The sequence below is a fragment of the Sapajus apella genome, unplaced genomic scaffold (genome assembly GCF_009761245.1).
Source record: "Sapajus apella isolate SASKATOON/1434 unplaced genomic scaffold, GSC_monkey_1.0 scaffold10, whole genome shotgun sequence".
NCBI classification, from domain to species: Eukaryota; Metazoa; Chordata; class Mammalia; order Primates; family Cebidae; genus Sapajus; species Sapajus apella.
Genome location: NW_022436950.1, coordinates 12,027,551 through 12,099,639, shown reverse-complemented (window position 1 = coordinate 12,099,639; position 72,089 = coordinate 12,027,551). Strand labels below are relative to the sequence as shown.

Sequence of the window (72,089 nt, the reverse complement as noted above, 5' to 3'; positions counted from 1 at the left end):
AGAGTGCAGTGTGATGTGTTCCCAGCTCACTGCAGCCTTGACCTCCCCAGGCTGAAGCAATCTTCCTACCTCAAACTCCCAAGTAGCTGGAACTATAGGCATAAGCCACTGTGCCTGGCTAAGTTTTGTATTTTCTGTAGTAGAAACAGGGTTTCTCCATGTTTCCCAGGCTGGTGTCGAACACCTGGACTCAAGCAACCCACCTGCCTCAGCCTTACAAAGTACTGGGATTGCAGGTGTGAGCCACTGCACCCAGCCTCTTTTTCAGTTCTTGAGTTCATGTCAGCATCATCATTTTCTAGCTATGATCCTGGGAACTTAGATGTGGTACTTGATATTGTCCTTGCTTCTCATTGCTGCCTCCAAATAATTATTCCCAACTCCTTGGGAGAAAATGAAAATGTTTATCTATTTGAAACTCAGTCAGCTAGAGCTCTGTCTCCTCGGTGCTGACATCCACTGACTCCCTGGTCTGTCTTCCTCAGTCATCAAACTCTTCGGCATCAATTCTCCATCCTAGGTCCTGCCGTTATCTTGCAGTTTTTCAATATCCATATGTAATACATCTTGTCTTTCTTGTTCCTCAATCCCCTCATTTCTAGACTCCTTTTGCACTCTACCTCAGCTCCCTATTCTCGTGGCCGCATCCTGTCCTCCCTCCAGTGTAAGGAAGTGTGTCACCTGGCTGTGTCTACCAGGACCTCATCTTCCTGCTTACTTGATCATCTACTTCCACGGGACCATTCTTCAGTGTTATCAGGACATTCTTATTCTCCTCCCAACCTCCCTGCCTATCCTTTCTTCACTTCCCTTATTTCCTCAACAGCAATCACACTGATGCCCAAAGCTTTGGGGCCTGCCCATGTTTCAGTCACATCTGTGTGGAAAAAAAAAACAATTCCAGGTAAAATCTTTGATCGGCTTGTTAGAGAAAGTCACAAAACAAAGCAAAAATAATTCCTATTAAGCTCACAATCACCAGCCTCAAGTGGGATTTAACCAGGTAGACCTGTGAGGTTTCTCTAGGTGGCTGGTTACTACTCTCCACCTTGACCATATCACACTCCGTCTGGATTTCTCGGTCCTCTAATCCCCCCACTCTACCTTCCTTCCCAGAGACTATAACCTAATTTATAGAGAAAAAGGAAGCCACCAAATGCCATCTCCCTCAAGCTTCCAGGAAAATGCAAACTACTGAAACATCAACCACCACCTGTGGAGGTCTGGCCTGCAGACCCTCACTCAATTACGGATGAATGGTACTCTCACACCATTACAAGGATTCGAGTGGGCTAGGGATGGCCATCGGCTGCTTTCAGAGGGTGAGCTGCAGTCAGTCGACCAGGACTCCCTCCCCGTTGTTACATTTATCCAGTGTGAATTTTACAACAGGGGTTCTAAGTCAACATACTTGTGGATAATTAACATGGTTAAAGGAATGGTTTTATGAATGATAAAAGCTTTAGGTTCTGGGCCCAGAGTAGACACTATTAACGGGTAATTCCCCTTTGATCTCTCCCTGAAAGGACCACACAGCACAAAGTTTACATGAGTAAACAGTAGAGACAAAGGGATGTGGGGTAAACAGACTTAAACTGGGAAAGCCTCTTATCGTCCCTATCTTCCCCCTAACTTAATGGACGTGCTGCCTTCAGCCCATCCCAATAAAACCTTTCAGCCTTCCAAAAAGTTTGAGACTAATCTAAAACTTTTCCTGTATTTCTTTAATTTTTTGCCAGCCACCCTGAGTAAAACTCAACAAACTACTCTCCATCTGCCTTCGCTCACCACTTCACCACTCTGTGATACAAGGCAGCTGTCCCTTCTCACTAGGGCCAGGCCCTTCATCGGGACCTGGCTTTCCTGCTCCTTCTTTCTCTGGGCACATTTGCACTACATTTTTTTTTTATTTTTACAAAAATAAATATTTCACTTCCTTTACTTAAATTGAATCTCGTTATTTAAAAATTTATTCAACATCTCCCATTTTAGAAAATCCTCTCTTGACCCGGCAACTCTCTTCAGTGATAGTCTGACCTCTCTTCCCTTCACCAAAGACAAACCTCCTGAGCAAATTTTCTGTGTTGACTGTCTCTGTCTCCTTGCCTCCCTCTCATTTTAAAATTCACATGAAGGTATCCTATCTCCTAAATAGAAACATTTCTTGCTGAGGTAAAAAATAACCTCTATGTTTGCAAGGGCAGGGAAAACATTCCAGCAGTCTGTTGCTTGATTTCTCGTTGTCATTGGCTACTACTGATCACTTCTTTTTGCTTTAAGCATTCTCTTCCCTGGGCAGCGAAACCCTTTCTGTTTTCCTGCTTTCCCTCTGCCCTCGCCTTAGACCGCTGTGCATACTCATTCTTCTCTAAATAATTGTGCTTCAAAAGTCTATCTTTGAGCCATGCGCAGTGGCTCATTCCTGTAATCCCAGTACTTTGGGAGGCTGAGGCGGGTGGATCACCTGAGGTCAGGAAACTCCTGAGACCAGCCTGGCCAACATGGTGAAACCCTGTCTCTACTAAAAATTCAAAAATTAGCCAGGTGTGGTGGTGGGCACCTGTAGTCTCAGCTACTTGGAAGACTGAGGCAGGAGAATCTCTTGAACCCAGGAGGTAGAGGTTGCAGTGAGCAGAGACTGGGCCATTGCGCTCCAGCCTGGGTGACAGAGTGAGACTCTGTCTCAAAACAAAACAAAAAAATCCTTGATTCTCTCCTCTCCTCTTTTCACTTTATACCTCTTTCTAGGGGGTTTCATCACTGTTCTGGCTTCGCTTATCATCTATATGGTACTGACACTTTTTTTTTTTTTGAGGCGTGGTCTCATTCTGTTACCCAGGCTGAGTACAGTGGCATGATCTTGGCTTCCTGCAACCTCTACTTCTTGGGTTCAAACGATTCTCCTGCCTCAACCTCCTGAGTAACTGGGACTACAGGCCTATGCCACCACACCTGGCTAATTTTTGTATTTTTAATAGAGACAGGTTTTCACCGTGTTGGCCAGGCTGGTCTCGAACTCCTGGTCTCTAGTGATCTGCCCATCTCAACCTCCCAAAGTGCTGGGATTACAGAAGTGAGCCACCACGCCCGGCTTTGTGCTAAGTATTCTTTTAATCTTCACGACGATCCCGGGAAGTAAGACCACCCATTTTATAGGCCAGAAAACTGAGGTACAAGGATGTTAAGTAACTTTCCCAAAGTCAGGCAGGTAGTCATGCAGGATATATGGATTTGAGGCAGGAAAGGCTGACAGGAGAGTTGGCTGTCTGAACCACTAGTCTATACCTCTTAAATAAGTGGCATGGACAGAACACATCCACCTGCAGCTCCAGCAAAACACCGTGTCAAACCATCCCATTCCCTCTTCAGTCAGTGAGGAAATCAGGAGGCTGGTAAATTGAACAAACTACCCTTTCTGATTACTCCTTGTTTTTATTCCTTTCTGGGTCCATTTTTCTTTCTTTCTTTCTTTCTTTCTTCTTTCTTTCCTTTCTCTCTCTCTTTCTTTCTTTTCTTTCTTCTCTCTCTCTTTCTTTCTCTTTCTTTTTCTTTCTTTGTGTGTGTGAAAAGATTTTAAGCTTCTGATTTGATTTCTTTAATAGTTACAGAACAATTAATGCTTTCTGTTTCTTCCCATCAATTTCATTTAGTTATTTTCTAAATTTTTGTAGAGTTGGGATCTTGCTATGTCTCCCAGGCTGGTCTCAAACACTGACTTCAAGTGATCCTCCCGCCTCAGCCTCCCAAAGTGCTGGGATTACAGGCGTGAGCCAATGGCCAGGCACATTTAACTATTAAAGTCTGAAGTTAGTCAGTGTACTTATTCTCCTCCCAAATAATTCAAAGATCTTAGTCTGCTTTAGCTCAGGCCGCCGCCTTTCCAACTTAAATGCACTGGTTGCCCTGTATTTTAGTGCTATTTTTTTTTTACCCCATGGATGAGAAATTACTGTGGTTGTTTTGTGGTCATTTGACCTCCATATCACCATGTTCACTCGTTCCTTTGTTCAACACCTTCCTTCTGCAGGTCTCAGACCTTCCCTCTGGGACCATTTCCTTATTCCTGAAGTACATCTTTTGATGGAAATTCCTACAGAGAAGGTCTGTTAGCCATAAATGCTCCATTTTGTTTGTCTGAAAACATTTTTATTTCCCCAAAACCTTTGAAAGAGACTTTCTTTTAGATACAATTCTAGGTTGACATTTATATCCCTTCATCTTCTGACTTCCACTGGGTTGAGACATCTACTTTTGGTTTAATGCTCATTCCTTTGTAATCTTCCTTTTCTTTCTGGCTATTTTTAGATTTTTGTTATTTTTATTGTTGTTCTTTAGTTTTACCAGGAGGTGTATAGTGGGAATTTCTTTGATTTTTATGTAACTTGATTTTTTTGAGACACTTGAATTTGAGCATTGACATCTTATATTACTTCCAAAAATTACTGATCATTATCTTTGAATATTACATCTCCATTTTATTCTCTTCTTCTATAGTTTCAGTTATTAGACATTTGTTAACGTTCTTCCACAGAAGCATCATTGCAAATTTCAATGGGAAAATTATTTATTGTTGAGACTATTTCTTACATTACAGGACATTTTATATTCCTGGTTCCCAGATAGTAGCTGTCATTCAGATGAAAGTGATTTTGTACGTTTCCAAATGCCTCCTAAGATAAGGAGCAACATCTCTTCTTGAGACCACTGTGAGCAATCTTCCCTTTTTCAACTATGTTTTTTTTTACTTTTCATATTTTTAAATCTCTTTGCTTCTCTGTGCTGAATTCTGAGTAATTTATTAAGCTGTTTTCCATCACCAAATTTCTTTTCAGCGGTGTCTAATCATCTGTTTAGCTTGTCCATTGAGTTTTTATCTTTAATTGTTTCGTTTTTTATTTCTTCACATTCTGGAAATTTGGTCCTTTTGCAAATTTTCTTGGTCACCATTGACAGTCTTGTGTTTCTTTGTCATATTTACATTATCTTCTTTTATTTCTTTGAACCCAATATGTCATTGACTATATAAGAAACTTCATAGGCTGGGCATAGTGGCTGATGCCTGTAATCCCAGCACTTTGGGAGGCCGAGGCAGGCAGATTACAAGGTCAGGAGTTTGAGACCCATCTAGCCAACATGGTGAAGTCCTGTCTCTACTAAAATTACAAAAAAAAAAAAAAAAATTAGCTAAGCGTAGTGGTACGTGTCTGTAATCCCAGCTACTCAGGAGGCAGAGGCAGGAGAATCACTTGAACCTGGAAGGCAGAGGTTGCAGTGAGCCGAAATTCGCATCATTGCACTCCAGCCTGGGCAATAGAGTGAGACTGTTTCAAAAAAAAAAAAAAAAAAAAGAATAAAGAAAGAAAAAAAGAAACTTCACTCTTATGTGTCACTAAGAAAGACACCACGATCTCTTTTTTAACAGAGAAGTGTTCTTATAGTCTCCTTCTGTCAAGTAATATATACTTTTTCATTCAATACCTTGAGGGCACAGACAAGGTCTTGTCTATCTTCAGAAACTGATGAAATATCTAACACTCTTTCTTGAGATTTCCCTGTAATCTGAATTGAGGCTTAAGCTTTAGGACTGTAGCGGGAGATACCAGGAAGACAGCATGTTAGCTTGGACTGCTGTAACAAAATAACAACAGATTGGGTGGCTTAAACAACAGAAATTCATTTTCTCAAAGTTCTGGAAACTAAGTCCAAGATCAAGATGGCATCAGGAGTAGGTTCTGGTGAGACTTCTCTTCCAATCTTGTAGACAGCTGCCTTCTTACTGCTCTGTCAGACAGAAACAGCTCTGGAATCTTTTTCTCTTTTTATAGGAACCCCAGACCTGTAGGATCAGGGCACCACCCTTATGACCTTATTTAACCTTAATTATGTCCTTAAGGGCCCTGCCTCCAAATACAGTCACATTGGGAGTCGGGGCTTTCATATATGAGTTTTGGAAGGACACAATTCAGTCCATAACAGATGATAACTTGAACAGAATTCAAAATTCAAAGGAAAATCTAGTTGGTACATCACATAATGTATTTCAACTCCACAAGTTATTTCTGTAATTTTTAGAATTCTATTTTATCCATCCATGGCAACATCTTCCTCTTTGCAAGTTAAATACCTCAGGTATGGGTTACATAATGTATCATGAATGATGTTTTCATGTTATTGCCTATCAGAAGGACATGTACTTTCAATTGTGTGTCTAAAGATGGTGATAATTTGCCTTGAGTAATACACATTTCCCTATCCAGTCAATCTGCCAACCAATGATGCAGAAGACAACAGGGATATTTAGGTACAATCTGTGGCTATGATAATGGAATATAGCTAAGTGGCCCACAGATCCCTTCTCTGACCCCAGTCAAGATGTCATGGTCCTTCCTTGAGAACACAGTCTCTAACTGGTTCTCGCTGGTGCTGCCAATAGCCTGGAAGATGGGCTGTCTTCTCCACTGATCCTAGTCCTGCCTGGCTTCTCTGGAGCCCTTGGTTCCTTGATCATTTCACTCCTGCTGTAGTTACAGCCTGGTACCTCATCAGCCAGCTCCCTCAGCTGTCCTCTCTGTTCCATTTTGCAAGGAGATGTTCTGGGTCTCTTCCATTCCACATGGGATCTGAGGGAGGCTTGGGGGTCACTCTTTCAAGTTGAGCAGGTCATCCCAGAAAGAGGATAAGATACACATCAACATATTTCTTCTACCTCTATCTTCCTTTTTCTTCTTCTCCCCATCTCCTACTTAGTCAGAAGGCATTCATATCCCCTTTTGTATATCACACCTTCTGAGTTTTTTTTTTTTAATCTTTGAAGCCCAGTTCTTAATTTGTAAATAGGAGCGTTAAAATTTTAGAACATTTTCTGCTAAAACGTAACTCTTTTTTAAAGCCAAATGTTTCCAGAGTGGATATAGTGAGAAAGGATTCTAGATTCTCTTAAGCACACTGGAATAAATAGTAACAAGGAAGTAGCTATTCATCATGTGCCCTGGGTCACTCCATCACCACCCTCCTCAGGATGGTACATAAGGGCCTCCCCTAGTGGAAGGAGGCATCAGACCTCCACACCTCTTCTGAGTCCTCCCTCCTCACTACACCTCCCTCCTTACTTCACTCTCTACTGACACCATGGGTTGCTGTGGCTGTGGTGGCTGCGGTGGTGGCTGTGGTGGTGGCTGTGGTGGTGGCTGCGGTGGCTGTGGTGGCTGCGGTGGCTGTGGCAGCTGCACCACCTGCAGGTGCTACAGGGTGGGCTGCTGCTCCAGCTGCTGCCCCTGCTGCCGAGGCTGCTGTGGAGGATGCTGTAGCACCCCTGTGATCTGCTGCTGCCGCCGCACCTGCAGCTCATGTGGCTGTGGCTGTGGCAAGGGCTGTGGCAAGGGCTGTGGCAAGGGCTGTTGCCAGCAGAAGTGCTGCTGCCAGAAGCAATGCTGCTGCTAGAAGGCCGGCCTGACTGTGCTTCTAGATTGAAGTGCTGGGTCCTTTCTCCAGGTAATGAGACTTTCCCCCATACTCCTGTCTGCTTCTCTCTCAGACCTCCCTATTTGGTATCAACTGGGTGTCCAGGGACTTACTCTTTTGGACTCTATAACCCCCTCTTTGAACCCAGTGGTTTAAAGCCTTTTTATTTAAAAAAATCCAAATAGGAAATGGCCGTTATCAAAATACAACCCCAGACTCATCCTTAAGGATCAGTCTACCTCGCTGAGCCAGCCAAGAGGGTCATGATCCCAAGCGTTCTGTTTCCTGGGTATTCACATGGCTTCCACCTTTGTATTTCTACTTGTTTGCACCTGAATGGGCACCGTTTCCCATCTTTTCTATGAATTTTGTTTCCAGTCACCACATAGCTACTGCTTATTTCCCTAATAAAACAACATCAACAACCTTGAGTGCTTCTGTGTTTATTCTGCCATGTCAACAGGGGCCATGTGAGAGATTTCTCTCTTGCCTGGTGCAATGACTCACGCCTGTAATCACAGCACTTTGGGAGGCTGAGGCGGGCAGATCACTTGTGGTCACGAGTTTGAGACCATTCTGGGCAACATGGTGAGACCCAATCTCTACTAAAAATACAAAAACTAGCCAGGCATTGTGGGGTGTACCTGTAATCCCAGCTATTGGGAGGCTGAGGCACGAGAAGTGCTTGAACCTGGGAAGCTGTGGTTGCAGTGAGCCAAGATCACACCCCTGCACTCCAGCCTGGGCGACAGAGTGAGACTTTGTCTAATAAAATAAAATAAACTAGTGGCTTTCCAGGAGGTGGGCACTGGCCCTGTGGGGTGCTTGGCAATTTGGAGAGGTAGTTTTTGGTTGTGCACTACTGGTTCTATTGGACAGGGGCAAGGATAGTAGATCCTGCCATCCACCAGGTATCCCCACAACAAAGACCTGTTTTGTGACATACACGATTTTCAAAAGTCTCTTGGGAATTCAAATAAATGAAGCCCCTCTATGTAATTATTGGAATCTATAATTAACTCCACTCTGCATATAAACAGAGTATTGATCACATTAGCTTAGTGTACAGTGAAGTTTCTAGGAAAGCAATAGCTGTGTAAATTAAGAGAAGATTGCATTCTGGTTGGTTGGAAATTTCACCAAGCGTGGTCCTTAATTTCAGCAAATCATGTCATTGATTGTCCCTCCACAAAACAGAATTCATTTGCATGTCGATAGACAAGAATCAATTGCATTATTATTATTTCTTCGTATTGTCATTAGTTCTCTGCCTTATTTTCCATTCCCTATAACAGAGTTATGAAATGGCTCAAAGGCAGCGGAAGGCTAACATCAGAAAACCCAGAAGGATGTACTATAAACAATGCGTAGTCCTCTGCTGGAGACACCCAGGAATATTTCTGCTTATTCCAAATGTCCTTAGGCATTTGAATTAATTATAGTAGATTAGCTTCAGGTTTATGCTACATTTTTCTTTCTATGTATATTTTATGCCAGGGGCACACTGCCTTCATTATTTTAGCTCTGTAACAGACTTTTATATCTAGTTGCGGAAAGTCCTCTCTCATCTCTTTCTATCTTTCTTTCTTTTTTTTCAAATTATCCATCTAGTTTTCCTCTGTATCCACATAAGCTTTATGTTCAGATTTCTGTAGTGCAGTAGTTTGTTCACCTTACACATACATAAGCTCTAGGATTATTTCATCACAGGAAAACAGCATCTTTAGACTTTGAAATTATAGAAGAACTCCTAGATTGATGAGGAAAGAATCAACATTTTTACAATTATCAGTGTTGTTATCCAAGGGATGTAGGTATATAATTATAGTTATTTTTAAAGGTTTTAGAATTTTCAAGCCTAAGCAAAAATCTTTTGCTTCTTTAAAGGATTCAATTCTCAGATCAATCTAGTTCAGAGAAAACTATTATTGGTTTTCAGTTTTATAGTTGAGGAAAGCAAAGATCACAGAAGTTGAAGTGCTTGTTGAGATTTGCACAATTAGTATGTGGCAGGTGTAGGATTTGACCTTCCATATCAAGGTTTGTGTTCTGTGTCGCTACATCAGGGAGTACCAAAAGGTGGTTGCAGATTTATCTGATATTCACTCACATTTGCTAGCATTTTAGATATTGGAGAAAGGCTGATTTGAATCACAGTCATCATAAGAGCATCTTTCGTTGTGTCTTGTGGTCCTCTAAGAAAATCTGCATTTTTAACATGAACAATACAGAGAGACACAAGACTTCCCCTGACAGCATTCAAATGAAGACAAGAATCATGATTTTTAATATTTGTTAACATGGCTTACTACAAAATGCTGACACTTCAAAGTTTAACTTTAATCCCACAGTTTTCTTACCTAGACAGGCATCCAGAAATCTTATAGAAATACTTAATGAACATGGGTCAGTTGGTTTAAAAGAAAATACTTAATGCATTTATACCATAGTCAGCAATAATAATGCTACAGTCATTTACATAATCACAAATGTCTTAATTTTTATGTTGTTTTTTTCTATCTGTCACAATCCAAAAATTTACAAAAGAAGAGATAATTGTTCTCCCAAAGCCCTCAAGGATGAAAAAGAATTTGATGCCTGAAGAATCGAAGTGTTTTTTTTAATTCTTTTTTTATTTTTGTTTTTTTTTCTTCTCATTTTTTGATGGTGAGAACAAAGATCTGCTTTACTTACAATTCTTATTCTTATTTTTTAATAGATAATATTGTTATGTTGCTGTGTTAATAGGTAATCTTGCTATGTTGCCCAGACTAGTTTCAAATTCCTGAATTCAAGCAGTCCTCCTGCCTTAGCCTCCCAAAGTGCTGGGATTACAGGTGTGAGTCACCATGCCCAGCCAAGAATAGGGTTTTGAAATCTACTCCTAGGTTGGAGACTTCAGAAAGCACAGCTTGATAAATTAGATAATGATAGATTATAATGAGATATCAAATAACCAGCTGATAATATTTCAGGATTTCAAGGTTGAAAAAAATTTCTTTGGAAAAGAGATTTAAAAATTGGAAGTGAAGTAGATATACTCTTGATCAAGCATGTCCAGCCATGGCCCAGGATGGTTTTGAACATGGCCCAACACAAAACTTTCTGAAAACATTATGAGGTTTATATGTGTGTGTGTGTACATCAGCTATGGTTAGTGTTAGGCTATTTTATGTGTGGCCCAAGACAATTCTTTCAATGTGGCACAGGGAAGCCAAGATTTGATACCCCTGCTCTAGATAACGAAAAATGGCTCAGAGTAGAAAGAAAAATCTAACTGTTCTTTTGACAACACACATAAACTGTCTTAATCAGGGAACATTGGTCTTTCCATATGGCATTTTTCTTGGATAAAGAGAGCTACTTGCGATTACTTGGAGTATGTTGATGGATTGTGCCCATATTGGTTAGAGAATCCTGGGTGTCCTGGTTTGCTGAGTCATGTTTGCCTGTCTTTGGGAGTGGTGACAACGGAGTTATGGATCCTGGTAAACAGACCGCTTTAATGTGGGTAACAGACTTTTTGATGAGGTTTGTTGGAATCCATATTTTAAAAGTATCAAATTAACATGAAATATAAAAATACATTTTGGTACTGTAACTTTTCTACTAGAATGTCTGTGTGATGTGCCAAAGAGATGCTCATGGACCAGGAAGAATCAGCAAATAAACTGGAACTTTGCTTCTTTCTTGTGCCTGATGGTTCCTCTAGTCCTGGCCCACATGAATTCTGACCAGTGATGAGGTGCCCTCTTCCTTTTTTGACTTTGTGTAAGAGGTTATGTATATGCCTCCTATCAGAAAAACTCTGTTAATGAGTACAACATAACCTCTGTAAACCATATAACTGGAAAAACTCAGAACTCATAACACAAAAATTAATTCTAAAGCTGTTTGCTTGCTTAACTGATGAGGTTACAGAGACCCAGGATCTGATATTTGTCCATTAGGTTTGAGAACATTTTTTCTACAACTCAGCATGCAGTATACACACATTTTTTATCCAGGGAAAGAATATTTTTTATATAGAGAATTCAACTCTTAGTATTACGTTGGTGGAAAAGTAATTGTGATTTTTTTCCATTACTTTTAATGACAAAAGCTGCAATAACTTTTGCATCAACTTAATACTACCTAGGTCTTATATTTTTGCTTTTCTCCTCTGAATTTCAATGAACCAGGATTTTTTTCCCCAGTAGATAACTTTTGCTATAATATTCAATATAATATAAAAATAGAATATAAATAACTTAATGAAATATTTTAGCATGAAAATAAAAAATTTTCTGATAAATTTCCTGAATATAGAAGAGAAAAAGACAGAAGATATGAGAAATTGTGATACAAAGTCAACTAGAAATTTTCAAGGAATGTCTTAAATCTTGATTTTATTTGGCAAAGCAAATCATTTGAAAAACTTGGGTGGTCTCTGGGGAAAAGACAGCTTGCATGATTTCTTTTCTAACTTGAGTGTCTTTTTCTCTCATTTTCATTGTTTGCATAGCCTCTCACAGTAAATGGAAACATGTTCCTTTCTAAAAAGACTTTAAAATTAAGGTTTTTGTTTTTGTTTTTTTTTTTAAGAGTTTTAAGTGGTAGGATAAAGGAGAGAGACTGATCTTGGATTTTTTGGATATGAATAAAAGGAGATCCATTTCAAGTTAAAAACTTGCAAAGAGATGAGTACCAAAATAAGAAGTAATTTCTCTTTGAGAAAAATAAAGTAAAATTTAATAGTACAAGTTTCACATATTCATATTAATGTATGATTGTGGTTTATTTGTTTATGAAATAGTTTAATGCTATTGAATATAACCATATCACCCAAGTATCAGACACATCATCTTCTCTATGAATAATCCAGTGTCTTAGGCACACTTAAAAAAAAAAAAAGCTTTGTTGAGATATAATTTACATACCATACAATTCACCCATGTAAAGTGTATAATTTATTTTTAGTATATTTACAGGGTTATGTAAACATTAGTACAATTTAATTTTAGAACATTTCTGTATCCTTTAAAGAAGCACCATACCTATTAGCAGTCAGCTGTCCTTTCCCAACTCCCAGTCTTATTTTGAAATTGTTTTGGCTATTCTGAGACCCTTGCATTTTTATATAAATTTTAAGCTTCTCAACATCTGAAAAGAAGGCAGCTGGGATTTTGATAAGGATTGAGTTAAATATGTAGATCAGTTTGGAGAGTATTGCCATCTTAACAATATTAAGTCATCCAATCCATGAACATGGGATGCCTTTTAATTTATTAAAATCATCTTAATTTTTTCAACAATATCACATAGTTTTTAGTGTACTTCTTTTGTTAGTTATACTTAAGTATTTTATTATTTTTGATTCTATTGCAAATGCAATTACTTTCTGGGTATATTTAAAAAATTATAGATGTGGACCAGGCATGGTGGCTCATGCCTGTAATTCCATAACTTTGGGAGGCCAAGGAGAGAAGATCACTTGAGCAAAGGAGTTCTAGGCCAGCATGGGGAACATGGTGAAGCCCTGTCTCTACAAAAAATACAAAAAATTATGAGGTGTGGTGGTGTGTGCCTGTAGTACCAACTACTCAGGAGGCTGAGGTGGGAGGATCACTTGAGCTTGGCCTCTCATAAAAGGGCATATTATGTATGTTTTAGGTTTTGAGGTGTTTTCCAAAAAACCTTCTTAGGTTTCCTAGAAGTGAGACAACTTAATACCAAAATGCCAACAAATTGGCCAGGTGCAGTGGCTCTCACCTGTAATCCCAGCACTTTGGATGGCTGAGACAGGCAGGTCACCTAAGGTTAGGAGTTCGAAACTAGCCTGCCCAACATGGTGAAACCCTGTCTGTACTAAAAATACAAAAATTAACTGGGCATGGTGGTGGGTGCCTGTAATCCCCACTATTCGGGAGGCTGAGGCAGGAGAATTGCTTGAAAGCAGAAGGCGAAGGTTTCAGTGAATAGGGATTGTTTCTCACTCTTTCACTCCAGCCTGGGTGAAAGAGCAAGACTATGTCTCAAAAAATAATAATAATAATAATAATAATAATAACCAAGACAAAAAAACCCCCCAAAAAACCACACACATGTGTCAGACACCAAGCGGTCAAATAGTATTTGTACTTTCAGCTTATTTATTGTTGAAGTAAGCATTTTCTTTTCTAAATGAATATTAAACTGAATTGATGTTTAAAAAAAACTATGTTGGATCAAATGATAGACTGACTTCTGTTTAATATGCATATCATTGTATGTTAACATCCTTATGTGCTGTAAATAAATGCCGACATATTTTGTCAGCAATGAGTAGTTTTTGGGCAACAGCTATATGAAGATGGCTGTGGATGAAACCCACCTGTCCTGAGCAACATTATGGTGGCATTTGAAATCATTATCTTTGTAATTCCTTTACAGAAATTATTATTCGAGTTTCTTAAAATCAGTTGTGCTCATATTAAAGAAAACTGTGAAACCCTTATATAAATGCCATCTTGTTTGATAACTAGAGAAGCCAAGAGAGCTGTGATATTGCCCAGTCATAGATATCACAACTAGATTAGTGTCTTTGTTTTATGCAGTTATCTCTGAGTGTAATAATATGAGTTATCTCTAAGTATAATATGTGCAATATAATAATAATATAGAAATTCACCATTAATGTTCTTTCAGTTGGCAAATAAAAATTACATGTATGTATGGCATACAACATGATATTTTGAAATATGTATACATAGGTGAGATCCGGTGGCTCACGTCTGTAATCCCAGCACTTTGGGAGGCCAAGGCAGACAGATCACCTGAGGTTAGGAGTTAGAGACCAGCCTTGCTAACATGGTGAAATGCCGTCTCTACTAAACATACAAAAATTAGCCAGGTGTGGTGGTGCACGTCTGCAATCCCAGCTTCTCAGGAGGCTTAGGCAGAAGAATCGCTTGAACCCGGGAGGCAGAGGTTGCAGTGGGCAGAGATTGCACCATTGCACTCCAGCCTGGGTGACAAGAGCAAAACACCATCTCAAAAAAAGAAATATATATATATATACACTGTGGAATGTCCAAATCAGCCTATTTAGCATATGCATTATATTTTATACAATTTTTTGTGGTGAGAACACTTAAAATCTACTCTTACTGATTTTTGAAGGAGCCCCATTTTCCATTTTGACTGATTAATTTTATTTTTTAATTTTTCATTTATGCCTACTCATGGCAATAAAGACTGATATATTTTAATATAAGTGCATCTTTGACTCATCATCTGACTAAAATGAGCAGCAGGGCTTCTAGTCTAAATCCTTCTGACTTAGAACCATTGTATCTGATTAAAAATTATGGCTTAGGCCTGGGCAAGTTGGCTCACGCTTGTAATCCCAGCACTTTGGGAGGCCGAGGTGGGTGTATCATGAGGTCAGGAGTTCAAGACCAGCCTGGCCAACACAATGAAACCCTGTTGCTACTAAAAATACAAAAATTAGTTGGGCATGGTGGCGCATGCCTATAATCCCAGCTACTTGGGAGGCTGAGGCAGGTGCTTGAACCCAGGAGGCAGAGGTTTCAGTGAGCCAAGATGGTGCCACTGCACTCTAGCCTGGGCAACAAAGCTAGACTTCATCTCAAAAAAAAAAAAAAAAAAAAAAAAAATCATGGTTTAGCTCTGCACCTTCTGAATATATGTATGTATGAAAGTGCATATATGCTGATCATGGTATCTATTTTTATATCAGAAGTGATCTAACATTGTAGTACAAACATTTCTAGTTATTTCTTTGTTTACTTATTGGGTACAAAAGTGTGGACTTGCCTCGTGATCAGAATGCTGTAGAAATGAGAGCTGTCAGTAATGGGTCTCCACTGCAAATACTCAGGAATGAAGAAGGCCATTTTAACTCCATGATAAGTGTGGTAAGGGGGAAGCCAATGTGAAAGTCAGGGAAGTCACATTCTACTGTCAGTATTAGTTCCTACTTTTTCATAAAATGTTTCTAGTTAATACCAAAACATGCAGATATGATTTTCTCAGCTGGGAGCAGGGGCTCACACCTATAATCCCAGCACTTTGGGAGGCTGAGGCAGCGGATTACTTGAGGTCAGGAGTTTGAGACCACCCTGGCCTGCATGGTGAAATGCTGCCTCTACTAAAAATCCAAAAATGAGCTGGATGTGGTGGCATGTGCCTGTAACCCCAGCTGCTTTGGAGGCTGATGAAGGAGAATTCCTTAAACCTGGGAGGTGGAGGTTGCAGTCAGCTGAGATGGCACTACTGAACTCCAGCCTGGGAAACAGAGTGAGACTCCACATAAAAAAAAAAAAAAAAAAAAAAAAAGAAAAAAAATACGACTTTCACTTTATTTCTTATCTTTCTTCTTTCTAAGCTCTAACCAAATTACTAAGAAGCAACAAAATATACAAACAGCAAAAGTTAAAATTCAGTAAGTAGAACTTTGTTTTAAAAGCAGAAAAGATCTAAATAAGTAATCCTAGAGGAAGCCAAAGTTAGTTCTAGCTTTACATAGAAAGTTGTTTCACTCACTTGAATCTTTTATAAGATAGTCATATAAAATTAATCAAAAGTAAATAAAGAAACTGAGACAAGTGAAAGAATAAAATGTTTATATCTCAGCATATATTACTTTACTAATATCACTAAAATAAAATTTTTAAGCCTATTATGACATTTAAAGAAATTTCTAATACAGCAGAAATCTAATTTCACCGTGAAGTCTTATGTAATACTGTCGGCTTCAGAAGTCCTTTTTGATACAATTCACAGCATGGCACTGATATGGCGTCCGGTGTAACATATGATGCCTGTTTCAGACTGAAGGCACATTTTATGATAGGCAAGAGTTTCTTCAAATGCAGCATCTGTCAATCATAATTAAATCTCTGTATTGAACACTTGAATGAAAGTTGTGTCCCTCTACAACTTGATGAGGTAGGAAAAGAGCCTGAGTTGATTCAGATCATAGGACCCTAGATTTATAAGGTAGAAGTAGGCTGGCCGCAGTGGTTCACGCTTGTAATCCCAGCAGTTTGGGAGGCCGAGGTAGGCAGAACACCTTACTTAGGTCAGGGGTTCAAGACCAGCTCAGACAACATGGTAAAACCCCATCTATACTAAAAAAAAAAAAAAAAAAAAAAAAAAAAAAAAAAAAAAGCCAGGTATGGTGGCACACACCTGTAGTCCCAGCTACTCGGGAAGCCGAGGCAGGAGAATTGCTTGAATCCAGGAGGCAGAGGTTGCAGTGAGCCTAGATTGCACCACCGCATTCCAGCCTGGGCAATAGAGTGAGACTCTGTCTCAATAAATAAATAAATAAATAAATAAGTAAATAAATAAATAAATAAATTGCAGGAATATTTATTTGACAGGAAACACTTAGATTGGCAATAAGGAGTGGTGGAGGCTGATAAAGAATTGGAACTCAAAAAGCTAGGGGTGTGTTATTCCTTTCTTAACTTTCTAAAGGAATCAGAAGATTTAAGAGTCTTCTCCCTCACTTACTGCTATGAAAGTAAAATAAGCTGATTAAAATAATTGAGTTCTCTGCACACGGCACTAGGCTTGTAATAGGGTTCAATAAATATCTGACTCATTTTATAATCAAAGGCACTACATGATTGGGTCATGTAGTGTTAGACTGAAGATATTTTTCCAGATTTGTGGCTTTATTACTAATCAGCTTGGTCATTAATCTAAGAATACATAATCTAACAGAAAAGTGGCACTTCATTGCTTTTACATGCTTTCCAAGTGGCCTAAGGGCCTCTTAATTCCTCAGCTCACTTACCTAACTCAGGCTTGACTTTATCTTTACTTTGTGGACACAAGTGTGCTTTTGGACTTTGTAAACTTCCACAGAATTTAGCATTTCTTATAATCTTTGCATCTAGGTGGGTTTTTTTTTTTTTGTAACTTTTTTGAGGACATGTTGCAATTTGTTTTTCAAAGCAATAATTGTATAGGAATTACTAATGATAAACAGGAAAGATATATCAAAACTTGAGAGGGTATCACTGCTTACTGATCATAAGCATCAATACAAGTTTCCTGTTCTTACATTAGGGCAGAATTATGGTATCTAGCATGAGATATTTAATACAGTACTATAAATGTTTAATACCTTATAAAATGGTATTCTTAGGAACTGAAATTACTACAAGAAAAGAATACTGTATAATTAGGAGCTATAACTTTTAGGACGATGATACATATGTAACCGTCATCTGAATGAATATTAAATAACAAAGCTGGCTCACTTCTGGGGGTATCATCTGGTAAGGTCCCCAAAGTCCAGTCCCCCAGGAGATCCCTGTGGTTTTTCACATGGTCCACTGTGAAAGATATAGCTGGGTCCCCTGAAAGGAAAGAATAAACATGTGTGTATCTTACTAGCCAATGTGTAAAATGGCTGCATCCACTGTGGTTAATACCCATACTGTAACAAAACACAGATTTTTTTGCTTGAATTTTGATTGGATGGAAAGCAAACTTTCGTCAGAGACGAGTCTGATGGCAAAAAAAAAAGCAAAAAAAAAAAAAAAAGAAAAGAAAGAAAAGCAACTTGATTCAGCTCTGCCGGCTGATAATAACCTTTTCCTTTCTTGTTTTTTTTCTTCTCCTTTTCCTTAATTCATTGGTGGGAGGCAGCAGCCACGGCCTGCAATGGTTCTGTCTTCTCCTGGATCTTCTTTTGGCTTCTGTGACCTTTTGTCCAGCTACATATGTGGTTGGCTCCATAACAAAGGGTTCCTTTTCCTGCAGGACGCCCATACCACCAAGGTCGGGGCAATAAGAACTGACAAGGGGGCTATCTGTCCTCCTGGGCCCTGGCTCATAATGGTGAGCACCAGCTAGTTGTTCCTCTCCTCTCCTTATATCCATCTTTCTGTCCTCACTACTTGATCTCTGCACTTCAAGCTCCAGCAAAAAGACACAGCCTGGCAGAGAACACGTAGCCAGGTCCTCAACGGCCTAAGTTCCTGAGGAAGCCTCTGCCTCTGACACAGCAGTCACACCTTACTTTGCTTATTGGTCCCCAGCCTAACTCCTTGTAGTCTGCTTTAACTTACTGGAAGTGCTAGAAACACGTATCTATTCTCTAAATTGATTTAATCAAGACATTTTCTATAATTAGGGCATTATTTTTTTTAAATGTGATACAGTGTATTTGTGTTTAAAATAAAAACTGATTTTCTGGGCACTGTGGCTTACACCTATAGTCCCAGTACTTTAGGAGATAGGGGTTAGAGATGATGTGAGGCCAGGAGTTCAAGACTAGCATGGGCAATATAGCAAGACTCTGCCTCCAAAAATAAAAATAAGGCTGGGCACGATGGCTCATGCCTGTGATCCCAGTACTTTGGGGGGCTGAGGTGGCCAGAACACTTGAGGCCAGGAGTTTGAGATTGACCTAGCCAACATGGTGAAACCCTGTCTCCACTTAAAATACAAAAATTAGCTGAGTGTGGTGGCGTATGTCTGTAATTCCAGCTACTCAGAAGGCTGAGGCACAAGAATCACTTGAACCCGAGGGGTGGAGGCTGCAGTGAGTCGAGACTCTGCCACTGCACTCCAGCCTGGGTGATAGAGTGAGGCTTTGTCTTTAAATACAATACAATACAATACAATACAATACAATACAATACAATACAATACAATACATTATCTGGGTGATATGGCTTGGCTCTGTGTCCCCACCCAAATCTCATGTAGAATTGTAATCCCCATTGTGGGAGGAGGGGCTTGGTGGGAGGTGATTGAATCATGGGGGCAAGCTTTCCTCATGATAGTGAGTGAGTTCTCACGAGGTCTGGTTGTTGGAAAGTGTGTAGCACATCCCCCTTGGCTCTATTCCTCTTGCTCCCACCATGTAGGTCATGCCTCTTTCCCCTTCACCTTCCACCATGATTGTAAGTTTTCTGAAGCCTCCCCAGCCATGCTTCCTGTACAGGCTGCAGAATCGTGAGCAAATTAAACCTCTTTTCTTTACAAATTACTCAGTCTCAGGTATGTCTTCATAACAGTGTGAGAACAAACTAATACCGTGGGTGCGGTGCCACACACTGAAGTCCCGGAGACGTGAGAAGCAGAGGCAGGAGGGTCACTTGGGCCCAGATGAGAGCTGCGTGGGTCATGACCACAGCATTGCCCTTCAGCCCGGGCGACAGACTGAGACCTTGTCTCTGAAAAATTAAATAAATAAAAACAAATAATAAAATAGTTAAAGTAGTACATTAAAAAAACAAACAAAAAAAGGCTGGGTGCAGCAGCTCATACCTGTCATCCCAGCACTTTGGAAGGCTGAGGTGGGAGGATTGTTTGAGGAGTTCGAGACCAGCCTCTGCAACACAGTGAGACCCTGTCTCAAAAAAACTAAAAAATAAAATAAATTGAGGGTGACATGAAATACATTTAAAGAATAAAAAAAAAATTTTAAAAGGAATAAAAAATAAATATTTACCTCCTATTTCAAACTTGCATGTAGGAACAACAGCAACAAAAAACATCCCAGGGTAATGCCAGATTCTAGAGCTAGACTGGAATTTCACAAGTGGGAGGCAATGAGAAAATAAGCCCAATAAGATTTTCTTGCAAAATGTCAACGAACACGAGTGTAGAACACTCCGGTGTGTTAGAAAATGTCTTCAAAGACAGAAGTGTCAGAAAGTAAATGCAGATAGCTGGATTAGCCTCTGACTCTTATGCGCTTCCCTCTGCCCTCCAAAGGAAATGTGAGAAGGGGCACAGCTGCCTCAGGAGGAGAAGGCAAGAGTGTGACCAAGGTGCTGTCAACCTCATGCCTATTTTAACTCCTCAGCTGAGAGGGAGGATACAACAAGGCAGGAAGGAAGCCCCCAAATGAGGAAACTATGATGAAAAATTGGAGACCCTCACATTCATTCTTATTTTTCTTTGTTTTGAGACTGGATCTTGCTCTGTCACCCAGGCTGGAGTGCAATGGTGTGATCTTGGCTCACTGCAACCTCTGACTCCCAGGTTCAAGCAATTCTCCTGCCTAAGCCTCCAAAGCAGCTGGGATTAGAGGTACCCACCACCATGCCCTGCTGATTTTTGTGTTTTTATTAGAGACGGGGTTTCGCCATGTTGGCCAGGCTGGTCTCAAACTCCTGACCTCAAGTGATCCGCCTGCCTTGGTCCCCAAAGTGCTGGGATTACAGGTGACAGCCACTGCGCCCGGCTATCATTCTGTAGAAGTTCCTCCAGGTCCCAGTTTCTCCAGGTCCCAGTGCTGGCTAACACCACATTGCCACCATCAATTCACCCTTTTCATTTTCTCTCTCTGTATTCTTCTTTTTCTCTGCTGTCATCTCCATAATCAAATGATATTTGTTTAAAAGTAGCATATTCTGAGGCCCAGCACAGTGGCTCACACCTGTAATCTCAGCACTTTAGGAGGCTGAGGCAGGTGGATTGCTTGAGCCCAAGAGTTTAAGACTAGCCTGGGCAACATGGAGAAACCTCATCACTACAAAGAAAATAGAAAAATTAGCCAGGCATGATAGCATACACCTGTAGTCCCAGGTACTTGGGAGGCTGTGGTGGGAGCGTTGCTTGAGCCCCGGAGGCAGAGGTTGCAGTGAGCAGAGATCATGCCACTGCACTCTAACCTGGGTGATGGGAATGAGACCCTGTCTCAAACAAACACAAATAAAACATAAGCAGGATATATAGAATAGGTGCTACAGCTTGATTTTACACTGATGAAATGGAGCCTGAAAGGGTATTAAATAACTTATACACTTCGTAAGGAATAGACTATGATTGAGAATTAGTTCAATTAAGGTTTAATCACATGGTCCCTTGATAAATGATATAACAAAAGTAGAATTGTTGTGTTCCCTGCTTTCTAATCATTCCTTTTTTTAATAAGAAGTATTCTTGGCTGGGTGTGGTGGCTCATGCCTGTAATTCCAGCCCTTTGGGAGGCTGAGGTTGGTGGATTACCTGAGGGCAGGAGTTCGAGACCAGCCTGGGCAACATGGTGAAACCACATCTCTACCAAAAATACAAAAACTAGCAAACTAGCTGGGCGTGGTGGCAGGCATCCGTAATCCCAGCTACTTGGGAGGCTGAGGCAGGAGAATCTCTTGAACTCAGGAGGCAGAGGTTGCAGTGAGCAGAGATGGCACCATTGCACTCCAGCCTGGGCAACAGAGCAAGCCTCTATCTCAAAAAAAAAAAAAAAAAAAAAAGAAGTGTTCTTGAGAGTGACCTCTGAATGTGCACAGATAGCACAGCCACTTTGTAAAACTGACTTAAAGAATATTTACTTTGACAAGGTAAAGTAAAAACACCTTACCCGTCAATAGCTTCTCTTGCCTTGTTATATATGTGAGAATTATAGGATGATGCCTTATGATTCCAGAAAACTTGAATTATAATATGCTGGGTAGATACAAAGAGACCATCACCTCTTTTCCCCCGACGTAATACAGATCTGGTTTAGGTCGACTCTGGTCACAATATAACATGGGTTGCCTAAGAGACTCAGAAGAGCTTTGGTTCTCATAATCTCAATTTCTAGAAAAGAGAAAGATGATGGACAGAAGAAAACATAGAGGAAGGTGCAGATGCCCATCGCAAATTGCTGCTCCTTTCCTTCCGTCTGAATTTAGGGGAATAGAAGCCACATGCAGAACCACAGAGAAGGCAGAGCAGTTAAGGAGCTACTGGAAATAATCTACCAATGCCTTCCTTTAAGAGTGGGCAAATTGGCTGGGTACAGTGGCTCACACCTATAATCCCAGCACTTTGGAAGACCTAGGTAGGAGATCACTTAAACCCAGGAGTTCAAGACCAGTTTGGGCAACATAGGGAGACGCCATCTCTACTTACTAATGTAAAATTTAAAAAAAGAGTAGTTGAATCGAGGCTCCAGAGGATCTCCTGGGCTGAATTTGGACTGTGCTTGTCTTCCCTTCTGGGGGTGTGTGTGTGTGTGTGTGTGTGTGTGTGTGAATTTATTAGACACAGTGTAATTTTGTTACATGAATATATAGTGCAGTGGTAAAGTCAAGGATTTTAGTTATGGTCCATCATGAGAATAATATACATTATACACCTTAAGTAATTTCTCATCATCAACCCCTCCCAGGCCCCCCACCCTTCATGAAATGCAATTCAGGCATAAAAAAGAATAAAATTATGTCTTTTGCAACAACATGGGTGGAACTGGAAGCCGTTATCTTAAGTGATATACCTCACATACCGAAAGACAAATACTGCATGTTCTCACTTATAAGGAGTTAATAATATGCATACCTGGGTGTAGAGCTTGTCTTTTCTTTAGACTTGATCTTTCTTACCCTAGAGCTGTCTCAGATGTAACTGTATCCACATTTCTGTCTCTGAGGCAAACTGCATTCCTCCTGAATTTGGCCTTTAGTCTAGTCACCGAGAGTAGTGGCATTTAGGCTTCCAATCAGTGCCATTCTCCATGCATCTCTTCTTGGCTTTACTTGGAAAAGATAAAACTGCCCAGTAGTACAAATCCTCATATAGGACAGACAAAGTGAGTGGACCAAGATGTTTTTCTCATTTTGATTGTAACAAGGACAAGTAGTGGATCGTTTAAATGAAGGAAGGTGATCTCAGGGAGGGAAATGTTTCTTGGAAAAAGAAAGGGTAAGTTTCTGATTTAAGTGACATTTCTATCCCAAAGCAGGTGAAATGCTGAGGGCTCTTATCTTCGCCTACTTGTATTTCAATGACCTGCAGATAGATGTATTGGGACAAATCCTGGGAGCAGATGATATACCTTTTGGTATTGTTAAAAAAAAAAATGCTGAGATGACCTCAAAGAAGAATAAATACTCCCTTTGGGGAAGTATTTGTTCAAGTCTTTCTTTACCTTGTAAGACTTTAATTTTAGGTCAAGGGCAATAGGGTCATCTGGTCAGAATTTATCATTTGAGATACTGTACAGATAAAGCATTTGAGCATTTTGAATCCCAACCATCCTCCATCACTTCTTTTGTATGTGTGGAAAAGCAAACAGGTGAGACTAAATAAGCTTTACTGAAATGAATCCTGGTTAAGGCAAATAAAATAATGTGAATCTTTGTTATTTATTATCCAAGAATCATCAATGTCTGTCTGTGCGTGTAAACTTAAGCATACGTTCTTCTTTGAGGTCGCATTTTTTTCTGGCTCTGGTATTAAAGATGAAAAACTCTTCTGGCTCCTCTATAGATAAAAAAATCTATATACACAGATGATTACTGTAGGAACAACCCCAGATTGGATCAATAAATTTTGGCAGTGATCGATGACTGAAACAAAGCTGAAAGCAGGTAATCAGGCTGGCCATTGGAATATTCTTATTAAAAACTAAACTGAGTATATTTTATAAAATTGAAATTTCCTTTCCAAACTCTTTCCTAGTTTAGATCATGGTTATAGGATGATTCTGCATAGTAACTAATCTGACTGGTAACTCTTTGTGTGTCTTTTTCTTCATGAAAAAAATTAATGATTATTTCAAAACAGTTTACAGGTCAAGAGTAAGTTTTGTAGACCCACAAATGGAACAGAGGGATCACTAATAATAATTACTCCAAAATAATGTTTTGCACAGCGCATCTGTGACAGTCTCCTAGGGTGGAATGAAAATGATAAATTAGAGTCCATAAAATTTTTCTAGGAAGGGAAAGCAGCTAGTAAGCATAAGGTATCCTAAGTGTTAAACCCTGAAGGAGACTTTCCATTCTTGTCAGTAGAATGGACACACAGTCTATAGCTATTAATAAATTGAAAACAGGTAGTCAGATACACATGTTCTTTAAAATGTGTTATAAAGTTGGTCAAATTACTTGGAGAAGATAATAGACACAGACATGGTAGGCCAGGCGTGGTGGCTCACGCCTATAATCCTATCACTTTGGGAGGCTGAGGTGGGCAGATCACTTGAGATCAGAAGTTTGAGACTAGCCTGGCCAACATGACGAAACCCCATCTCTACCAAAAATACAAAAAGCTAGCCGGGGGTCGTGATGCATGCCTGAATTCCTGGCTACTCAAAAGGCTGAGGCAGGAGAATTGCATAAACCTGGGAGGAGGAGGTTGCAGTGAGCCAAGATTGTACCATTGCCCTCCAGCCTGGGTAAAAAAGTGAGACTCAACCTCAAAATAAAAGATACAGATGTGGTAAAAGTTTCTTCTACAGCCTCACAATCCAAGTGAATATAGGCGGACCAGAGGATTATGTTCCTTAATTGAAATAGTTTTCCATTCAGATAATCGTTATTTTAATTTTTAATTTTAGAAAAGACGCATAGCAACCAAAAAAGGCCATATCGAGAAGGAATACTTGAAAATTTACTTTTTTCATTCAGTTCAAGATATATCTCCATTTAAAAATGAACCTGTATTAGTCTGTTCTCACAGTGCTATGAAGAAATACTTGAGACTGGGTAATTTATAAAGGAAAGAGGTTCAATCGACTCAGAGTTCAGCATGGCTAGGGATACCTCAGGAAACTTACAATCATGGCAGAAGGCAAAGTTCCCAAGGCATCTTCTTCACAAGGCAGCAGGACAGAGTAAGTGCAAGCAGTGGAAATGCCAGATGCTTATAAAACCATCAGATTGCATGAGAACGAAATCACTATCACGAGAACAGCCTGGGGGAAACCACCCCCGTGATTCAGTAACCTCCACCTGGTCCTGCCCTTGACACATGGGATTATTGGGATTACAATTCAAGGTGAGATTTGGGTGGGGACACAGAGCCAAACATCACATCCTTAAAAAAATATAAATAAATAAAAATCATCCCTATATATAATTTAAATACTCAAAGGGGAGGGTTGGTGTTCCAAGTTCTAAATCACAATGATTTTATACATTATTCCATTGGATCTAGTCTACTGCATCTAAAAATAGACAAGTAACCAGATGATTTTAAATGTTCTAAAAATTCTCAAAAGCTCACACTCAGGACTCAGCTCAGTGATCAGTAGTTTCTTTTTGTTATGAACTCCTTGCCCTGAGCAGGTAGGGTTGATGGGCCCTCCTAACATGGATCTGAGAATCTGCTCTTTTGGCCTCAACCTCTCTTCGGAACAGCATGCGTTTGGCTACTGATCCTTTTTATCTTATTGCTAGTCTCTAAGTGAGTCCCTTAAAAGAGGGACAATGCCATTCTTTTTACTTTAACTTCACTGATTTTTTTTTTCTTTAGAATATGGGGTCTCTGTCACCCAGGCTGAAGAGCACAATCATATGTCACTGCAGCCTCGATCTCCTGGGCTTAGATGATCCTCCCGCCTCAGCCTCCTGAGTGGCCAAGACTACAGATGCATATCACCACACCCAGCAAATTTTTTAAAAAGTTTTTTTGTAGAGCCGTGGTCTCACTATGTTGCCCAGGCTGGTCTTGACCTCCTGGCCTCAAGCAACCCTGCTGTCTTCGCCTCCCAAAGCGCTGGGATTGCAGGCATGAGCCACCACACCTGGCCAACCCTCACTGATTTTTATGGTGCCCAGTAAAAGGCAGTTAAGTAAGAAACTTTGAAATACAAAGATTCTTTAGATCAAAATATTTTCTAGCTACTCCTGAGTTAACCTAAAATATACTTTAAAGTTCACAACACTTAATTTCCCTGCAATCCTATAAGTTGAAATTGTGCTGGTTAGTGGGCTCCTCTAGAGCAGTGGTCCCCTACAGTCTCACTGACTCCCAGGCTGGAGTGCAATGGCGCGATGTTGGCTCACTGCAACCTCTGCCTCCCAGGTTCAACCAATTCTCCTGCCTCAGCCTCCTGAGTAGCTGGGATTACAGGTGCCTGCCATCATGCCAGGATAATTTTTGTATTTTTAGTAGAGATGGGGTTTCACCATGTTGGCCAGGCTGACCTCAAACTCCTGACCTCAAGTGATTTGCCTGCCTCGGCCTCCCAAAGTGCTGGGATTACAGGCATGAGCCACCACACCTGGCTTTGTGCACGGTATTTCTATTACTATGTCATTGTAGTATATAATGAAATAATGTACAACTCACCATAATGTAGAATCAGTGGGAGCCCTGAGCTTGTTTTCCTGCAACTAAATAGTCCCATCTGGGGGTGATCGGAGACAGTGACAGATATCAGGCATTAGATTCTCATAAGGAGCACACAACCTAGATCTCTAGCACACTGTGTTCACAGTAGGTTTCCCCCTCCTATGAAAATGTAATGCCTCTGCTGATCTGATTGGAGGCGGAACTCAGGTGGTAATGTGAGTGATGGGGAACAGCTGTAAATACAGGTGAAGCTTTGCTCACTCACCTCCTGCTCTGTGGCCCAGTTCCTAACAGGCCACTCATCAGTACCAGTCCTTGAACCAGGGGGATAGATTTTTATCTTTCATGAGTGGATACAGTACTCTCCAGTGTTGAGTATGGAGCAGGCTGGTATCGTAGAAAGACCACAGCTTTTGTGGTCAGACATACTTGAATTCAAATTGCACCTTCACTATTTCCTGCGTGCTTGACTTTGAACCAGTTTCATATAGCCTATGAGCCTCTTTCCTGATTGAGGAAATGACACCCTAAAGTGGCTGGTAGTTACATGATGGGTCGTTATTTAAAACAAAAATTTCATTAACGAGATAGCAAATAAAAATTTTAATTTAATGTTTCAATGTCAGGTCTACTTATTATTATTAATTTTTTTTAGATGGAGGTCTCACTATGTTGACCTCGGTGGTCTTGAATTCCTGGGCTCAAGTGATCCTCCCACCTCAGCCTCCCAAAGTGCTGGGATTACAGGCACAAGTCACCATTCCCAACCAGGCCTACTTATTTCTTTCTTCTGTTGTTTGTTCCCTTTAATTATAAATGCACATTTAGTAATCAATTCACATTGCCAAAAACATTAAACCATCATAACAGTTGCATAGCAAATCTCCAGCTCCTTATTTTTCAATGTGAATTTATTTCCCAAGAAGTTAAATGTCTTTTGGAAAAGTAGTATTTTAATTTAGTGGTGGCTAATTCATTTGGTGCAAGCGTCAAATGCCATGAGAATGTGATATCTCCCTCCCCTTTCCCATTACTCTACAGCAGGCAATCACTGGCATTACTTTCATTTGTTTGTTTGTTTATTATTTATTTATTTGTGGCAGGGTCTTACTCTGTCACCCAAGCTGGAGTGCAGTGGCATGATCTCAGCTCACTGCAACCTCCACCTACTGGGCTCAAGCAATTCTCCCTTCTCAGCCCTTCAAGGAGCTGGAAGTACAGGTGTGAGCCACTATGCCCGGCTAATTTTTGTATTTTTTCTAGAGACAGGGTTTCACCATGTTGCCCAGGCTGGTCTTGAAATCCTGAGTGCAAGCAATCCACCTGACTCAGCCTCCCAAAGTGATAGGATTACAGGTGTGAGCCACTGTGCCTGGCCCCATTTGTCTTTTCAGGAAAGTTATATGCATATATAAGGCAATACAAATCTTTTTCTCCTTTTTATACAAATGCTGAATTGTTGCATTCATTACTACTTTGGTGCTGGAACTTTTTCCACTTGATAGTAGAGCTCTTAGAGTTCTGTGTCACTATTTAAAGATCTTCCTCATGTTTTGGCAGTTAATTTTGTTATAGGTCAACATGTGAATGAATCATAATGCATTTTTGTCCCCTTTCATTGAAATTTAAATTGTTTTCAATTCTGTGTTCTTAGAAACAATACTGTAATGAAAGACCTTCTCTAGAAGTCAGTTCGCAGGCAAGCAGGCAGTGTACATATGCTTCAGAGGAGAAATGGATAGGTTTAAAGATGCATATATTTGCAATTTTGAGAATGACAGATTTTCCTTCATAGCAATGAAATGGATTACACTCCCACCAACAGTCTTTGAGACTGCTTTGAGGTTAACATGTTAACCTACTCCTGGAGAACAGTGTATTGTTACACTTTTGGAATATTTTCCAGTCTGATAGGTGAAAAATGGCATATCTGTGTAGTTTTAATTTACTGTATGAGTAAATTGAAGCATCTTTTACATCTATAAGCAACTAGTATTTTCCTTTCTCTGAATTCCCTGTTCATGTCCTTTGCTCATTTTTCTATTAGGCTGTTGATCTCTCTTCTTTTTTTAACCAATTTGTACTGGTTCTTTACAAATTAGAAAAAGTAGCTTGTGGTACTGATGTGAGTTGCAATATTTCTCCCAGATGATTATTTGTCTTTTGGCTTTGTTGTGTTGTTCTTTCATGCATAAGTTTAGTTTTTTTGCTTTTTTTTTTTTCCTTGAAACGGAGCATCACTCTGTCGCCCAGGCTGGTGGAGTGCAATGGTGCGATCTCTGCTCACTGTAACTTCTGCCTCCTGGGTTAAAGCAATTATCCTGCCTCATGCTACTGACATTTTTTCTTTTATGACCTCTAGGATTTTTTTTTTTTGCTTTAAAAAGCTTTGAGGCTATAAAATAATTCTTACATGTTTTTCTCTAGTACTTTTGTAGTTTGATAGTCACTATAGCATGTTTGAGTCCACATTATGTCCTCCCCCCACCAAATTGTTTCTTTCTTATTAGTCTATATTTTCCCTCCTTTTATGAGATGCTACATTTATCATAGTCTAAAATCTCCAAAGACTTACGGGTTAATTTTTTCTGTTTTTGAAATGGAGTCTCACTTTGTCGCCCAGGCTGGAGTGCAGTGGCGAGATCTTGGTTCACTGCAACCTCTGCGTCCAGGGTTAAAGCACTTCTCCTGCCTCGGCCTCCCAAGTAGCTGGGGTTAGATTACAGATGCTTGCCACCATGCCCAGCTGATTTTTTGTGTTTTTAGTAGAGACGGGATTTCACCATGTTGGCCAGGCTGGTCTTGAACTCCTGACCTCAAATGATTTGCCTGCCTTACCCCCCACAAAAGTGCTGGGATTACAGGCATGAGCCACCACACCCGGGCTTTTTTTTGTTTTATTTTGTTTTAGGAGACAGGTCTCACTCAGGCTGGAGTGCAGTGGCACAATCTCAGCTCACTGCAACCTCTGCCTCCCAAGTTCAAGTGATTCTTGTGTGTCAGCCTTCGAGTAGCTGGAATTACAGGCATGCACCACACCTGGATAATTTTCATATTTTCAGCACCTATGGATTTTCACCATGTTGCCCAGGCTTGCCTCCAACTCCTAGCCTCATGTGATCTGTCCACCTCAGTCTTCCAAAGTATTGAGATTACAGGTATGAGCCACTGCACCTTGCCTCCTTTCCAATTTTTGACTTCTGATTTTTCTTGCTTGTCTAATTGTGATGTCTAACACCTCCAGTATAACAAGTTAAAAAAGAAGGATAACAGAGCAGGCGAGGTGACTCACACTTGTAATCCCAACACTTTGGGAGGCAGAGACGGGCAGATCACCTGAGGTCAGGAGTTCGAGACCAGCCTGGCCAACATGGTGAAACCCCATCTCTACTAAAAATACAAAAATTAGCCTGGCATGGTGGTGCATACCCATAGTCCCAGCTACTTGGGAGGCTAAGGCAGGGGAATGCCCTGAACCCAGAAGGTGGAGTTTGCAGTGAGCCAAGATCGCGCCACTGCATTCCAGACTGGGTGAGAAAGTGAGACCCTGTCTCTAAAAAAAAGAAAAGAAAAAAAATCTGGTGTTTTATTCCACACACTCTTTCCATCCGTGTTTTCTTATTTTTAGTACTTCTAGAAACCTCCTTTAAGTTTTCCTGTTTTAGACAGACATCACACAGGTGCTCTTTTTTTTGTGGGGCGCGGGAGGTGATGGGAGTCTTACTTTGTTCCCCAGGCTAGAGTGCAGTGGTACAATCACAGCTCACTGCAGTCTCTGATGGCTGTGCTCAAGCCATCCTCCCACCATAACCTCCAAAGTAGCTGGGCTACAGGCACACACCATGCTGCCCAGCTAATGGTTTAATTTTTTAGCAGAGTCAGGTCTCACTGTGTTGCCTAGGCTGGTCTTGAACCTCCCTCAAGCAAAACTCTCACCTTGGCCTCCCAAATTGCTGGGATTACAGGAGTGAGCCACCACACCTGGCCCATAGATGCATTAACACCTCTATAGGATAAAGGTGGAGAGAAGGCTCACTGCCTCTCCCAGGCCACTGAGAAATGACCTGAGTGTCATTCTGAAAATACACAAGAGGATCTGGAGCTATGCTTGAGGTAGACTTTCAACAGCAAAACTCAGAACACAAAATAAAAAATAATCATTAAAAAATTTAATGATAACACTATAAAAGTATAACTTGTGAATAATGCGGTTATCAGAGTTGAAGAGAAGCTCTTAGAAGTGGGACAAACCTTGTAATTCTCTTAGAGAACTATAACTTAAACAGAAATATACTTATTAGAAGAGGAAAGAAAATGGCTTGTGTGACAAAAATGTCCCAGGTGTTGACTTCTTTGGTAAAATCAAACAAGTATTTAAGCCAAGCAAGAGGATCAGTCCCGCTAGTATTTCTCCTCACAAATGATGAATATTACCTCTAGGATGGCTGGAGTTTTCTCGTGGTTTTGTTCTATGCCATCTGCATGTCCTTACAAGTGATAAAACCCAGAATTTTCCAGTTGCTACTAGTCACAGGAGGTCCCCAATATGGGTTGTTTAATTGTGATGATGGGTCCTGTCAATGGCATCCAGTAAAATTGGGCACATGGAGAACTCATCTAAAACTGAAGTTTTGTTGCGGTTTTGAAAGGTCCATTGGGATCCAGATTTGCAAAGCATGTCAGGTTATGGCAAAACACATGCCACCCATCTCAAATCCTTCCTTATTATTGCATAACTTTGAAAGCTACTGCTGCAGTTGATGCAATGAGGTTAGAGTTTTATTGACATGATGATATTACTCTCTTCCTCTGGATGTGACCCGTCTGGTTTCTCATTTGGAGCCAGGCTCTGTAGATCCTTTTGGCATTTGGTTGAGTAGATAATATACATGCTTCTCATTAAGAAAATTCCAGCAATTACTGCAAAATAGCTCCCATAAACTAAAAACTGGAGAAAAACAAATAATTAGCCACATATAAAATATGCCCATCTATGTCAATGATAATACATCATGATACTGTTGGTTTGCTTGGATTATGGGATAACTGAGACCCAGGTTTTTAAATATTGGTCTTTTAGGTTGAACAATACTCTCCTATCAAGTAAGAAATCAAGATCAAGTAAGAAAATGCAAGCAATATAGTGACTCAGAGTCTTGGCTTCAGAGCAGGTTGCTTGGGTTAAAATCATAGCCACTGTCATCAATAGTAAAAAGCAAAACAAAACAAAACAGAAAAGCACTAAATCTCATTGATCTATCCCTATATCTTTGTTTCGAGGCCAGTGCAACGCTACAGTCAATGTCTCCAAGAATAAATTTAAGCACTGAGGTTACTTTTTACCTGCCTTATCCAGGTAAATGTTGTCTTAGATGCAATTATTGCTTAAAACCTACTTAGTGTGTTATAATATGATAATTAAGGAATTGTATATATTTTTAAGTTTGCTTAACCAAGGAATTCAGAAATTTAAATATTGCTTGTTGTAAGGTTGAGAAATCTTTGAGATTACCTAGTTGAAAACAGAAGTATTGCAGCTTACCTGAATGCTGATTGGCAAGTTAAGCCCTCTCTGATCTGCTACAATCACAGTCATGATGGTCTGAATCACCAAGGCAATAAAGGTATTGATTCCAAATACCAGGGCATAGCGTTCCACACTCAGATTAACTGCAATCTGAAATCTATCATTAAACATAAATAAGCATTTTAATAATAATAATATACATGGGTGGAAGTCTTAAAAAATAGAAATTAGTGGCCACAGGGGTACTTGTGTCACCCACCTCCAGCTCTAGGTAGTACAGCAAAGATAGAGTGAGAGATTGTCTGGGAGAAAGTAAGGGAAAAGAACAAGTATCTCTGTCTGGTAATCCAGAGAATTCTTCTGGATCTTATCCAAGACCACCAAAGCAGTACCTCTAAGAGCCTTCTAGAACCACAGTGTTACTGGGCTTGGGGTGCTCCCTAATGTAGATATGGTTTAGATCACAACACCCAAATCCTTCTGAATACCTGGAAAGCCTTCCCAACGAGGACAGGTACAAAAAAGCTCAGACAGCAAAGACTACGATAAACACAACTCTTCAATACTCTGACACTGAAGAACATCCATAAGCATCAAGATTATCCGGGAAAACATGTTCTCACCAAACAAACTAAACAGAGATGTTAGATCACAAAACAACTCTTAAAACGTATTCAAAAATTGGAAATAATTAATATCAAAGATCGTCTCTGACCACAATAGAATAAAACTAGAAATCAACAACAAGAGGAATTTTGGAAACTATAGAAACTTATGGAAATTAAACAGTATGGCCCGAATGACCAGTGGGTCAATGAAGAAATTGAGAGAAACTGAAAAATTTCTTGAAACAAATGATAACGGAAACACAACATGCCAAAACCTAGAGGACACAGTGAAAGCAGTACTAAGACGGAAGTTTATAGCTACAAGTGCCTACATAAAAAAGAAGAGAGGCTGGGTGTGGTGGCCCATGCCTGTAATTCCAGCACTCTGCGAGGCTGAGGCAGATGAATCACTTGTGCTCTGGGGTTCTAGACCAGCCTGGGCAACATGGTGAAACTCCATCTCTACCAAAAATACAAAAAATTAGCCAGCTATCATGGTGCATGCTGTGGTCCCATGCTGTGGTCTGAGGCAGGAGGATCACTTGAGCACAGAAGGCAGAGGTTGCAATGAGTAGAGATCACAATAGTTCACTCCATCACTCCAGCCTGGGCAACACAGTGAGGTTCTGTCTCAAAAAAAAAAAAGAAGGAGAAAAGCCTCAAGTAAATAACCTAGCAATGCATCTTAAAGAACTAGAAAAGCAGGGGTAAACCTAACCTAAAATTAGTAGAGGAAAAGAGATAATAAACATCAGGGCAGAAATAAATGAAATTGAAATGAAGAAAACAATACAAAAGGTCAATGAAACAAGTTGAGTTTTTAAAAAGATAAAATTGGCAAACATTTAGCCAGACTAAGAAAAAGAGAGAAGACCCAAGTAAATAAAACTAGAGATGTAAAAGGAGACATTACAACCAATACTGCAGAAATTCAAAGGATCATCAGTGGCTACTATGAGCAAGTATATGCAATAAATGGGAAAATCTAGAAGAGATGGATAAACTCCTAGATACAAACAACCTACCCAGATTGAACCATGAAGAGATCCAAAACCTGAGCAGACCAATAACAAGTAATGAGATTGAAGTCATAATAAAAAAGTCTCCCACTAAAGAAAAGCCCAGGACCCAATGGCTTCACTGCTGAATTCTATAAAAGCCTACTATTCTGAAAAGCAGAGGAGGGAATACTTCCAAACTCATTCTACCCTAACGCCAAAACCAAAGACACATTAAAACAAACAAACAAACAAACAAACAAACAAAAAACGAAAAACAACTACAGGTCAATCTCTGAAGAATATTGATGCAAAAAATCCTCAACAAAATACTGGCAAATTGAATTCAACAATACATTAGAAAGATCACATATCATGACTAAGTGGGATTTATCCCAGGAATGCAAGGATCATTTAACATATGCAAATAAATCAATGTGATACATCACATCAACAGAAAGAAGGACAAAAACTATGATCATTCAATTGATGCTAAAGAAAGATTTGATACAGTTCAACATCCCTTCATGATAAATGCCCTAAAAAAAACTTTGTATATAAGGAACATACTCGACATAGTAAAAGCCATATATGACATACCCATAGCTAGTATCAGGCTGAATGGGAAAAAACTGAAATGCTTTACTCTCTTAAGATTTGGAACATGACAAGGATGCCCACTTTTACACCACTATTCAACATAGCATTGAAAGTCTTATCTAGAGCAATCAGACGAGAGAAAGAAATAAAGGGTATCCACATTGGAAAGGCTGAAGTCAAATTATCCTTGTTTGCAGGTGATATGATCTTACATTTAGGAAAACTTAAAGACTCTTGCCAATAAACTATTAGAGTGGATAAATAAGATCAATATATTTGCAGGACATAAAATCAACATACAAAACTCAGTAACATTTCTATATGCAAACAGAGAACAATCTAAAAAAGAAATCAAGAAAGTAATCCTATTTACAATGGCTACAGATAAAATAAAATACCTAAGAATTAACTAAAGAAGTGAAAGATCTTTACAACAAAAACTATAAAACACTGATACAAGAAATTGAAGAGAGTGCACACACACACAAATTGAAAGATACTCCATATTCATGGACTGGAGGAATCAATATTGTTAAAATTCCCATACTATACAAAGCAATCTACAGATTCAATGCAATCCTTATCAAAATGCCAATGATATTCTTCAAAGAAATAGAAAAAACAATTCTAAAATTTATATGAAATCACAGAAGACCCAGAATAGCCAAAGTTATCCTAAGCAAAACAAAACAACAACAAAAAAACAAAACTGGAGGAATCACATTACCTGACTTTAAATTATACTACAGAGCTATAGTAACCAAAACAGCATAGTTCTGGCATAAAAATAGACATTTAGACAAATGGAACAGAAGAGTGAACTCAGAAATCCAATAGTGAACTTACACACCTACAGTAAACCCATTTTGAACAAAGGTGCCAGGAACATACATTGGGGAAAAGACAGTCTCTTCCATAAACGGTGAAACTGGATATTCATATGAAGAATGAATGAAAGTAGACCCTTATCTCTCACCATATACAAAATCAAGTCAAAATGGATTAATGACTTAGATCTAAGACCTCAAATTATGAAACGACTGCAAGAAAACATTGTGGAAACTCTCTGTGACATTAGAGTGGCCAAAGATTTATTGAGTATCCAACAAACACAGGCAACCAAAGCAAAAATGGACAAATGGGATCACATCAAGTTAAAAAGCTCCTGCACAGCCAAGGAAACAGGCAACCCACAGAATGGAAAACTGCAAACTACCCATATGACAAGGGATTAAAAACCAGAATATCTAGAAGTTCAAACGACTTTATAGGGAAAAAAAAATCTAATAATCAGATTAAAAATCAGCAAAAGAATAGATGTATCTTTAAAGACATACAAATGCCAAACAGGTATATGAAAAGGTGCTCAACGTCATTGATTAGAGAAATGTAAATCAAAACTACAATGAGATATTATCTCACTTCAATTAAGATGGCTTTTATCCAAAAGACAATAAATGCTGTTGAGAATGTGCACCTCCACCTTCCAAGTTCAAGTGATTCTCTTGCCTCAGCCTCCCCAGTAGCTGGGATTACAGGCGCTCCACCGTGCCCAGCTAATTTTTATATTTTTAGTAGATAGGAGGTTTCACCATGTTGGCCAGGCTGATCTCGAACTCCTGACATCAGGTGATTCACCTGCCTTGGCCTCCCAAAGTGCTGGAATTACAGGTGTGAGCCACCATGCCCAGCCATGAATATTTTTTTTAATGCAAAGAAATGATATAATCCTACTTTAACAAAATCCTCACATCAAAAAAAAGCAACCCAAGATACATGATTCTGATTTATTAATCTGAGACGCTTTTGTGAAGAAAATAAACATACCAACTATTTTTTTTTCCTTTGTCAGATGATTTTTTTTGGAGTGCTCATATTTCTGTGTTGTGAATTGTTTATAAAACATTTTTTTCACAAATTAAAAGCAAAACTCGATGAAACTTTTGTCTTCACTTCTTTCATGCAATTTGAAATTCAAATGTTTCTCACCTTTTTTGGTTAATAGCAAAGCATATTTTCTGCAGTAAGCTTTAACTGTACTTACATATGAAACAAGGTGGTTTTTAAATCATTTTCTTAAAGAGAAAATAGAAGCAAAAGTAATAGGAAACTCTAAATCTCAGAAATCATTTTTACAAAATGATTAAAAACTAGACCTGGCATAGTGGCTCACACCTATAATCCTACCACTTTCAGAGGCTGAGGCCAGTGGATTACTTGAGCTCAGGTGTTTGAGACCAACCTGGGCAACACAATGACACTCTGTCTCTACAAAAATGAAAATCTAAAAAAAATTAGCTAGGCATGGTGGTGTGCACCGGTAGTCTCAGCTACTCGGGAGGCTGAGGTGGGAGGACTGCTTGAGCCCAGAAGACCAAGGTTGTGGTGTGCTATGATTGTGTCATTGCACTCCTGCCTGGGTGAGACCCTGTCTCAGAACGAAAGAAAAGAAAAACTATTTGATTCCATATATGACTGCAGTGAAAGTTTTCTTGTTATCTTTGCATCTCCTTTTTTTATATCCAACTTTTAAATAACTTTCCTGAGAATCTGTTGTGTCACAAAAGTCTGCGCCTAGAATTTCACAAGTAACCAAATGAAAGTAGGGATGAAATCTAAACCTATTTAAAAGCAGATGATGCCACACTTTATGTGGAAAACTGCTGGAAATAAATCAAAACCTGACAATGGTGCTGGATGTGGTGGCTCACACTTGTAATTCCAGCACTTTGGGAGGCCAAGGCAGGTGGATCACTTGAGCGCAGGAGTCTGAGACCACCCTGAGCAACATGGTGAAATCCCATCTCTACAAAATACAAAAAATTAGCTAGGCATGATGGCACATGCTTGTTGTCCCAGCTACTCAGGAGGTTGAGGTTGGAGACTCACCTGAGCCTGGGAAGTCAAGGCTTCATTGAGCCATGATCGCACCACTGCTCTCCAGCCTGGGCAACGGAGCAAGAGGATGTCTCAAACAAAACAAAATAAAAAGAAAAACCTGACAATGTATCATTGCTTTTGGTTTATAAACCTACAGAGCTTTTTTTTTACCTTGATGACTAAATGTATGTTGTAGCAATGTTCAGAGAACAAATAGTTAAATGAAAAGCTGGCTTAGTTGTGTCTAATTTAATATAAAGTAGTCAACATTTAATATTGCAATTGACTAAAATCCTTCTGAAATTCTTAGAGGAATACTGTTCAGTTTTAGGAGTGGTTGGTAAAACTTACACTGCTATGGTTATAAGAAGCATATAGCTTGACTTGAATATCAAATAGCCAGCATAGCATGCCCAGATGTTGGCTGTGTAATGCATGAGCAATAGAGAACCAGCATTGACAACTGAGAAGACCGCCAGAGCCAGCTCTCCCAGAAGGTCCCAGTTGACTTTCACAAAACCCACTGCAAAGGCAGCCACAGCCCCTGAAAAAGAAACACTGAAGACAATCAAATATAATGACTTTGCATGCAAGAAGTATCAACACCCTCTCTTAAAAATCCAGGTCTCGGGTAATTCTAAAAGATGAATATATTGCTTTCACAAAATTGTGTGATGGACCTGAATGTGGATCTATCCTTTCCTCAGCCATATTTTCTTTTGCCTTTCCTTTTCACTTCCTATTCTTTTGGCCATTGAGTCATCACACTTTTAACTGTGGTGTGTGTCAACTACATACCAGGCACTGGACTCTGCAGAGGGGCCAGAAAGATTCCTAACCACAGCGGTGTGGGGAGGAATGATACAGTAACCTGGTCACTCAAAACAACGTGCAGGAATGGAAAAAGATGACATAAGTTCTCTGGGAATACACCTGGCCTATTTGCCTTTCTTTTCTCAGTTTTGTTGTAAGTCTTTTTCAGTGATGAGTACCAGATGTGTTGCAATGATAGTTTTGGTCTTTTTTCCTTGTTCCATCCAGTTTTAGTCTTTATTTTTAATCATTAGTAATCTTAGGCCAGGCATGGTGGTTCATGCCTGTAATCCCAGCACTTTGGGAGGCCCGGGCAGGCGAATCACCTGAGGTTGGGTGTTCGAGACCTGCCTGACCAACATGGAGAAACCGCATCTCTACTAAAAACACAAATTATATATATATATATATCTGGGTGTGGTTGCACATGCCTATAATCCCAGCTACTTGGGGGGCTGAGGCAGGAGAATAGCTTGAACCCAGGAGGCTGGAGGTTGTGGTGAGCCGAGATCATGCCATTGCACTCCAGCCTGGGCAACAACGGCAAAACTTTATCTCAAAAAAAAAAAAGTAACCTTAGTTTTATTTCCAATCTCCACCCTGAAGTCTTCAACATCTGACCTAATTTACTTGAGCAGCTTTGGGTGAAAACATCTATATTGACTTACAGAGTTCAAGAAATTGAATAATTGACAGTAATTAGGGTTAGTACTTGCTATTCTCTTTAACAAAAATAAAAGGTATTTAGGGCAGAGCACAGTGGCACACTCGTGTAATCCTAGCACTTTGGGAGGTCGAGGTGGGAGGGTCACCTGAGGTCAGGAGTTAGAGACTAGCCTGGTCAACATGGTGAAACCTTATCTCTACAAAAATACAAAAATCAGTGTGGTAGAGAGCACCTGTAATCCCAACTATCTGGGAGACTGAGGCAGGAGAATTGCTTGAACCCGGGAGGCAGAGGTTGCAATGAGCTGAGATGGTAACACTGCACTCCAGCCTAAGTGCCAAAGCAAGACTCCGTCTAAAATAAATAAATAAAATTTTAAAAAGGTATTTAGATTTCTAATTACTACACTAACATTTTATTAGCTTTCCCACATATGATCATGACTACAAAGGAAAAAAAAAACTATTTTCCCCTGACAAATTTGGAATGTGGGAGCAGTAATTTCAGCGAAGCAATTCTGGCACAGTCCTGGTTTTCAGGAGTTAAATTGAAGCTTTCCAAAAGGGAGATAATAGTACAATGAAGGTGACATGAATTTTTTCTAAAACTTTTTGTAAATGAGGGTGGGGCAAATTCTCACTTCCTAAAAATATCTTCAAAGTCTCATTGGACATTTAAGCTTCCATTTGCTAGGAAATAAATATTTATTGTAGATTAAACTTCAAAAAGAGATTTCCCTCTGATATTAAAATCCTGACTTACACAACATTTCCACTCCACATTTAAATATCATGAGAAAGCTGCTTTTGAAAGTTGCTGGTGTATAGCCTACAATTAATATAGATGTATGCTAGCTAGTTCAAATCCTGTGTTAACAAGACTCTCAGTGAGAATTTGGAATCCTTAATTTGTTTTCTTAATAAAAACATACACACATATATTTATATATTTTGATATTAAAAATAATGCTAAAAGAACAGGGCATGCTATTAACCCTTGTGCTAATGATGAATTCAAATCTTAGGGATTCAACTAGAATTTCATGGTTTGGTGCTAAGCCCTGAGTGCCTAAGAGTTACCTGCTGTAACTACAACACAGTAGAAAGTCATGGTATTCTTATTTTTCCAGTGACTTTCATTCTTGATTGAAAACAGTTATTCTGCCTTCTGAACAGAGCTAATTTGCTGCCATGAAGTTCAGTACCTTGAGAAATGGGCTTAAGGTGGTAAAGTCAACAAAGCAAGAGCAAGTGACATTTGCTTACCTCCAAAGGTTGCAATAGCTTCTACTGCCCCATTATAAATGGAGGAAACTTGGGATGGTGCCTTGTAATCCCACAGGATTTGAACATAGTTCACAACCTGGTTAAAACCTGCCGTAGCGAAAGCCCACCACAGAGACCAATACAAAAGACGTTTTGAGGAGTAGCACTCCTTCAAATCTTGGAACCACTGCACAAAAACTTCCAAAGTCACATTGCTTGGTTTCAGGTTGTTTGGCTGGCAGTCTTTCAGCTTCTCTGAGGTGCTGGGTGTTTCTGATGTGGGTTTCTGCTCTTCACAGCCTGGTGCTTCACCTTCACGAGTTTCCTCTAACACCACACTCATGCTTGACGACTTCTTTATTTCTTTGCTGGGTTTTGCATGAAAAAACATGCTCTTCTTGGGCATTGGTAGGAAAAGTGAGCAAATGAAGGCTACGGAGACAGAGGCCAAGGATATGACATTGAGGTAAAAGTACGACAGGTGCGCCAGGGATACCAAGAGTTGGGCCAGCACGGACCCTGCTGTGTAGGCGACCAGCGTGATGCTCCTGCAGTAGCCGCTCACTCTCTGATAGTGCTCAGGGCTGACCGCGCTGTATATGTAGGCATAGTAGGCCACCTCGGTGGCGGTGACCATCCCGTAGAAGAACTCTACAACCTGCATGGTCTTCACTCCTTGGCCAAACAAGAGCAGCAGCCAGGTAATGATGAAGCTAATGCCTTGCAAGATGATGACTGGCTTGTAGCGGACGTAATCGGTGAGGACAAACACAGGCAGCAGCAGCACCAGGTAGGAGTATGTCCAAACGGGGAAGATCTCATTTGTCATCTGCAACGTTGGTAAATTGCATGACCATGAAGTACTAGTACTTTACGAAGGTACCTGTGGTTTGTACCTCAAATTCTGCATCCAATTCGAAATTATTTGCATTATGGAGAAACATAATGAGAAAACCAATTTTCAAGGAAGTCACTAAGAAAAGACAGTCTCCTTTCCCATTGGTAAAAACCAACCAATTTATACACTTAGATATATCCCAGTAGAAGAATATATTGGCTTAGTGTGCAGTCAGAATTATATATTAAGTTTATAGAGTATGTACAGGCAGGGTGTGGTGGCTCATGCCTATAATCCCAGCACTTTGGGAGGCTGAGGTGGCTGGATCACCTGAGGTCAGGGGTTCAAGACTCACCTGGTCAACATGGTGAAACCCCATCTCTACTAAAAAATACAAAAAAATTAGCTGGGCACGGTGGCAGATGCCTGTAATCCCAGCTACTTCTGAAGGCTGAAGCAGGAGAATCGCTTGAACCCGGGAGGCAGAGGTTGTGGTGGCCCAAGATTGCACCATTGCACTCCAGCCTAAACAAGAGTGAAACGCTGTCTCCAAAAAAAAACAAAAAAAATAAAAAAAAAATAGCATGTACAGGTGAGTGAATAGATGAGTTAAAAAGTTTTTGGACACTTCCAAGTTTTTCAGATTCTTAAAAAATACCATTTTCTTGTTCAAATGTTAACATTAGATAAAAGGCAACCATGTTAAAAGAATCCAACAGCCTTTATTTTCATATGATCTAACACTACATCAAACATTTCAGCCCTTCCAATGTCTGGAAAGATATGGGAAGATAGGGAAAGAGTAAATAACTTTGCCAAATTACAGACTGGAAGCAAGTAATGTATCTCATTTTCCTTCCTGGGCAAATTTGCTAGGTTCCCAACCATCCCCCTGCTCCCCATAACAATTCTGCTGATTTGTCTATGCCTCAGTTTAAGATGGGTCATCTCAGGCATTTAGACAGAAATGCATGGGAATCTCAATTTCCATAGGAGGAAGGACTGGAATTGCTGATCTGTGGGGCATGACCGGTGAGTGCAGCAGCCTCTCAAATCACTGAACTTACCCACCTTGGCACCTGTATCACTGAGGTTGCTGGAGAAAGTAGGAGGGCACAGAGCAAAGACCACACTGAGACCACACAAAGACCACACTGAGCTGCTCCGTGGAGGGAGGGTCTATTAACTGGTCCATAGTTGCTGTAGAAGCAGACCCCCATGGATTCATTGAGTTCCTCCTGCTCCTGACTCTGTTCTTTGTTGTCTTAATTGTGGCATGCTTCGACCTGTGCAACTCTGAAACAGGGCTGTCCCTGAGTGATCTGATACTACAGAACAAGCTTGCCTTTCTGTCCTTGCCACCTCACCACTGGTGGCACCAATTAGTCTTGTAGATGAAGCCACACAGTTTACATAGTGTTTTCAAGGCTAAGGCTGGAGATTGTAAAATCAGCCCAGGGTAGTTTTGCAGTTAGGTCAGTGCCTTTTCTTGTTGTATTTGTTATAAAGAAATACGAGGCCAGGGGTGGTGGCTCATGCCTGTAACGCCAGCACTTTGGGAGGCCGAGGTGGTTGGATCTCTTGAGGCCAGGAGTTCAAGATCAGCCTGGCCAACATGGTGAAACCCTGTCTTTACTAAAAATGCAAAAATTAGCTGGGTATGGTGAGTCATGCCTGTAGTCCCAGCTACTCGGGAGGCTGAGGGAGGAGAATCATTTGAACCTGGGAGATGGAGGTTGCGGTGAGCCAAGATCATGCCATTGCACTCCAGTCTGTGACACAGAGTAAGACTCCATCTCAAAAAAAAAAAAAAAAAAAAAAAAAAGAAAGAAAAAGAAAAAAGAAGAAAGACATTGATTTTTTAAGTAAGAGAATCTGGCATTCCGGAGAAGGAGGCAGGGGCTGGGAGATAAAGCTGTTAATGGCTCACCTGCTACTGGTCAATGGTGTCATAAAGAAATACCACAGTTCTTTATGAGATCCTGTTTATTAGCAGCCTGTGAGTTTATTTAGATCTAAATCCTGTGCCTGACAGTGATGCTGTTTTAGAATTAGTATCATAGAATCAATGGAAACCTGAAAGGTTCTTATCATTAACACAAATGTTAGAACTCTATGCAAATTAAAAATCTGATAGTACATGTAATGTGTTTTGGCTGCAATTTTTTGCAAGTATGAAGGGGAAATAGTTTGAAAAGTTCTATTATATGACAAATATTATAAAAATCAGGCTCATTAAGCTCAATGTATTCATCTTATTTCAAGTTGAGTGAAGCCCTGTATCCTTGTTCAAGTCCTATAAAATTAAAACACACACACACACATTAAGATATGTATATATGTTAACTTACCTCTGCACTGGTCAGGTTTTTATCTGGTCCAGATAAATATGGGATAAGAAATGGTTCTGAGGGTCTCATCATGGAGAAAAAACCAAATACGCAGAGGATCACAGTGGGGTAAATCCATGAATGGCTTGGTGAAGTTTTATAACAATCCATGGCTGATCAAATGGAAACAAAGAGAAAATTAAGTGATGTTTATTCTTTTTAGCATCTCCCATGTGACGAAAAACTAACTGTTGTTGTTAAACAAAGTCTCACTCTGTTGTCCAAGCTGGAGTGCAGTGGTGCGATCTCGGCTCACTGCAACCTCCACTTCCCGGGCTCAAGCGATTCTCCTGCCTCAGCCTCCCATGTAGCTGGGATTACAGGTGCCCACCACCAAGCCTGATAACTTTTTATTTTTAGTAGAGATGGGGTTTCACCATGTTGGCCAGGCTGGTCTTGAACTCCTGACCTCAAGTGAGGAAATGGCTTGAAATTCAAGCTTTAGAAATAAAGCTCAATAGAGGATCTCATTTATCACTGCACAGGAACAATAAACAAAAAACAAACCCAACAACCATTTGATGGTGGCTATATTTGAAAACATCTTGCCTTCTTATGTGAATTATCATGTGCATGGAAAATTCACTAATTCCTCCACATTTCAGCTCAAGCTTTACCTTGTTGTAACTCTTAGAGGTTTTTGAGGGTCCTGCATGTGGTTAATTTCTCTCAGATAATTTATAGGAAGAAAACTAATTTGCTGTATGATGCTTTTCTTCATACTATCTCCTTAAATCTACATAATAATTGTAAAACAGATATTTCCCCACATTCTCAGAGGAGCATATGGAAGAGCCAAGATACGCAAACACTGGCTTCAAACCAGATGATCAAGATCTGAATCCAGGTCTCTTTACTCCCATCAGGAACCTTTCACCCACTCCACTCTCCCTCATTCTGTAGGCCCCTCAGCTGCTGGCATTAACCTAATGACAACCACAGTGAGGGGAAAAATGTGTATTTATAAACACATTCATACTAAAGATTATGGTTTCATAAATAGAGCTTTTAGGGTCAAATACAGTTTGAAAGCAGAGAGTGGGAAAAGCATTCTCATTTCAGAATAGCAAGTCACCTGGGTGGAATTCCAGGAATCCAGTGGGTGGGGAAGGTAAGAAGGGGTTGGAAGGTAGGAAGGACATACTGGGTGACATCACTGCAGCTTGCCACTCCCCCTACTCTTTCCCAAGGTGACCCCAGACAGCTGCATAATTCCTCTGTTAAGTTTTACAGGGTAAATGCTGTTTATGTCAACAAAGCCCTTGATCAAGCAGTAGAGAGGTAAGAGTAATCAGATTTTGAAACCAGGATTACTGCAATCGTGAGTAATGCTGACGATGTGAAAATTTTGCCAAAGGCAAATTAGAGTGACTGTTCACCTGCTCCCTTAGCCCAGAAAACAGGGCTTTTTCTTCTTCCTGGACTGCTGCTAAGTTTGCTGGCGATTTCTTTGTTGTTAACCATCTTCTAGGATGGCTGTCCTGGATGGGAAATGACTGAGGCTTGGTCATATTCTGAAGAGTGGTCTTGCTGGGGTGGCATCTGCTGGCTCTACATCCAGAGTATCCTCTCCATCTTTGCTGACCATGGATTTGTTCACTACATCCAGGTCATCATCTTCTCCATGCATCTGAGACCTAGGATTATGCCATGTTGATCCCCAGGCTGCTAAAAGCCTGCTGGGTTATCTATCTCTTTGTTTCTATGGTTCTAATACTGCTGTCCAAATCGATTTAGTCGTGAAGGTCGAGCAGAAAAAAATTTACATAGTACACGCCCTATTAAAGCACAAGCCCAGGAGGGCAGAGCAGGTGGCCTGCTTCACTGCTTTGTCTTAAGTGCCTAGCATAGCACCTGATACATAGCGTTCAAGGAAGATGCTGAATGAATTGAATAAACAAGCAACTATAGCCTACTTGAAGAAGGATAAGTGTGGAAAGAGAGAAGTGTCAGGTACAGGCAAGAATCCAGAAGTTAGGGAAGGCAATCTTACAGAAGGAAGTGTGTGAGTCACGCCTCACCACTGGGAACAAATGTAAACGCTGTCTGCTTTTCCTGAGTACTTCATCTCACTTCCTAGCTTCATCCCTTAAGGGCAGAAAGATCCTCAACTCTGCAAGTGCTTTGCCATTTATGACCAGGACTATGATAATTGAATTACTTATGCAATCTTTTAAAATAATTTTTACATTTGGAAAATGATTTAATTTTTCTTCGAGCATTCTGTGAGGCATAGAGAGGTGGTATGGCTGTCACTGGACAGATGGGGAGATGGAGGGCTAGAGGTAGTGAGATTTCTGCTGGTTTTCACCTTTAACAAACGTCAGAGTCTAGACTTGGCCTCAGTTTTCCTAATTCCAAGCTCAGCTATCTTTCCTCCTATGCTCTGCTGAGAGAGCCTGGCTATATCCTTAAAATTTACATGATAAACCGAGCATGGTGCCCAGTGCTTTGGGAGGCTGAGGCAGGAGTGTCACTTGAGGCCGGGAGATCAAGGTGACAATGAACCGTGATTGCACCACTTCACTCCAGCCGGGGCGAGAGTGAGACCCAGTCTCAAAAAAAAAAAAAAAAAAAATCCAATTTCAGTTTATTTTTAAATAGTGATTTTCATATTATTGTGTCAAGGAAATTAGTATGGGGTTGCAAACAGGATAATGATGATGATGATGATTATTATTATTATTATTATTATTCTGAAATGGAGTCTTACTCTGTCGCCCAGGCTGGTGTGCAGTGGTGCAATCTCAGCTCACTGCAACCTCTGCTTCCTGGGTTCAAGTGATTCTCCTGCCTCAGCCTCTGGAGTAGCTGGGACCCACCATGCCCAGCTGATTTGTGTGTTTTTAGTAGTAACAGGGTTTCGCCATGTTGACCAGGCTGGTCTTGAACTTTTGACCTCAGGTGTTCTGCCTGCCTCAGCCTCCCAAAGTGCTGAATTACGGGATTGTTTTAATGGTACAAAAAATGTTAACTATCAGAATGCATTGCAGAGAAAGGCTAAGCTTTTTTTCTGAAACTTCTGTGTGGGTCAGCAACATATAAATACAAATAGGTGATCATAATGTCCACTATCTTACTATGGGACACAGCACTAAGTTAGAAATTGTAGAGGAAGACTGGTCTCAGTGGCTCATGCCTGTAACCCCAACACTTTGGGAGGCCAATGGAGGACGATTGCTTGAGATCAGGCGTTCAAGACCAGCCTAGACAACAAAATGAGGCTCTATCTCTTAAAAGAAAAAACAAAAAGAACATACACATTCATGTATCTTTATAATAGAATGATTTATATTTTGGGGGTATATACCCAGTAATGGGATTGCTGGGTCAAATGGTATTTCTGCTTCTAGATCTTTGAGGAATTGCCACACTGTCTTCCACATGGTTGAACTAATTGACATTCCTATCAACAATATAAAAGCATTCCTTTTTCTCCACAATTTGGCCAGTGGGAACTGAATGATGAGAACACATCGATACATGGAGGCAAACAGCACGCTCTGGGATCTGTCAAGGGAACAAGGGGCGGAGGGGCGGGGAATAGCTAATGAATGCTTGGCTTGTACCTAGGTGATGACTTGATTTGTGCAGCAAACCACCATGCCAAACATTTACCTATATAACAAACCTGCAGACCCTGCATATGTACCCCAGAACTTAAAATAACAGTTAATGAAAAACAAACAAAGATTTAGCTTGCTGTGGTGGAGCATGCGTGTAATCCTAGCTACTTGGGAGGCTGAGGTGAGAGGATCATTTTAGGCCAGGAGTTCGAGGCTGCAGTGAGCTATGATCATGCTGCTGCACTCCAGCTTGGGCTACAGAGACCCTGTCGACAAAAAAATTGCAGAGGGAAAAACAGGACTAATTATGAACACATGTCCCACCTGTGTTGTCTGGGAGGCTCACATCCTCCACAACAAAGTATTATTCTAGAATAAACCATTGTTTGGGTAATTTTTCCATTTATCATTCCATTTTGACCTCATAATATTATCGGCCTCTAAAAAGCGCTCTAAACTTCCCTTTGCTTCCATTGCTTCTAAGGTGAGGACATAAATTGACTTGATTTTCTGAGTTCATACCTGTGAAAGCCAGATGTTTACCTTTCCCCTTCATTTTCTGTGCATGCCAAATCACAAGATAATCCTTTTAAAAGTTGCTCCTGTAGCAGTAATCCTCACCCATTATTATAAGCTTCATCACTTTTTAAAAAGGTATAAGAACACTATATAAGCAGTAGATTAAAACATTTAAAAAGGCTGGGTGTAGTGGCTCATGCCTGTAATCCCAGTGCTTTGAGAGGCTGAGGTCGGTGGATCACCTGAGGTCAGGAGTTCAAGACCACCCTGGCCAACATAGTGAAACCCCGTCTTTACTAATAACACAAAAATTAGCCAGGCATGGTGGCGAGCACCTGTAATCTCACTACTTGGGTGGCTGAGGCAGGAGAATCGCTTGAACCCAGGAGGTGGAGGTTGCAGTGAGTCGAGATCACGCCACTGCACTCCAGCCTGGGCAACAGAGAATGACTGTGTTAATAACAACAACAGAAAAAGGCACATTTGCCAAACAAAAGTCAGCCTATCAGGCTTTCATGATTTGAAACACGCAGTGAAGATGCCGAAGTAAAAAGGAATGGTGAATTCATCAGCTGCTCCTTTTAGCAGAGACTCAGAGCAGCTAAATCCACAATAGACCTTTCCTTGGTGGCCTTGGACACACAGGAGAGTTTGCAGTGGCACAGCGTTAGCTGCAACAGCAGATGGGGGAGGTGAACCCTGAGCTTTGGCCTTGGCTCCACTCCGGAGCCACAGTGATCCTGGGCAGGTCACAGTCTCCCTGCTCCACCTGCACAGCAGACCAGAGTGCACCTGCCCCCTGACTCTGTTGCAGCACACCACGTGGGCCATGAACAAAACGGTCATGGACACTGTAGGGATACACAGAGGCGCTGATCCAGCCAGCACCTTTGACTTTGAATGAGCCAACAGCTTTGCATGGCAAGTAGCCCCTTCAGTTGCCGTGGAACTGATGTGCTCTTTTCTTCTTTTGCTGCTAGGAAAGTGATTATTTTTTGCCCAGGTGCAGTGGCTCATGCCTGTAATGCTACTACTTTGGGAGGCCAAGGCAGGTGGATTGTTTGAGCAACATGGTGAAACCCTGTCTCTACATAAAATACAAAAATTAGCCAGGCATAGTGAGTGATGCGTGCCTGTAATCCAGCTACCTGGAAGGCTGAGGGGGGAGGATCGCTGGAGACTGGAACGCAGAGGTTGCAGTGAGATGAGATGGTGCCTCTGCACTCCAACCTGGGCAATAGAGCAAGACCCTGTTCTCAAAAGATATAAAAATAATAAAACAATTTTAAAAAATAATAAAAATAATTATTTTTCATGTTGTGAAAAAAGCCACAGCTCTCCCACCAGGGATGCTTCACTTCTCTACTGTTCGGCTCCAGCTTCTCTCAATGTCTATTTTTTTTTTTGGAGACAGAGTCTCCCTCTGTCACCAGGTTGGAGTGCAGTGGTATGATCTCAGCTCACTACAACCTCCACCTCCCAGGTTCAAATGATTCTCCTGCTTCAGCCTCCCGAGTAGTTGAGATTACAGGTACCCGCCACCATACCAGGTTAATTTTTTGTATTTTTAGTAGAGACGGGATTTCACCATGTTGGTCAGGCTGGTCTCGAACTCCTGACCTTGAGTGATCCAACCACCTTGGCCTCCCAAAGCCCAGGATTACAGATGTGAGCCACCACACCCAGCCTGAATCTCTGCTTTGAGCCCATTGCAGCATATTCCACATAAGGCCACACTGCTTGCTGCTGCCTCCCCTTTTTTGGGGTGTGTGGAGTGCCAAAGCCATTTGAAAAATAAATCTTGCTAGCATACCTAATCCTACTTCATTTGAAAATGCTCTTAGGTTTTTTTTTTTTAATCTCCCATAAAATTTAAAGTTTACTTGTATTTTGACTATGAATGAATTTGGCAGAAATGGCTTCTCATGATTTTTGTTTTCATCTACCTTGCAACCTATTATACGTTTGCAAAATTTCTTTTACTGCAATCTATTTCATGCTTGTAGTCTCTTGGTGTCAGAGTTCAATTTTTTTCTTTCTTTTTTTATTTTAATTATTACCATATTATTGGCTTTTCCACTTTTAATCATCTCCTTAAATAGTTCTTTCCACCTGGCAGCTCATGCCTATAATCCCAGCACTTTGGGAGGCTGAGGTGGGAGGATTGCTTGAGCCCAGGAGTTTGAGACCAGCCTGGACAACATAGTGAGACCCTGTCTCTATTAAAAACAAAACAAAAACAAAACAAAACAAAACAACAACAACAAAAAAACCCCTAAAACCCAAAAGTTTCCAACTGGCTGCAAGCCACCCTTCCTTCACAGACAAATGCTTTAACAATTGATTATTAAGTGTCCAGCTGATTTTTGATACTATCTCTGAAACTCCCAATTTTCTTCTAGTGACTACAAGATAAGTTCATTTGTCATTCTAATTCTGTGGTACAGAAAAATTAAGGGTTTTGTTTATTTGTTTTTAGTGGGAAACAAAAAAATTACTTCATTGCCAGGATCCCTTTTGGTGTGAGTTACAAATGAAGGCTGGAACTCATATCTCCTGGGTCCGCTGCTGTATTTCCTTCAGTGAGCCTTAACTCAAAGAGTCATTGTGCAGATTAAGCTCTTTCCATAGTTGTACACACACCAATGTTCAAGTATTGTTTGTATATGCATTGGGGAATCATACTGGACCTAAGCTAATTTGGACCTCATCTAAATTTCAGACACGGATAATGCCCTATTTCTTAATCTGTGGGTTGTTTGTATCTATCTCTAAGTGTACATACTTAAAATTCCTATATTCTCAAATATTTCCAAGTATATTTTCCATTTTTGTAGGATAAGCAACTATTAAAAAGCAAGAACTACAGAAACCGAGGCTGGGCACTTTGCCTCACACCTCTAATCCCAGCACTTTGGGAGATCGAGGCGGGTGGGTGACTTGAGGTCAGGAGTTCGAGACCAGCCTGGCCAACATGGTGAAACCCCTGTCTCTACTAAAAATAGAAAGGTTAGCCCAGGTGTGGTGGTGGGCACCTGTAATACCAGCTTTTTAGGAGGCTGAGGCACAAGAATCGCTTGAATCTGGGAGGTGGTGGTTGCAGTGAGCCGATTGCACAAATGCTCTCCAGCCTGGGTGACAGAGGCTCCTCCGTCTCAAAAAAAAAAAAAAAAAAAAAACCAAAAACACACAATCAAACAAAAAAGAACTGCAGAAGCTGGCATGCACTGGTGGGCTTCCTGAAGCCAGGGTGATTTTCTAGCTAAGAAGAAGCCTTATTTGGTCAGATTCCTCCACCCATACATACCCACTTGCCCACCCAAGCATGGAATTCTCCCACAGACAAAGCATTCAGAGCTGTGGGGCTCCCTGAGGTAGCAGCCAGGTGCAAGCAAGTAACTCCCTCCAACCTGGTTATGCAAGCTTCCCACAACCAACAACCTGGGGAAGCACAAGATGCTGAGTGAGTGGAAAGAAATCCCTTGATCAAGTCTTGGTCCATGTTTGTTCAGATGATACTGCCAGAATGAACCCAGATGCCAGTAATTTGAAAGGACATTATCTACAATAGTGGTTCCCGACCTTCTTGGAACCAGGGTCCCGTTTCATGGAAGACAATTTTTCCATGAAAAAATGGGGGAGGAGTTGGGGGAATGGTTTTGGGATGAAAGCGTTCGGTCCCTAATCATCGGGCATGAGATTCTCACAAGGAGCTCACCTAGATCCCTCGCATTCACAGTTCTAGGAGAATCTGATGCTGCCACTGCTCTGGCAGCAGACCGAGCTTAGGTGCTAATGCTTGGTTGCCAGCAGCTCACCTGCTGTGTGGCCCGTTCCTAACAGGCCATGGGACCCCTGATCGAGAATCCCCACTCTCCTCCTACTTCCTGCCCACTTCTTTCTACTAATCATTCCAGCCATCTCAGAGAGGGCAGTCATCTGAGAAATGGGCTAGCCTGATTTTCACAATAGGATAGAACTTTACTACAGTCAAAACACTTATTTCAAACAGAAGAGCAATAAATTGGTAATTATATTTTTGCCAGATGCCATCTCTACAAAAACACTAAATAAGTCTGGGTTTGGTGGCTCATGCCTGTAATCCCAGCACTCAAGTGAGACGGGTGGATCACTTAAGAGTTTGAGTCCAGCTTGGTCAACATGGCAGGAACTCTGTCTATACTAAAAGTCTAAAAATTAACCAGTTTAAGACCAGCCTGGGCAACATAAAGACCCCATCTCTCTAAATATTAAAAAAAAAAAAAAAAAAGGAGTTTTACAGAGCATGATCTTTAGCTCCCTCCCCCCAAGTTTTTAGGCCATCTAGGGACTCCACTCTAAGCTATCTTATTAGCATAAACATTATCAAAGAGGCTCATTATGAATAAAAAGACACCTATCACTCAGGAATTCTCAAAAGTTTTAGCTTAAAGACTAAATACATTTTAGGTTATATCACAGTTATATTTTCCAAAAAGCCCACCTTTCAGCCTTTCAACACTGCTAGGAGTCAAGCTCCTCCCTAGACAGAAGCAAACTCAAAGTCTGATTACCAAAAACAAAAATATTTGCTTTTAGCTGATATCAGAATAGATCAACTAATTATGCCTTTTAATCTACTTATTACTGAAATAGAAGAGAATATAACTTTGAGTAAAACGTTCAAATAAAGCAAAGGGCTGCGGTCAGCCTAAGTCACGGCAAGATGGCCCTGAAGGAAGACGTAGGGAAAGGATGCCAGGGGCTCGCTGCAGTCAGAGAGTGGTGGCCAGGCATGGTGACTCAAGCCTGTAATCCCAGCACTTTGGGAGGCCAAGACAGATGGATCACCTTGGTCAGGAGTTTGAGACCAGCCTGGCCAACATGATGAAACCCTGTCTCTAATAAAAATACAAAAACTTAGCTGGGCATGGTGGCTGTTACCTGTAATTCTAGCTACTTGGGAGGCTGAGGTATGAGAATCTCTTAAACCCAGAAGGTGGAGGCTGCAGTGAGCCAAGATTGTGCCACTGTACCCCAGCCTGGGTGACAGAGCAAGACTCTGTCTCAAAAAATAAAATAAAATAAAATAAAATAAAATAAAAAATTGGAAGGTGATTCCACCAACTTCTAGGGAGCTATTGTATTCTGGCTGTAATTTCATCTTATTTGAAATGCATCTTATTGATCAATTCCTCACTCTACATACAAAAACTAATTTCACATAACAAATACTAACACCACAGCATGCCATTCAGAAGGAAACAGATCTTCGTGACCTAGGAACTGGCACACATTTGAAATGATAAAAAGAATCTTAAAAGAAAAAAAATGATAAAGTGGATTTCTTCAAAAAGCCACATCTGGCGATCAGGAGGTACTGTTAAGAAACTGGATGGAAAGGACACAAGGCCCCGTGGCTCACACCTGTGATCCCAGCAATTTGGGAGGCTGAGGTGGGTGGATTGCTTGAGGTCAGGAGTTTGAGACCAGCCTGGCCAACAGGGTGAAACCCCATCTCTGCTAAAATTACCAAAATTAGTCAGGTGTGGTGGCGCAAGCCTATAATCCCAGCTACCTGGGAGGCCGAGGCAGAATTGCTTGAACTCAGGAAGTGGAGGTTGCAGTGAGGATTGCACTACTGCACTCTAGCCTGGGCGACAGAAGGAAACTCTGTCTCAAAAAAGAAAAAAAAAGTCACATTAGCTGGGCATGGTGGTTCACTCCTGTAATCCCGTAATCCCAGCACTTTGGCAGGCAGAGGCGGGTGGATCATGAGGTCAGGAGTTCCGAGACCAGCCTGACCAACATGGTGAAACCCTGTGTCTACTAAAAATACAAAAATTAGCCGGGCATGGTGGCGGGCACCTATAGTCCTAGCTACTCAGCAGGCTGAGGCAGGAGAATGGCTTGAACCCGGGAGGCAGAGGTTGCAGCGAGCCGAGATCATGCCACTGCACTCCAGCCTGGGTGATAGAGCGGAACTCCGTGAAAAAAAAAAAAGCACAACTGCTTATCAGGAGGTACTGTTAAGAAACTGAAAAGGGACCAGGTGCAGTGACTCTTGACTGTAATCCCAGCACTTTGGGAGCTGAGGCAGGAGGATCACTTGAGCCTGGGAGTTTAAGACCAGACTGGACAACATTTTTTTGTCTGTACAAAAAAAATACCAAAAAAAAAAAAAAAAAAAAATAGTAAAGCAAATAAATTAGAAAGGGAAGCCATAGACTTAAGAGAAAACAGTCATAATACCAGTATCAGAAAAAATATTTGTCTCCAAAATATAAAGAACCCCTGCAACTCCATAAGAATAGCTGAACAAAAGATTTAAATACTTTGCAAAACATGTGGTTGGCCAAGAGCACATGCAAAGATACTCAATGTAAGTCATCAGAAATCCTAAGTTAACACTATGAGAAAAAACTAGCACTAGAATGGCTACAGAGGCCAGCGTACCAAATGTTGGCAAAGATTTAGAGCAAGTGAATCCATACACATTGCTCATAGGAATGTAAAATGGTATCAACCCTTTGGAAAATCATTTGGCAGTCTATCCAAGAATGCTCATATATTACCATTAGTGAAAAAATGAGAGGCAACTAAATGTCCATTAAACAAGGAATGAATAAACAATGGTAAATTTTGGCAACCAATACTAATTAAGAATAAAAAGGAGTGAACTATTGCACATACTTGAATGAATATAAAAAAAAAAATTGCTGTGCTAAAGAATCCAGATACAAAAATGCATGACTTCATTAACATATGAAGTCCTAAGATATGCAAAACTCATCTGTAGTGATGGAAATTGGATCACTAATTTCCTGTTGCCTGTGGTGTGGGGTAGGGAAGAAAGTGACGGCAGTAGAACACAGGGGAACTTCCCGGGGTGACCAAAACATTCTACACCTTGATCGTGGTGATGGTTACAAACATTTGTCCAAACTCATGTATTAATACTATACACTTACATTATACATTTGCTTGTTTGTAAACCATACTGCTATGGTTTGAATATCTGTCCCCTTCAAAACTCATGTTGAATCTTAATACCAGGCCCGGTGCAGTGGCTCTCACCTATAATCCCAGCACTTAGGCTGAGGCAAAAAGATTGCTCGAGGCCAGGAGTTCAAGATCAGACTGGTCAAGATAGCAAGAACACAGTTCTGCAAAAAAATTAAGTAAATTCGCTGGACATGGTGGTGCATGCCTGTAGTCCAAGCTACTGAGAAACTGAGGCAGGAGGATCCTTGAGCCCAGGATGTCAAGGCTGCAGTAAGCCATGATTGCACCACTGCATTCCAAGTTGAGCTGGAGAGTGAGACCCTATTGTAAAAAAATAAAAAAAAGAGGTGGGGCTTTTCAGAAGGGATTCGATCATAAGCACTCTGTGCTTATGAATGGATTAGCCCATTCATGAATTAATGGAGTCAAAGGTTAATGGATTAATGAGCTATTATGGGAGGGGAACTTGTGACTTTCTAAGAGAAAGCCCTGAGCTAGCAGCCTTAGCCCTTGGACCATGTGATGCCTGTGCCTTCTTGGAATTCTTTACAGTCCATACCAGGAAGAAGGCTCTCACCAATGTGCCCCCTCAACCTTGAACTTCGCAGCCTCCATAACTGTAAGAAATAAAATACTAGGCCAGGCATGGTGGCTCACGCCTGTGATCCCAGCACTTTGGGAGGTCAAGGAGGATGGATCAGGAGGTCAAAAGATCAAGACCATCCTGGTCAACATGGTGAAATCCAAAATTAGCTGGGTGTCGTGGCGCATGCCTGTAGTTCCAGCTACTCAGGAGGCTAAGGCAGGAGAATTGCTTGAACCCAGGAGGTGGAGGTTGCAGTGAACCGAGATTCTAGCCTGGCAACAGAGCAAGGCTCCGTCACCAAAAAAAAAAAAAAAAAAAAAAAGAAAGCAAGCAAGCCACTTTCTTTATAAATTTCTCACATTCAGGTATTGTTATAAGCAACAGAAAACAGATTAAAATAAAAAGATAATTTGAAAAAAAATCACTGATATGTGGAAGAAAATAAACCAGTCTCAAACATTATCCTGCATACAAGAATCTAGACACCAAAAGGACATAACCATAAAGATTCCGTTTATGCCAGGTCCCAAACAGTCAAAACTACTTCATGCTTATAGAAATCACAAAATGTGGTTGGGCACAGTGGCTGACGCCTGTAATCTCAGCACTTTGGGAGGTCAAGAGGCGGGTGGATCACAAGGTCAGGAGTTCGAGACCAGCTTGGCCAACATAGTGAAACCCCCATCTCTACTAAAAATACAAAAATTAGCTGGGCGTGGTGGCTCGTGCCTGTAGTCCCAGCTCCTTGGGAGGCTAATGCAGGAGAATTGCTCCATCCTGGGAGGCAGAGGTTGCAGTGAGCTGAGACCACGCCATTGCACTCCAGCCTGGGTGACAGAGTGAGACTCTTTCTCAAAAAAAAAAAAAAAAAAAGACAAAAGAAAAAGAAATCACAACTGTGGTCATCCCAGAGGTAGGGGTAGGTGAGAACTGATGGTAAAGGGCATGGGGGAACTTTCTGAGTTGATGAAATATCCTATATCTTGATGGATTATAGCTACAAGGGTGTGCACAATTGCAAACACTTAAAATCTTTGTTTGCATGTAGATTATACCTCAACTTAAAAAAATGCATTCTACTCTCCTTCCTCCAAAGCATTTTACTGTGCTCAAATCTCTCTAGTTCTGGACTTCTTCTAGCGGTGCAATGACTAAGGTTATTTTAAATTCCACAAGGCCTCCATATAATAGGAAAACCAAACAGGATCTTTGAAATTGAGTCTGTCCCAGAAAATTTCTAATGAAAACATGCCCATAAAGCAAAGCTGGGACAGGCCAATAAATCTTGTAAGTTTGGCCACGTATAACATTCTTCAATTAATACAGATAGAATAAGAGATACTGCTTTTTTCTGTGCCCAGCGTTTCTTTCTTTCTAGAACCATGCTGGTTTCCTGCCTTCAGATCCAACTTCTTCTCCTTCCTGCTGCCCACCACTATGAAAATCCCAGGCACAACACCCCTTCCTCTCCCTGGCGTCTCTCGTCTTCCTCCTTCAGAGACAGCTGCCAAGAGCAATAGCTTTATACGCAGAGCCCATCCTCTTCTGGTGGCTTTATGTACTGGAGCCAACCCTCTTCAGCAGCCAATGTCATTTGAAATTCCATTAAAAAAAAAAAAAAAAGCAGACACTCAGATTCAGATCTTTCTGAAACACAAGTGATTAGAGAGATAATAACACCTTCCCCTGACTATTCTTTTTTTTATTTTTTATTTTGGGACAGAGTCTCCCTCCACTGCCCAGGCTGAAGTACGGTGGTGCAATCTCCGCTCACCGCAACGTCTGCCTCTCGGGTTCAAGTGATTCTCCCACCTCAGCCTCCCAAGTAGCTGGGACCACACACAGGTACCCGCCACCAGGCCCGGCTAAGTTTTGTATCTTTAGTAGTGACAGGTTTCACCGTGTTGGCCAGGTTGGTATTGAACTCCTGACCTCAAGTGATTCGCCTGTCGCAGCCTCTCAAAGTGCTGGGATTACAGGCATAAGCCACCTTGCCAGGACTTCCGCTGATTATTCTTACTAAAGTAACCTAATTTAGCTTCTGTAGAGTTTTGTGCTAAGTGACCTAGACTCTCAAAAAACTGCAAAATAGCCCTATCACCCATTTATAAACCTTTATAATCCTTTATGTCAAACTCCACCCCCTGACCAAAAAAAAATACATCTTTGCTGGAATAAAGCTCTCCACACAACTTCCAAATATGTGAACTAGGCCCAGATATCCAATATGTGGGTCAGAATAGTTCTGTTGTTTGTTTTTGTAAGAGCAGAAACAAGTGATTTGTTTTTTATTTTTAGTAAAGATGGGGCTTTGCCATATTGACCAGGCTGGCCTTGAACTGGTCAAGCAATCTGCCTGCCTCGGCTTCCCAAAGTGCTAGGATTACAGGTGTGAGCTACTGCTCCTGGCCTAAGTGACCTTTAAGATGCTTCAGGTTTTATTTTTTCACATATGGTATCATTCCTTTTAATTTGCGTGAGATATTTGCTGGTAAATTAGTCATTCCCTTCCAAATTCTGTTTATTCTCTATGTTTATGTTCAGATCAATCTAGTATTAGGTGCAGCAGGAAGAATATGCGTAAGAAAACCATAAAACTTTTGGGAGCAGCTTAGAAAGTCAACTGACCCTAGCCTGGGCAAAATAGTGAGATCTCATTTCTATAAAAAATACAAAAATTAGAGAGCATGGTGGCTCATGCCTGCAATCCCAGCAATTTGGAAGGCCCAGGTGGGTGGATCTTGAGGTCAGGACACCGAGACCATCTTGGCCAACATGGTGAAACCCCGTCTGCACTAAAAATACAAAATTAGCCGGGTGTGGTGGCGTGTGCCCTCTAGTCCCAAGTACTTGGGAGACTGAGGTGGGAGGATTGCTTGAGCCCAGAAGGTCAAGGCTGCCGTGAGTGGAGATCACACCACTGCACTCCAGCTTGGGCGACAGAGTGAAAGAAGCCCAAAAAGCAAAATCAAAACAAAACAAAAAACAAAAAACAAAAAAGGAAAGTCAGCTGACCATCTAGTCATTGAGATGCAGTGGAAGTATCTGATTAGATACATTGAGAGAAGGTGGGGTTGCAGGGAAAAGTTCGGACTAAAGAAAAATGAAGGGGGGCCGCGGTGGCTCAGGCCAGTTGTCCTGGTGCATGAGGAGGTCCGGCTACACGTCCGAGGCCAGCCTGGGAACATAGAAACCTCTCATCCATTAAAAAAAAAAAAAAGAAAAGAGTAAAGAAAAGAAAATTTAGGAATCATTGGAGCTATTTAACAACTCTGTAAATTTTAACAACAGATAGCAATGTTAAATACTTTATTATCTATAGACAGGCAAATAAGGTTATCCAGTGAAGGACAAGTCTTCCTTTCCCGATGGAAAGCCAGTTTCAATATTCCCAGACTATATTTCAATACTCAACATTCCTGATCTACAAACATACCCATTCTTTGGATTCTTCTTTAATCTGGCTATAACAGCCTCACCAGTTTTGTCATTAATGAGTGCTGGGACTCAGAAGCCGATACCTCAAAATACGGGACTTTGACATGCTGGAGACCTCAAGGTCTCTCTGACCTTCCCTGCTCTCAGCTCGACAAAGCCTTTATCTGCTGAAGATCCAGACCCACCAAAAAGAACAATTGTTTATTTTCCCTTCCCTGTAAGACCAAGAATATACCCACGCCTGAACAGACCCTTTCACAAGATAATGTAGCTTCTTCTCTCCCCTGACCCATTCATTCTCCCTAGCAAGCACCTCAACAGAGCTGCTCTTCTCCTCCCTTCCATAACCTGCCAGAGTGGTCTAGAAGCTTCTGACACATGTTGCAGGGTGGGGTAATCAATTACTCTGATTCTCCATTTGTGTGTGTTACATAAATGTGTACGCATTTACCATTACATGACCTTAAGAGTCTTGTTGCTCTATTACCAATAATGACTGAAGGAAATTGGTATTTTTGTCCATTTCAGCTACTAATAGGATAATCTTATAAGTTATTTGGAAAGTTATGTTTTAGTCCATTTAATATACGTGCCTTGATGGAAAAACACCTTTTGCCACAGGGGACACCAAAGTTTCAATATTGATAGGAGCAAAATACATGAGAGTATTTTATTTTTTTGAGGCAGAGTCTTGCTCTGTTGCCAGGCTGGAATGCAGTGGTACGATCTCGGCTCACTGCAAACTCCAACTTCCAAGTTCAAGCCGTTCTTCAGCCTCAGCCTCCCGAGAAACTGGGATTATGGGTGCCCACCACCACGCCTGGCTAATTTTTGCATTTTTAGTAGAGATGGGGTTTCACCCGAGGGCTAGGCTGATCTCGAACTCCTGACCTCAAGACCTCAAGTGATCTGCCCGCGCAGCCTCCCAAAGTGCTGGTATTACAGGCGTGAGCCACCAGCTCAGCCTGAGGGTACTTTTAGAAAACATTATTTCTCTACTCTTTTCAAACCTGAAGCACTCCAAAAGACCCAACCTGTTGCACATTTGCAGCAGCGACATTGATTTGGTAAATAGATGTCACACTGTTATTTGAGGACTTAGGTATCCTTTCCAGCAGTGTTATTGTAAGGCGTAGTGCTTTCTTTTAGTTTCAATTAACTAAATTTCAAGTGGTTCCCCCAAAGACCCCTGCTCTCTTAAATTCAAACTCACCTCTATTTTCCTCACTAGGAAAGACCTTTTTTCTATCCTTGGATTGGAATTTGGAATTCTGTGCTAAAATGTCTTTCCGTTAAAATCTGTGAACGCGGGTTACAACCTTAGGAGGTGCGGGCACTGTACGAAAATCGTGGTTTTGTTTAATTTGCTTTTCCAGAAGCCTGCGAATGGGAATTCTAGACAAACTCACTTGGGTGAGTCACAGCACGCGAGCTGTGGGCCTCTTCACCCAGCTCGGAGTGCAGCCCGGGTCCGCGGATCCAGGAGCCCGCCCCCAGCTCTCCAAACCCGGGAGGAGAGAGGCCACACTGCTGCGAGCGAGGGATGACGGTGCTCCTTCAATTAATTCGCCCCCGAGATGTTCTTACCTACACAAGGGGGCCTCTGCTCACCAGATCGCTGACTTGCGGGACGACCACGCACCCGCAGCTGTCGGATGGATCCAGGCGCTCTGGTAGGGGCGGGGGCGGAGCCTGCCTGGCCGAGAGCCCGGGGCCACGCCCCCACGTTTTGCATACGCGAGTCGGGGCCTCCAGACCTTTCAACGCAGTGGGGAAGCCCAGGTTTCCCTGGGCCCGGGCGGGTTTTCTGGGCAAAAACAGCTAACTCCGCCGAAAGGAGCAACTGAAGTAATCCACTGACATTCAGCATAATGAAGCAGGATGGCCTGAATCCAACGTCGATCGTTTGCTTTATTTATAAATATGTCCTTTCTTATGAATCCAAGGCTGGCTGTGACCGCCGCACTCTACATTGAAGAAAGTGAGGCAGAAGGAAGCAGGCCTCCCCTTCCCTTCCCCTCCCCTTCCCCTCCCGTCCTCCTCCCCTCCCTCTCTCCTTCCCTCCTCTTCTCCCACCCCTCCCCTCCCCTTCCCCTCTCCTCCTCTTCCCCTCTCCTCCTCTTCCGCTATTCCTCCCTTTCCCTCTCCTCCCCTCCTCTCTTCCTTTCCTTTCCCTTCCCTTCCCCTCGCTGCCTCCCTTCCTTCCTTCCTTCCTTCCTTCCTCTCTCTTCCTTCTTTCTTTCTTTCTTTCTTTCTTTCTTTCTTTCTTTCTTTCTTTCTTTCTTTCTTTCTTTCTTTCTTTCTTTCTTTCTTTCTTCTTTCTTTCTTTCTTTCTTTTTCTTTCTTTCTTTCTTTTTCTTTCTTTCTTTCTTCTTTCTTTCTTTCTTCTTTCTTTCTTTCTTTTTCTTTGTTTCTTTCTTTTTCTTCTTTCTTTCTTTCTTTCTCTTTCTCTTTCTCTCTTTTTCTTTCTCTCTTTCTCTCACTCTCTTTCTTTCTTTCTTTTTCCTTTTCTTTTCTCTTTCTTTCTTTTAGACAGGGTCTCACTACATCTCCCAGGCTGGAGTACAGTGGTGCAACCCCAGCTCACTGCAACCCCGATCTCCCAGTCTCAGTGATCCTGCCTCAGCCTCCCAAGTAGCTGGGCTTGCATGTAGGTGCCACCACGTCACATTATTTTATTTTATTTTATTTTATTTTTGTAGAGACAGAGTCTCGCTATCTTGCTCAGGCTGGTCTCGAACTCCTGGGCTCAAAGAATCCTCCTGCCTTCCAGAGTGTTGAGATTACAGGCGTGAGCCACTGCACTCAGCCTACAAATAGTTTATGTATTAACGTGAAACTTCTTATTAAAAAGAGGATTTTTAAAAAAAAACATTACAAGTACTTTTTGTTAATATGGAAAAAAGATTTTTATTTTTGTTCATCTTTTTCTGGAATTGAAAACCACCCCCCTGAAGATAAACACTGCATGACTTCTAAGGGCTACTAGCAGAAGTGAAATGGGTTAAAAGACCCCCAGGTGTCTTGGTTTTCTGTCCTACGGCTCTGTCCTGTGTTTTCTATTTTCAACCTCCTGTGATTTGTGAAAAGTCCTGAGCTGAATATCAGGTGTAGGAGTTCCCTGGTCATTGTGTCACAATGAGCCCTTGCAAATTGCTGTGTTCTCCCAGAGAGTATTGTGAAATTTCCCTAAAGGCTGAAGGTGTCATGATTTCCTCCACACCTCTTGATGAGGATGAGTTCAAATTGGATCTTGAGAAGTTTAGTCTGATTCTCAATATCTCATAGCCATAGTCTAAGAGAGAGGTATTGAGGAATTCATTTATGCATAGAAGCATAAATGACACATTTGCAGATTAAATGGCATGACATTTGAGTTTGATCCCATACGATTGTGTGGGGAGATTGGTGTGGATGGGGTCATAGGTGACAAAAGATTGGCTGTGTGTTGGTTGGTGTTTACTTGGGTGATAGTTCTTAGAAACTGATTGTACTGTTTTCCACTTTTGTATATATTTGGCATTTTCCATAACACAAAATATTTTAAAAATCATTTATTCTGACTGGGCACAGTGGCTAATGCCTGGAATCCAGCACTTTGGGATGCCAAGAAGGGTGGATTGCTTGAGCCCAGGAGTTCAAGACCAGCTTGGGCAACATAGTGAGACCTTTTCTCTACAAACATACAAAAATTAGTTGGGCATAGCAGCATGCGCCTGTGTCCCAAATACTTGGGAGGCCGAAGTGGGAAGTTGGCTTGAGCCTAGGAGGTGGAGGTTGCAACGAACTGAGATCACGCCATTGTACTCTAGCCTGGGTGACAGGGCCAGACCCTGTCTCAAAACAACAACAACAAAAACCACACATACAAAATCATTTATTCATTAAGAAGTTATCTATTCCTTTCGGTCCCAGCAGCGGCAGGACTGATCCAGGGACGCCCTCCCTTCACTTTCAGCGCCCGCTCCGCTACCGGCCCTGCCACCATGACGGAACAGGCAGTCTCCTTTGCCGAAAGCGTCCTGGCAGGAGACATGGCCGCCGCCATCTCCAAGACGGCCGTTGCCCGGATCCAAAGGGTCAAGCTGCTGCTGCAAGCAGCACAAAGGCATCGTGGACCTCATCGTCCGCACCCCAAGGAGCAGGGCGTGCTGTCCTTTTGGAGGGGCAACCTGGCCAATGTCATCAGCTACTTCCCCACGCAAGCCCTCCACTTGGCCTTCAAGGATCAGTACAAGCAAATCTTCCTGGGGTTGGGGGGGTGGGAGGGGAGCCAAGCACAAGCCATTCGTTCCGGAGGTATTTTGCAGGTAACCTGGCTCCCTGGGGTGCGGTCGGAACGACCTGCCTCTGCTTCATGCACCCCCTGGATTTCGCCAGAACCCGCCCGGCAGCCGATGTGAGGAAATCCGGCACGGAGCGCGCGTTCCAAGGCCTGGGAGACTGACTGCCTGGCGAAGGTCACCACGTCCGACAGCGTCCGGGGCCGGTTCCAGGGCTCCAGCGTCCACGTGCAGGGCATGATCATCTACCCTGCCGTCGGCTTCTGCGTGTACCACACGGCCAAGGGCATCCTCCCCGACCCCAAGAACACGCACATCGTGGGGAGCTGGATGATCGTGCAGAGGGTGGCGCGCGTGGCGGGGGTGGTCTCCTACCCCTTCCACCCCTTGCAGCCACAGAGGATGATGCGGTCCCGGGCAAAGGAGTTGACATAAGTACACGGGCACCGCCGACTGTTGGAGGAAGATCTTCAGAGACAGGTGGGCAAGGCCTTCTTCAAGGGTCCTTAGGGGCAAGGGGGCCGCCTTCCTGCTGGTCCTGGACGACGAGCTGAAGAAAGTCATCTAAGGGCCTCAGTGGCCTCCTCTACACACACACACAAGGGAACCAAGAGAACCACGTAGAATCCTCAACCATGCGGACCACTGACCCTCGAGAAATTCCAGTCATCTTTTTCCCAGCCGATCCTTCCTGTAGATGGCCAGGGAAGGCTCTAGAAAAGGGGTACCTTGTGATCTAACGATCGGCACTCGATGCCATGTCTTGATCACTGGGGGAAGGGAACCATGGCGTCCTGCCGGGCCCATGGATGAGACACTCCAATACTCAGACCTAGAGTCCAGATGTTTGTAGGACCCAAGTCGTGTTTAAGTATTTATTTAAGACAAAAGAATCATGTTTCCCATTTGTACTTAAAGAAAAAAGTTATTTATTGAGTACCTACTATGTGCTAGACACTGTCCTAGGTGCTTGGGATATATTTGTGAACAAAGTTAAAAATCTCTGCCTTGTCACTTACATTCTAGCTTGGGATGGGGTGTGTAGAGGGAATACCAAATAGTAAACACTACGAGTTAGTGAATTTTATAGTGTGTTAGAAAGTGTTAAGTGCGTGGATCTAATGGGAATGCTAATCCCATAGAGAAGATGATGGAGAAGAGGACTAAGCCCGAGACTTGGGTCTCCAACTTGGGAAAGAACCTGCAGGGAGGCTGAATGAGAGAAGGAGGAGAGGGAGCCGCAGTGTCTTAGGGACTTGCTCAACACTGTGTACCTCTCTGATATACTTCCTCTTGCACTGATACTCAACAATGTGGCTGCAATTATGTCCACGAAAATCTATTCGAGGTGGGGCGTGGTGGTTCATGCCTGTAATCCCAGCACTTTGGGAGGCCAAGGTGGGTAGATCACCTGTGGTCAGGAGTTTGAGGCCTGCCTGGCCAACATGGTAAAACCTTGTCTCTACTAAAAATGCAAAAATTAGCTGGGCGTGGTGCCTCGAGTAATTAGTAAATTAGTCTGAGCACCCCTGTAATCCCAGCTAGCTACTCTCCAGGCTGAGGTGGGAGAATTGCTTGAACCTGGGATGTGGAGATTGCAGTGAGCTGAGATTGCACCACTGCACTCCAGCCTGGGCAACAGAGAGAGACCCTGTCTCAAAAAAAAAAAAAAAAAAAAAAAAAACACTAGTTGAATAATTGATATAGGAGTGGAGAAAAGTGGCTAGGCAAAGAAAATCTCACATTAGTAAGTAGGCTAATTTATCTGTTTACTGTAAGAAAGATTACTGTAAGTAGGCTAATTTATCTGTTTCACTCTTAAATGTTAACTCTTTGAAGGCTAAGACTTGTTTATCTTGAGCTTTCTATCTTGGCCTAATAGAGCAGTCATATATTTGCAGGGTAAATAAGTAAAAAGCAGGTGGAGAGTTGGAGTGAAGCTGTGACTTGCCATGCTGGACCATCCAACACTTCCAACCATAATTCAGTTGCAGATGTTGGAGCTCATAAATTGATGCCCCAAAATACGATACCTGGACATACTGAGCTGCAGAAACCTAAAGGTCTCTTTGACCTCCCCGACAAGGTCTCTTCTGAAGAAGCTGAAGTCCCTTTGTCTGCCTCAGATCTAGACCCACCAAGGGGAACTATTGTTTTTTCTTCCCCTTCTTGTAAGACTAAGAATGTAACCACACTTGAACAGACCCTTTCACTGTCAAAGAGAACAGACTTTCAAATTAATCTCAGTTCCTGATCCTTTACTGTCCCTCAGTAGAATTCCTCTTCTTCCTCCTCCCATAACCCCTTTAGCCAGGCTGATAATGTAAGCTTCTGAACCCTGTTGGGAGGTGGGCATACACTGTGCTTCTCCTAGTGCAAACATTAATATATTTGTCTCCCTTTTCCTTTCTTTTCTTCTCCTTTTCTTTTTTGAATTGCCCAGAGTAGAGTGCAGTGGCACCATCTCAGCTCACTGCAAACTCCGCCTCCCAGGTTCAAGCAATTCTTGTGCCTCTGTCTCCCGAGTAGCTGGAATTACAGACGTGCACCACCACACCTGGCTAATTTTTGTAATTTTAGTAGAGATGGGGTTTCACTGTGTTGGCCAGGATGGTCTCGCACTCCTGGCCTCAAGTGATCTGCCAGCTTCAGCCTCCAAAAGTTCTGGGTGTATGCCTTTTCTCTAGTGAATTTACCTTTTTTGTGAGTTCGTTTTCAGTAAACCTTTGGGGGGTGAGGGGGAAACTTTGGGTTGACCCCAACACAGACTGACATCATGGGAGGATGTGTAGACCAGCCCAGGAATTTCTGTGACACTGATGACCGAAGATTGGAATTGACTTCAAAATTTCTATCTTTATTATAAAATCTGCTACAGGATAGTATGGGACCTAGCACCCACTAACTGAAACCCATCTAAAGATCATGTGTGATCTTTACATATCACCCACATCTTTTGCTCTGTTGGCTTCACTAATGCAAGCTACACATACTACAGAACAAAGAGATGACTGAGAATATGGAGAGATTATTCTTTTTATTAAGGAAGAGTAGTTTTTTTTTTTTTTTTTTTTTTAACAGGGACACGGAAACAGGAAGGAAGTTAGTGAATGTACAATATGAAACAACAAGAAATCCATCATAAGGAATTTCTTTCAAAAAAGGTATTAGTTTTCACGATTTTATTTTGTTAAGTTCATTATACAAACAGATTTTTGACGTGAGTGGCTGTACTTCCACCACTTATGTTGATAATATATGCTAATCTTTTGTCTTTTTCCCAGGGAAGACAAGATTACAAAAATGACAGAGAATAATAGCATAGTAGCACAGTAGCATAATAGCATAATGCTAAGTCCTGGAAGATACAGGGAGAAGAAATGGAAGCACAAAGGAAGAAAAACAACCCTGAGACTTCAGACTACAAGGGACAGAATGAGCAATTCCAAGACATCCAGGTAGATGAAGCAGGACAGAAGCAGAAAGGTGGAGCGGAGGAAAGTTTCACCAAATTCTGTGAGCAAAGCCTCAGCGTTTCTTAGGCTAGAGGCGGAGCCAGGCCGGCCACCTAGCAGCAGCATTGCTTCTGGCAGCCGCACTTTTGCTGGCAGCATCCCTTCTGCTGGCAACAGCCCTTCCCACAGCCACAGCCACATGAACTGCAGGTGCGGCGGCAGCAGCAGATCATGGGCGTGCTGCAGCAGCCCCCACAGCAGCCGCGGCAGCAGGGGCAGCAGCTGGAGCAGCAGCCCACCCGGTAACACCTGCAGGTGGTGCAGCTGCCACAGCCACCGCCACAGCCACCACAGCCACCACAGCCACCACTGCAGCCACCACCACAGCCACCACAGCCACCACAGCCACCACCGCAGCCACCACAACCACAGCAACCCATGGTGTCAGTAGAGAGGACTCAGATGAAGTGATGAGGGAGGACTCAGGAGAAGTAAGGAGGACTGATGCTCTTTGCTTCACGTGCTCTTATATACCTCTTTCAGGCCTAACATGTGGCAGGTGGTCACTTCCTTGTTTCCTCCAGCTTCCCTGGAGGAATTTCACAAGACCCTGAGTGTATTTCCTTATTGAACACCTCTGACCTCATAGAATTGCTTATTTTCACATTTACTTCTTCCTCAAGTTATGCTTCTAATAAAAACAGCATGTCAGCATGTTTCTTAAATATTTAGTTTTTTTTTTTTTTTTTTTTGAGACCCAGACTGGAGTGCAATGGCGTGATCTCCCCTCACCGCAACCTCCACCCCCTGGGTTCAAACAATTCTCCTCCCTCAGCCTCCTGAGTAGCTGGAATTACAGGCACATGCCTCCATGCCTGGCTAACTTTTTTGTATTTTTAGTAGAGGCAGGGTTTCACCATGTTGGTCAGGCTGGTGTCAAACTCCTTACCTCTTGATCCGCCCACCTCGGCCTCCCAAAGTGCTGGGATTACAGGCGTGAGCCACTGTACCCAGACTAGTTTTGTTTTAACCTAGCAGTTTTGAAGTGTGATCTATGAATCTCATTTGATGAAAGCCCATCTCCTATCTTCCATGCATCAGGATCCCTCGGCCTGGAGAGGATCTTTCCCTTGGTTTTCCCTTCCTCTAAAGGAAGTCTTTTCTGTCTTCAGGTGCTATCTGTGGAATGCAAGAGAAGGTGATATCTCACATGAAGAAGCAAAGCACTCAAAGCTTCACATGCCAAAAGGTCCCTTGGCTAACATCTCAGAAGGCTTTCTCATCTGTTTTCAGACTTACTTTTGCTATTGACTCACAAGTCAAAATATGGGAAAGATATCCATCTGGAGTTGATTGTTGCAATGTATTTTTAAGTGAGCTTCCCACACTGGCTCATGTTTCCCACTCTTATCCTATACTCATGGAGTAGTGGTTGAGGTAGCCAAGAGCCTCTGCCACCAGCCGGTTTTGTGTCCCTAAAAAAGCCATGGTCCCTATGTGACCCAGCTTCCTTAGCTTAGAGTAAATCATGTGTAATCTTTTAAAAGACTTTATTTTTTAGAGCAATTTTAGGTTGACCTCAAAATTGAACTGAGGGCTGGGCGCAGTGGCTCATGCCTGTAATCCCAGAACTTTGGGAGGCTGATGCAGATGGATCACTTGAGGTCAGGAGTTTGAGACTAGCCAGGTCAACATGGTGAAAACCTGGCTCTACTAAACAATACAAAAATTAGCCAGCATGGTGGTGGGGTAGTCCCAGCTACTCAGAAGGCTGAGGCAAGAGAATTGCTTGAAACTGGGAGGTGAAGGTCGCAGTGAGCCTTGATCCACTGCACTCCAGCCTGGGTGGCAGAGTGAGATCGAGTCTCAATAAAATAAAATAATATCTGAGCCAAAGGTACAGAGTTCCCATATACCACCGTCCTCCCCAACACAACATCCTTCACTACTGACATTCCATGCCAAGGTGGTACGTTTGTTACAACTGGTGAACCTATAGTGACACATCATAATCACCCAAAGTCCATGGTTTTCATCAAGGTTCACTCTTGTCTTCTTTCATTACCCTGGGTACTTAGCCCCTTCAGAATCATATATCTGACTGAATGTGGTGGCTCACGCCTGTAATCCCAGCACTTTGGGAGGCTAAGGCAGGTGGATCACCTGAGCCAACATGGTGAAACCTTGTCTCTACTAAAAATACTGTAGTCTCTACTAAAAACGGCTGTAGTCTCAGCTATGAAGGAGGCTGAGGCACGAGAATTGCTTGAACCTGGGAGGCAGAGGTTCAACAGCCTGGGCAACAGAGTGAGACTTGGTCTCAAAGAAGAAAAAAAAGAATCATATGTCCTAGGAATTGTCTCCAAAAAATTAAAAGAACGGAAGAACTCATGTAAAGTCCTTTTGCAGCCTTCAAGGGCTATTCCTAAACTTGCATCCTTTTCCAGAGTGCTGTGATCTGGGGCATTCCCCCTTGCATTTCTGTAGAGTAGTGGATCTCAGGGAGGGACAGTTTTGCCCCCAGGAGACAATCAACAACATCTGAAGACATTTTTTGCTTGTCATAACTAGTGGCTTGAGACCAGAGATGCTGCTCAACAACATTCTACAATGTGCAGGACAGTCCCCACAACAAGGAATTGTCTGGCTGAAAATGTCAGTAGCGCCAAAGATGACAAATCCCAGCGTATTTAGTGTTTTTTCTTTCTAAAGCATTTTCACATCCATTATTTCAAAACAATATAATTGTCTGAGATTTGCCTTTAAAAAGATATTCCTCAATTAGTTAACAAAGATGCATTGTGCCCATGCCAGGCAAAATGGTCTGGACTGGTGCCAGGCATGGTGATTACACCTGTAATCCCAGCATTTTTGGGAGGCTGAGGCAGGAGGATCACTCGAGTCCAGGAATTTGAGACCAGCCTGGGCAACACAGCAATAACCCCATCTCTACAAAAAATAAAAAATTAGTCAGGTGTAGTGGCATGCACTTCTAGTACTAGCTACTTGGGAGGCTGAGGTGGGAGGACTGCTTTAGCCCAAGAAGTCAATGCCACAATGAGTCATGATTATGCCACTGCACTCTAATCTGTGTGACAGAGTGAAGGACCATGTCCAAAAAAAAAAAAAAGATTGTGCTAGGATGGAAGATTCTGTAGCTGAACATTTTGAGTCATGATTTGGCCTGTGATTTAGAGCAGGAACTAAGGCTGGGAACGGGGCGGTGGTCAGGCCACCTCTATCAGACTGTGTGCAATTGTGTAATATGGGTCACGTCAGTTGATTTCAAACATGTCCTGAGTGTTAATTAACAAAATATACGCACATGATTAAAATAATTCCACAGTTCGTTCACCCATCTCACCTTCTTCTCTAGTCCACTAAACAAAAGCAACATTATCTTCCTGGCAGCTTCTGTTGGGAGCTGCCTCTTATTTCTTATTAATTCCTCTATTTCTTTTCTTTTTCTTTCTTTCTTTTTTTTTTTGAGTCAGAGGCTCGCTCTGTCACCAGGCTGGAGTGCAGTGGTGTGATCTTGGCTCCCTGCAACCTCTGCCTCCTAGGTTCAAGCGATTCTCCTGCCTCAGCCCCCCGAGTAGCTGGGACTACATGCACATACCATCACACCCAGCTAATTTTTGTATTTTTAGTAGACACAGGCTTTCACCATGTTGGCCAGGATGGTTTCCATCTCTTGACCTCATGATCCACCTGCCTCAGTCTCCCAAAGTACTGGGATTATAGGCATGAGCCACCGTGCCTGGCCAATTCCTCAATTTCTTAATTGCCAATGTTAGTTTCTGTTAAGATGGATGGGAATTTAACTTCCTTGTAGCATTCCTAATATATTTGTATTACTAGTTTTGTAATATCCAAAACCAATGGTAACTTGGTTATTATAGTATAAATATTGCTCACTTGAGTCAAACAGTCTACTATAATTACATTTCCTGAAGCAGTCTTTTATTTTTCCTAGGTATTGGATTTAATTCTTTCTTTCTCTCTCTCTCTTTCTTTTTTTTTAAACTTTTTGCTTTTATTTATTTTGATCTATTTGCTATTGTCAGCAATATACTATTTCATGTAGATTTTCCTCTTGGACAGCAATTGATAAAACTTTTCAATCAGCCAAGCTTATTCTTTATTCTACTTACAAAATGCTTTCTTATTTTAAATGCCATGTGAATTGTACCAAAAAAAGATGAATTATTGTGAAGGTTTACTTGTGCTTTATAAGCAATCACCCAATGTAATTTATTTATTTATTTTTTGAGCCAGAGTCTCACTCTGTCACCCAGGCTGGAGTATAGTGGTGTGATCTTGGCTCACTGCAACCTTCATCTCCCAGGTTCAAGTGATTCTCCTGCCTCAGCCTACCAAGCAGCTGGGACTACAGGTGCATGGCACCATGCCGAGCTAATTTTTGTATTTCTAGTAGAGACGGGTTTCATCATGTTGGCCAGGCTGGTCTCGAACTCCTGACGTCAGGTGATCCACCCACCTTGGTCTCCCAAAGCGGTAGGATTACAGATGTGAGCCACCATGCCCGGCCAACACAACGTTAAATATACTGAATAAAGAAACATAGAGCAAGGCTTTATAACTGGGTATTGGGGAGCAAAACCTTCCATTCTCAGGTCAACAATCTCCAGTGAGAGTATCTGGCTGCTTCTGCAGCTGGCAATGACATCTGTGCCCGAGACACCTATTATTTCTCCAGTCTGGTAAGATACCTTCTGGGCACTGTAGAGGAATACTCTCCTGATAATGTTTATTTGTGGTTTGAACATTGGACCATCCATTCAAGCATTCCTGCTGTACTATGTGGGCTTTCTGAGAGTGCCCAAGACTGTTGATGATATCCCCTTTCCCATGGCTCTCAGGGGGGCTTACTGCAATTTTTAGGACATTTGACTCAGAAAACAAACAAAACAGGTAATCTTATAAACCTAGTTCCCATTCCACAGGGCAGTTAATAATATATTATGAGATTCTCCCATGACAACTGACCCAAACAATAACAAGGAAGTGGTCACGTGTTTCCCTCTCCTCTCCCGAGAGTTGGTACATAAGGGCCTCCACCAGCAGAAGGAGGCATCAGACCTCCTCACCTCTCAAGTCCTCCTTCCTCACTTCTCCTGTGTCCTCTCTACTGACACCATGGGTTGCTGTGGTTGTGGTGGCTGTGGTGGTGGCTGCGGTGGCTGTGGTGGCTGCGGTGGCTGTGGTGGCTGTGGTGGTGGCTGTGGTGGCTGTGGTGGTGGCTGTGGTGGCTGTGGCAGCTGCACCACCTGCCGGTGCTACCGGGTGGGCTGCTGCTCCAGCTGCTGCCCCTGCTGCCGCGGCTGCTGTGGGGGCTGCTGTAGCACGCCCGTGATCTGCTGCTGCCGCCGCACCTGCAGCTCGTGTGGCTGTGGCTGTGGGAAGGGCTGTTGCCAGCAAAAGGGCTGTTGTAAGCAGAAGTGCTGCTGTCAGAAGCAATGCTGCTGCTAGGCGGGCCCCCCAGCCTCTGGGAAGATGCTGCAGGTAACTAACTGTCCTTTTGGTAAAATTTTCTCTCCCTCCTGCCAGTCTTCTCTGATTTGAAAGTCATAAGAAATTTTATCCATATTCCCTGGTCTCTGAGTTCCTGCCTGCACATGAAAACCACCAACATAAACCTTCTCTGTCAATCACCAATCAAAGTATGAGCCCAATGAAACAAAGGGGTATTTTTAATGCTATGTTTTCTTGAAATTTTACTATTGAAATGTGTGTTTCTATTCTTTTCTCCTTCTTTCTGTAGCTTCTGTATCTTGCATCTCTGCTCCTGCTTTCTGTTTCTGTAAACCTGAGATAATATCTTCCCAATAAAGCATGTAAAATTGGTATCAAATACGCATGGGCATCTCTCTTTTGTTGTTCTAATGTGTCTAAAGGAAAGATGCAATTAAATCTAGAAAAGTAAGACTCCCTGTGTTTGTTTGTGATGGATTTAGAATAACCACTAATAAACCAGATGTGGTGACTCACACCTATAATCCCAGCACTTTTGGAGGCCAAGGTGGGCAAATCTCTTGAGGTCACGACTTCGAGACCAGTCTGGCCAACATGGTGAAGCCCCGTTTCTACTAAAGATACAAAAAATTAGCTGGATGTGGTGATGCGCACCTGTAGTCCCAGCTGCTTGGTAGACAGAGGCAGGAGAA

At 41.7% G+C, this 72,089-nt stretch overlaps 1 protein-coding gene across 2 annotated transcripts; it reads right to left on the bottom strand.

The window, feature by feature from the left end:
- Window positions 1-30,633: 30,633 nt before the first annotated feature.
- SLC19A3 (solute carrier family 19 member 3) lies at window positions 30,634-59,865 on the bottom strand. 2 transcript variants are annotated; one of them, XM_032278005.1, is made up of 6 exons: window positions 59,751-59,854; window positions 43,032-43,183; window positions 39,843-40,671; window positions 37,449-37,641; window positions 32,027-32,168; window positions 30,634-31,432 (listed from the first exon to the last, which is right to left on the bottom strand). In XM_032278005.1, the coding sequence occupies exons 2-6, from the start codon at window positions 43,179-43,181 to the stop codon at window positions 31,256-31,258; spliced, it is 1,491 nt and encodes a 496-aa protein (XP_032133896.1). In that variant the 5' UTR covers window positions 43,182-43,183; window positions 59,751-59,854; the 3' UTR covers window positions 30,634-31,255. The 2 variants fall into 2 exon arrangements, with proteins under 2 accessions (XP_032133896.1, XP_032133897.1); XM_032278006.1 differs by lacking the exons at window positions 30,634-31,432; window positions 32,027-32,168 and adding an exon at window positions 33,131-33,245 and having other exon boundaries at window positions 59,751-59,865.
- Between the last annotated feature and the right edge of the window lie 12,224 nt (window positions 59,866-72,089).

Bases quoted from the DNA above. Each gene is read 5' to 3' on its own strand.
- SLC19A3 (XM_032278005.1), bottom strand. From the start codon at position 43,181: ATGGATTGTTATAAAACTTCACCAAGCCATTCATGGATTTACCCCACT. The intron at 40,672-43,031 runs GTAAGTTAACAT...CCAACGTTGCAG, and splicing joins AAAACCTGACCAGTGCAGAG to ATGACAAATGAGATCTTCCC. The intron at 37,642-39,842 runs GTAAGCAAATGT...TTTCTTTTTCAG, and splicing joins AGCTATTGCAACCTTTGGAG to GGGCTGTGGCTGCCTTTGCA.